The 51,837-nt window shown below is 46.8% G+C and overlaps 3 protein-coding genes and 1 long non-coding RNA gene across 4 annotated transcripts; 3 read left to right on the top strand and 1 right to left on the bottom strand.

The window, feature by feature from the left end:
• The first annotated feature begins 13,777 nt into the window (after positions 1-13,777).
• LOC120645596 (putative cyclin-dependent kinase F-2) lies at positions 13,778-14,416 on the top strand. The gene has a single exon (XM_039922379.1). The coding sequence runs from the start codon at positions 13,778-13,780 to the stop codon at positions 14,414-14,416; it is 639 nt and encodes a 212-aa protein (XP_039778313.1).
• A 7,879-nt stretch (positions 14,417-22,295) lies between these two features.
• LOC120645595 lies at positions 22,296-23,245 on the top strand. Its single transcript, XM_039922378.1, has 3 exons — positions 22,296-22,499; positions 22,574-22,747; positions 22,826-23,245. Exons 1-3 carry the CDS (start codon positions 22,296-22,298, stop codon positions 23,243-23,245), a joined length of 798 nt encoding a protein of 265 aa, XP_039778312.1.
• Positions 23,246-23,302: 57 nt separating this feature from the next.
• On the top strand, positions 23,303-23,858 carry LOC120644332. The gene is made up of 2 exons (XR_005663632.1): positions 23,303-23,504; positions 23,575-23,858. It is a non-coding gene; the product is annotated as an uncharacterized LOC120644332 (long non-coding RNA).
• A 1,686-nt stretch (positions 23,859-25,544) lies between these two features.
• On the bottom strand, positions 25,545-37,148 carry LOC120644331 (protein transport protein Sec24-like CEF). Its single transcript, XM_039920939.1, has 23 exons — positions 36,144-37,148; positions 35,288-35,518; positions 35,109-35,183; positions 34,929-35,027; positions 33,933-34,044; positions 33,479-33,606; positions 32,969-33,088; positions 32,254-32,334; positions 31,636-31,713; positions 31,428-31,520; positions 31,204-31,258; positions 30,660-30,736; positions 30,434-30,505; positions 30,269-30,352; positions 29,302-29,421; positions 29,149-29,217; positions 28,303-28,380; positions 27,313-27,451; positions 26,976-27,140; positions 26,749-26,894; positions 26,479-26,658; positions 26,200-26,320; positions 25,545-26,111 (listed from the first exon to the last, which is right to left on the bottom strand). Exons 1-23 carry the CDS (start codon positions 37,089-37,091, stop codon positions 26,005-26,007), a joined length of 3,378 nt encoding a protein of 1,125 aa, XP_039776873.1. The 5' UTR covers positions 37,092-37,148; the 3' UTR covers positions 25,545-26,004.
• Positions 37,149-51,837: the final 14,689 nt, after the last annotated feature.

Genomic DNA, 51,837 nt, shown 5'->3' with positions numbered 1-51,837 from the left:
ACTGGTGTACGTGCTCTACCATATTCATGGGTTGCTCTTCAAAATATAATTATTAATAAACTAACAAAATATATCATTTTGTTACAATATCGTATAATCTAAAATAACCAAACTCAATAAACTAAACCAGTCTTAAAACAATATAAACAATTAACATCTAAAATCTATATGCACCTAAACTAAACCAGTCTAAATAAACTATATAAACAATTAACATCTAAAATCTATATCTACCTAAACAAAATAAACTAAATCATTATAAATAAATCAAACAAATAATATCTATATCTAACTAAAAATCTAAATCTACCTAAACAACTACCTACAAATCATAATGCAATTGTAGTTAACATCTAAAAAATTAACTGAATATTTTTTTAAAAAAAATACCTTGCTGCCAGGGGGCGGGGGAGGGGGCCGCCGGCGCGCACTCCTTCAGGCGCCGAGGAGGCGAAGCCCGGCGGCAGGCTGCGCCCTCGTGCGCCGGTCGGCGTGGAGGCGCCGGCCGTCGGTCCTCGGGCACCCGCCGGCGTGGAGGTGGGGGTAAGCCACAGGAAGGGCTCCGGCGGCTTCACGTGGCGGCGGCGGGGGGGGGCGCTAGGAGGCGAGGAGTCGGCGGGAAGGCAGCGACGGCGGCACGAGGCTGCGGGAGGAGCCGACGAGGAGGCGTATGGCGGCGGGGGGAAGGGGAGGCGTCGGCGCCGCGACCGGCAGCAGGGGAGACTCGGTAGGGAGGCGACCGGCGGAGACGAGGCGTGGGCGGGGCGGCGCGGCGGGTCGGGGGCGTGAGCGGGGCGCGGCGGGGCAGGGCGCGTGAGCGGAATGGAGAAGTGCATTAAGTGTTGGGCGCCGGGGGGGGGCGGGGGGTTATTCTCGTTCTTTGCCGAGTGCCTTAATCCGGCACTCGGCAAACTTTGGCTATGTCGAGTGCCAGATCGGCAGCACTCGGCAAACACTTTTTTTTAAAAAAATTATTCATTTCTTTGCCGAGTGCCGGATCAGGTGGCACTCGGCAAATAGTTTTTTTTACAGTGAGTTGCAAAAACAATGGAACTAAATTAGCATAATACAAGAAAACCTATTATTTCATGCATAATTATTTCAAACTCAAATTAACATAATTTGAATTTTAAGTTTCAAGATTTTATGCAAGAAAACCTATTATTTCATGTGTTTCTAAAGTCGAATTGAATTTATATCAACAAATTTGTTTTGATGAGCTATGTATAAAAAATTTAGTGACTACCAACTAAATAATTTGCCAAAATAAAGCAACAAATTATGGTTCATGCTTTCATGCAAAAAACCTATTATTTCATGCGTTTAAAGATCAACTTAAAACTAAATATAATGATTTTCAATGTGTGCCAAAAATAATTTAATATATAGATAACAAATTCAAAAATTAACCAAATTTTCACAAGACACATGTTTTGTAGTTATTTCTCTATATAAAAAGTTTCACATTGAAAATCGTATGCGACTTTCATTTCAACCACAAATCCAACCGGATACTACACATCTCTCCGAAACTTCTTCGGAGATTCTCCGGCTTATAAGTGGCGTACATTGTCACGTGTCCGAAATGCTGTCAATTTTTTTTTCACTCTATCCTCGCATGAAACCAAGAGATTTGCACAATTCCCATGATTTTCAGACATTGCATGTTATTTTTGGTTTTTTCCGAACGTCCGTGCACACGCTTGTGATCAAGTTTCTTGATAAAGATGCTTCAACTTTTAAGTTATTTCGCGCATACGGCATCAGTTTTGATTCAAGTACATAAATATCAAATTTCCATTCATTGATTTCGAAATTTCGACCCACTTCTAATTTTAAATTTACTTCGACGGATTATTCCCCGCAAACAAAAAAATTAAAGAAAAATAGTAAACCAATCAATAAAATTATTTTATGTTACTTGGAATTACATTATCAAATTTAAGTGGAGAACAAAAAAATTTGAAGGCCCAAAAATTTTTTTTAACCAAGTTTGCCGAGTGCCTGGGCACCAGCACTCGGCAAAAGATGCTTTGCCAAGAGCCACGCCAGCGCACTCAGCAACATTTCTACTTTGCCGAGTGCCAGCTGGAGACACTCGGCAATATTTCACCTTTGCCGAGTGCCAGCTGGAGGCACTCGGCAAAGAGTTGATGCCGTCAGCCCCCCTGACGGGCGGCGCACGTCGGGCGCGCATGCTGGGCACGTGCTCGGGCTTTGCCGAGTGCCGCCCGGCCAGCACTCGGCAAAGGAGACACGTTGCCGAGTGCCCTGATTTGCCGACGGCCTGCACTCGGCAACGCCCGGGCATGCCGTATGCCAGATTTCTGCCAAGTGTCCGCGGCCTGGCACTCGGCAAACCACATCTTTGCCGAGTTCCCGTGGTCTGGCACTCGGCAAAGACCGAGACACTCGGCAACTATCGGTTTTCCGGTAGTGGCGGAGCGTGGTGAGCACAACTGGACCCTGTACGCACTACCGGACTCGCGTACTTTGGCGAGTGTCACAGACACTCGGCAAAGGCCGAAAAACACTCGGCAAATTGTTTGCCGAGCGTAGCACTCGGCGAAGCGCACACGGCCTTTCTTCTACCGGCGAAGCCGGCTTTGCCGAGTGCCTTTTCTCGGGCACTCAGCAAACCTTTGCCGTGTGCCAAGCCGCACTCGGCAAAAAAGTTGAAACGGGACGGACGGACAGGTGAACTGGCGAACGGGACGGCCGAACGGGACGGGTCAAAAACTTTGCCGAGTGCCAGATGCTCGGCACTCGGCAAAGATTCAAACTTCGCCGAGTGCCAAGCTGGCCGCACTCGGCGAAGTTTGGGTCTTTGCCGAGTGTCAGGCGTCTGGCACTCGGCGAAGTTTGGGTCTTTACCGAGTGTCAGGCGTCTGGCACTCGGCGAAGTTTGGCTCTTTGCCGAGTGTCAGGCGTCTGGCACTCGGCGAAGTTTCAAACTTCGCCGAGTGCCAAGATAATTACACTCGGCAAATACGTTTTCCAGGAAATAGAAAAATGGTTGCTTTGCCGAGTGTCAGGGTAAAAACACTCGGCAAAGCTTGTTGTTTTTTTGTATTTTTTCTGTTTTTTTATGTATTAACCACATTCATCATCACAAAAAAAACATATATACATTCCAGACAAGCATTACAGTATATATATGGCACATCCATCACATAATAACGCAAATATCTCACGTTGTGTCGCATGAATATCACAAATAGCATAAGTCCAACATCGATGCCATAAGTGTAACGTTCAACAAGCACAAGTCCAACTAATTAAACAAGTCTAGTCCAACAACAACAAGCCCGTAGAACAAATATCATAAACAACTCTAAATCAGCTAGGTGGCCACTACGACGCTGCACGTGCCGGTGAATGCTCGTCCGGAGGCTCATTTCACCCCCCAATCGATTGATTCTGCAAAAAAAAAATATTTTAACTTTTGGCATGGTGATGCATAGAGCCACTATCTGAGCAAGGTAAAATACAATAAAAATGCAGGCTGTATATATTGCATCAAACACAAGTATTATTTGCAATGCATCTGAACCAGTATTAGCTTGATAAAAGAAGGAAAAAATAAAAGGAGTACTGAGATTATACTACAACTAAAACTCGAGCACTAAAGCGCAAATACTGCAGATTCGTATTTAATGTGTTTCTATTATTTGCACAAAATACAATAATTCAGAATTGGGCAAATACGCAAGAATGCCTGAACCCTGTCACTACTCACTACTTGTCCATCATGTACGATCATTCTAAACTTCCACTAATATACAATGTGTGGCTGAAAGATCAGTCCTGGTGCCTCCTAATCATACGTAATTAAACAGCAATATATAGTCACGAATTTACTGTCTAATATGTGGGAAATTACATTGGCAGCCTAGCTAATCTCTAGTATAAAGCACGAGAGATCTTGGGAAGGATCATGTAGCACACGTGTTCGATCAGCCAACCACTAAGTATCTCAACACTCCACTAAGTGAGTCTAGATGTTCTTTCAGATATAGCACATGATATATTGACATAAAGTATCTCAAAACTTGAATATATATGTGCAAGCAAAGTAAATCTATATATCATACTCACAGGAGTGCCTGTAGCGCCAGATGGAGGAAAGATAGACGGAATGCCTAGCGGTGGCCGCGGTGGTGGAGGCCAGGGCATCGTTGGCAGCGGTTGATAGTTGATTGTCGCGCCAAGGCCTTGGAGATATGAGAACATGGTCTGCATCTGTTGTTGCGCGGCCTGTCGCTCAGCAAGAAGCGCCTGCTCCATCCTCTGCCGCTCCTGCATCCGCTCTTCCTGCCACCTGCGCTCTTGCTCCTGCCTTAGCGTCCGCTCCTCCTCCAGCCTCGCCTCGATCTCCTCCCGCCTCTTCGTCTCTTCGTCCATCCGGGCCTATAAGATTTCACCCAAATGTTACAATGCGAACAAAATATAACTAAAAGCAACGAACGACAAATGGAGCAGAAATAACCTGGATTGCACGCACGCTGGCCACTGAAGTCTCAGGCCATGGGCGTATTGACGGAGTCGAGTCGGTGGTCCTTGCCCGAAGCTGGGAGAGAGTCGGCGTACTGGCTGTGTCGACAAGGCTGTTGGCGATCCAGTAACGGCCGTGCTTCTTCCCTCCTCCTGCCCTCATGATGGCTTCTCCAGAAAGGGGCTGGGTGGCCGGATCCCATGTGTCCCCATGGAGTGCCTTTCCCATCTCCATGTACTCAGTGATGCGCATGTGGACGCTCGGGTTGCTGTACGCCTCGGGTGGATCCGCCGGGTTGTAGGAGACGTCGGACGTCGCCCTGCCCTTGTGCGCCATACAGTATGCCTGGAAGTCGTTGCATTCCTGGTCTTCATGTGACCCCGACTGCAAGCAAAGCGAAAGAATACAATGATTAGTGAGAATGCAGAATTTAGAGTTTGAAAGTACCAAAAAAGTGTAATGACTTACCCAAGCATCCCTGTACTCGGGAAGGCCTCGGCTGCCTTGATGGTGTGGCGCACCTTGCATCAACAAGCGGCGCTCCCGGCATAAGTTGTGCCGCTGAATCCACTCCTCGCTAAGCCACATGTCTACCATCATTTCCCAGCACGCGCCCTTGCCAGCACACCAGTTCGGAGGCACCTACACGTAATGGAAGCAAAGTGGATGACATTTCCGAAAATGAAATTCAAAAGAAATGAGTAGTGATTTCGTCATTTACCCTCAAGTATTGTTCCCGCGTGAGAAACATATTTCTTGCTACGTCCTTGCCGACCTTCCTTTTTTCCACATCGGCGCAGTATGTAATTACGGCCTGAACACGCGCCTCGTAGTGCATGTCCTTCACTAGTTTGCGACATGCTGTGTCAGCCACCTGAGCCGCTATGGCCTCATATCCTGGCTCGCACCTGTAGAAATCCTGCATAGACTCGATAATTGCAGTCAATATTCAAAGAGTTTCAAATATATGGTAACTATTCACCAATATAGTGCGACGACTTACCCAAAATTCTCCCACCACCCGTCTCGCCTTGTTGCCGAAGGACCTCCCTTCCCGATCTTCTGCATCTGGGACGGTGATGTAGTGGTCCCACGTGTATGCCGGCTCCAGGTTCCCGGCATGCATCACCAGCCCAGGGAAGAGCTCCCTGCATAGGGTTCCCAGGATGCCGTTGGGCTTCCTTTTGTGGGCACCCGCCTGCACGAGCATCCAATACCTGTAAAAGTGTATAACATAAAGTATTAGTATCTTGTCATTTTGAACATATGAATTGAAAAATAAATGCCATTGTGTATAACATAAAGTATTACCTGTCCGGTACCGGTCGAATGATCGGGCGTCTCGCAAGAAGTATCGGCCGCTGCGGCAGTTGCGACGGTCCTCGCAACCACACCGCCCTCGTATCTCCTGCTGCCTCCTCCTCCTCCTCCTGGTCCTCCTCCTCCTGTTTCGGCTCCTCCTGCTCCCGCTCCTCCTCCTCCTCCTCCTCCTCCTCCTCCTCCTCCTCCTCCTCCTCCGCCGCCGCCGCCGTCGTCAAATCTGGAGGTGTCCTCTCCCTCCTGCTCCTTCTCATCCTCCCCTGGTCTCCACCACCTGTCTTACCTCCTCTCGTTCTCCCTGGCCCTCGTCCCCAATGCCTCCTGGACCCCTCTGAGACATTGGACCCCCCCTGCTGCACTGGACCCCTTAGGAGCCTCTTGCTCTCCACCACTACTCCTGTACAAGACGCTCAGGAAACCAATCTTGCCCCCGCCTGGCATTTCGAATCAATAATTGTAAATGAATCAGCAAAAATGAACAATATGTACTTAACAAATTATGCAAAATAAACAATAAATATATCTACAAATATGCAAAATCAGTTCATAGAATTAAACAATTCGGTTCATAGCAAATTAAGCAAAATAAAATAATATATATACATATAATTAAATAATTCAGTTCATACATGTACTAGAAATAGTCATCATAATCGGGATTAGCTGGATCATAATCCTCATCATCACTATTTGGCTCCTCGACGTAATCAGCATAATTCGAAGGAGGAATGTCATCTTCACTGTCTCTGCCCAAACGCAGCTGCTCGAGTAATTCTAAATCATGAACATTTTCAACCTCGTCTCCAGCTTCCTCGTCAGCAATCCTTTGATTGTCCACTTCCATTCCCATCACGTCACTTAAGTCTATCTCGAAACTCCCTTCTAGTCCTTCTTGAAAGAACTCTCTGCCATTGTTGTAGTCTTCATTGTTTGGGACAGGAAGTTTGCCGTGTGGCGATACCTTATACACAACATCCCAACCCTGAAGACGTTTGTCGGTTTGGCACGGATATGAGAGATAATAAACTTGTGTGGTCTGTTGAGCCACAATGTAGACATCGTCGCCTAGTAACTTTGAATCCTGACGAATTTCGACTAGGCCAACATTTGGGGTCCACCTGGTTAATGTAGGATCAAACCAATGGCATTTGAAAATAACGGGAGTCAGTGGTACGGAACCTCGAAACTTGAGTTCGTATATTTCTTCAAGTCTTCCATAATACTCGACCCCATCTTGGCCTGGCGTAAATACTCCAGTATTAGTGGTTTTTCGATTGGGCCGACTTTGCTCGTATCCTGTTGTGTGAAAGCGATATCCATTCACGTCATAAATGTTAAATGACCTAACCCTATAGCTAAATCCATCAGCCACTTGTCTCAACTCGGCACTCATGGACGAATCGGTTTGCCCCTGAAAGCGAAAGAGACAAAGTTCGTCATATTGTTCGAAATGTTAAATGACTTGAACCTATAGCTATAGCAAAGATCCTGTGAACCGGAGTTTACCTTTTGTTGCAGCCAATAAATGAAATCGGGCTGAGAATTTCCGGCGCCATTTTTTAGAAGAGACTCCGATTCGTTCTGGTCAGAGACCTTGAGCGACGCCAGAATTGACGAACAAATTGCCTGTGTGAAATATGATCAAGGGGTTGGATGCTGCTTAGTGCAAACACAAGAAGATGTTAAATGAGATGCTAAATCGTGGAACATCGTGAACACGTTAAATGAGAACTTACCCTATGTACGGCTCCACCTCAGAAAGGTTGGTCAACAAATAAAGCATGATACGATGCCACTCTTCATGGTTCAGGGTCTTGTACCTCGCATCACTTGCACTTCCAAGTTGCCCTCGGAAAATACTGAGACTCGATTCATTATCGCCAGCATTGTAACGAGGAGGTGGATTATGCACGCTGGGAAGCTTCTCACCATAGTATTTAGTCTTGAAGTTTGACACCTCCTCCAAAATATATGCCTCAGCAATCGAAGCCTCAATTTTGCATTTATTCTTACATTTTGTTCGAAGAACCTTCTGGCATCTTTCAACTGGATAGCACCAACGGAACTGCACAGGCCCTCCCATTCTTGCCTCATAAGGCAGATGCAGAAGCAAATGCTGCATTGGATTGAAGAAGGCTGGTGGAAAGATCTTCTCCAACTTACAGAGCAACACGGGAGCCATTTTTTCCATGTCCGCAATAACAGCCCAAGATAACTCCTTAGCACAAAGCTGACGGAAAAAATTGCTCAACTCTGCTAGCACGAGCCATACATTATCAGGTAAGTAGCCTCGAACCATCACCGGAAGAAGCCGCTCAATCCATATATGGTAGTCATGACTCTTTAGCCCGTTGATTCGCATAGTAGTCAAGTTCACACCCCTCCTAAGATTCGCTGCATATCCATCGGGAAATTGTAACTTTTGGATCCACTCTAGTGCTTCTTTCTTCTGGGCCCACGTGAGGACGAAGTCGTCCTGTGTCTTCTTCCATTTCCTCCCGGGTCCAGGAGTCCTCATTTCGTATCTTGGTCTATCGCACAACATTGCCAGATCCACTCTTGCCTTTACGTTGTCCTTTGTCTTATCAGAAATATCCATGACTGTTCCAAAAAGTGCCTCCCCCCAATTCTTTTCAGTATGCATCACATCAATGTTGTGTGGAAGCAAAATATCATCAATATAAGGGAGCCTCCATAGCCCAGACTTCTGAGTCCAAGCATGTTCCTCACCGTACCCAACAAAACCACCGCCATCGTTGACTCGGAGAGCGTCTATCTGAGCATGAATCGCAGCACCCGTCATGATCGGCGGATGCAATTTCTGTAATTTTTACACCTTTCGTGAAGTTCTTAACGTCTTGTCTAAAAGGATGGTCAGCGGGGAGGAATTGTCGATGTTTGTCAAACAACGAATACTTACCCCCCTTCCTCAACCAGATGAACTGCAGAGCTGCCTTGCATGTGAGACATGGGAACTTCCCGTGAGTACACCAGCCGCAGAATATGCCATACGCGGGTAAGTCATGCAGGGAGAATTGGTACCAAACATACATTCTAAAATTTGTCTTTGTTGCTCGATCATAGGTTCACACCCCTTCGTCCCATGCCTTGACCAAATCATCAATCAGAGGCTCCATGTAAACACTCATTTTATTCCCCGGGTGCTCTGGAATAATCAACGACACGAATATGGACTGTCGTTGAAATAGGACCCCTGGAGGGAGATTCAGAGGGATAACAAACACAGGCCAGCATGAGTACGAGGCGGCCACCATCCCATAAGGATTGAACCCATCTGTTGCAAGCGCAATACGTACATTACGAGCTTCATTAGCCTTGTCACGATGAATCCTATCAAAATTCTTCCATGACTCACCATCGGATGGATGCGCCATCTTGTCAGGGTTGTATCGAACACCTTTCTTGTGCCAGGTCATCAATTTGCGCGGATTCCTCGGTCATGAATAGTCGTTGGATCCTCGGAATGAAAGGAAGGTAGCGTAGGATTTTCACGGGAATCGTGAGCTGCTTCTTAGGCTGACCATCACCAGAGTCCACTTCGAGGAACCAAGAGGCTTTACATTTCGGACAGTAAGCATCTTTCTCATGCTCCTTCCTAAATAAGATACACCCATTTGGACAAGAATGTATCTGCTCATATGGCATCTTAAGTGCACCGAGAATTTTATGTGCCTGATACATTGACTTTGGCATAATGTGATTTTCTGGAAGCATGCTTCCAAACACGGTCAACAGACTGTCGAAGGCGTTTCGGCTCAGGCTAAACTGAGACTTCAAGGCCATTAGCCGTCCGATGCCGTCCAGCTGAGAAACCTTTGTATGACCGTGAAGTGGTTTCTGTGCAGCCTCCAACATCTCGAAATACGCCTTTCCGGATGCCTCTGGCTCCTCCTCCTGCAGTCCTTCACCGAAATGTGCTTCATGATAGTCATGTAACATGTCTCCAACCCCACCATCAGCATCACAATCATCGATGCGTTGCCTCACGACCTCGTCCCTCATACGGTGGCCTTCACCATGAAAGATCCACCGGGTATAGTCCGGCGTAAATCCATACTTGCAAAGATGTTGGCCCATAACCTTCTTCGTTTTCCGTTTCTTATTTCCACATATGTTGCACGGACACCACAAGAAACTCGATCCTTCAGCCTGACTCCACGCGACTTCCAAAAAATCATTGGTCTTTCGAATCCATTCATCGGTCATGGTAGCCTGACTTGGATGGCCCGTGTACATCCAATGACGGTCATCCATCCTCTAAACCGGAGTGAGAATAAAAATCAAATGCATCTACGTGTTGTCCCTACATTCTAATAGGTGAAGGTAGGTCCTAATCCCACCCGAGGCTGTGTACATATGGTCAGTTTTCATGGTCCACTACCATCCGAGACAAAATTTCGGCAGCACCTCCCCGCTGTTCTCCAGATACACATCCCGAAAGGGAGATTGTGTATCCGGAGAACAACGGGGAGGTGATGCCGAGACTCTGTCTCGGATGGGAGTTGATCATGGTAACTATCCGTATCTACGCATCCTCGGGCTATCCAAATAACGTGGACAATTCGAAAGAGATACAATTATAGATATGCAAAGATCCACATATCTCAATTGTATCTCTTCCGAACGGGAGACGCCTAACTAGGTTACATGAACTACGAGGTGCTAGATATGCAAAGACGGTGGCGGTGCTAGATATGCAAAGACGGTGGCGGTGCTTACAACGGGTCGGCGGTGTAGGCGTGGCCGGCTTGGTGTGGACTCGCAGTTCAAGCTTCTCGTTGAGCACGTCGCAGGCGGACGCCGCTACCAGCCTATATTTTGTGCAGTCAGAACAAATAAAAGGTTAAGCATCATGACTAGCAAGAAAGCAAAATCATCAGCGGAAACTACTAAAGCATTGAGGGCACATTGAACACGACTTTCTCTGTTGACATAATATCCACCTCTTAAGGCTCATGCATGCATGTGAGGGCTAATAAGTGTTACGTATTATTTGGATATAGGGAAATCAGTCTCATCATACTGCACTTTCTGTTTCAAGGATTTTAGTAACAAACAATCACAATGAATTTTAGCCATGACCAAAGTTCCTCTAACTGACTGAGCAGTGCATCTTATTTCCTCACTTGGAGACTATATATCTAGTTACGCTATCCGAATGTACTTGTGTGTGATAGTTTTAACTTAACTTGGATCAGATGATGTAGCTGCTGCTATATAGAAGAGAGCTCCCCACATGATGGTTTTACATTATCTTGCACAATGTATAGTAGAATTTTTGGATTTGTATGCAAAGTTACTAAAAAATGATAATCAGAATCATTTAATGACTAATCTGATCCTACATCTGATTCACGTTGCTTTACTCACCTCAGCAAACAATGCGCCGGGGACGAGACGGGCCCGGGGACGCCGCTGCCGGGGCGGGGAGCCGGCGTCGGGAGTCGCGAGCCGGGCCGCGGGCGCAGCCTCCGGGGGCGGGGAGCTGGCGCGGGCGGCGCCCGAGGTGCGGAGGCGGCGCCGGGGGCCGCAAGACGGCGTCGGGGGCGGGATACAGCCGGCAGCGCGCCGGGACGAGCCGGGCCTCGGGGACGCCGCTGCCGGGGCGGTGAGCCGGCGTCCGGTGCCGGCCGGGCGTCGGCGTCGAGAGCTCTGGGGCGTCGTCGTTGGGCGCAGCATCGTCGTTGGGCGCGGCCTCCGGGGCGGGGGCAGGGGCGCGGCGCGGGTGCGGCGGCGGGGGCGGGGGCGCGGCGCGGCGCGGGCGGCGGCGGCCGTCCGTGTGTGAGCGCGTGTGCGTGCGTCTGGTCTGTTGTGTGTGTGTGAGCGTGTGCGGGCGCCGCGACTAAGTGTCGCAGACTTTGCCGAGTGCCCCGATCTGGCACTCGGCAAAGTGGCCTTTCTGAATTTATTTTCAGAAATTTGTTTGAATACAATTTAAATTTTCACAAATTTCTTCAAATCATGGAAAATTTCATTGCCCATTTCACACAACAATTCTTACTCATGCTTTACCGAAACTTTTTCCCATTATTTCAATCACTATTATTAGCTATATTTCAATTTATATGAACTAATTCTTTACATCACAAAAAAAAATAAAAATTACAAAACAAATTTGAAAAATAACCGAAATTTAACATTAACCAATTTATGCAGTCTACTGCATATACAAAAAAATTAGCATGCTACAGCAAAAAGAATGTCATTATTTCATGCACTTTTAGTTCAAATTCAATTTAAATACTCTAGTTCGGAGAAAAAAAATAAAAATTGTCAAATGAATTCAAAAAATCTCCAAAATTTAACATTACACAATTCTTCATATCTTATGACTACAAAAAAAATGCAAGTAAAACTCCAACTCGAACATCACTCTGACTCAAAATCTCAAAGAATCCTTCTGAGTTCTCTGAAACTTCTTCGGAGATGCCTCGTTTGATAAACTATATACAAGACAACTTTTCCAAAACCATTTCAAATTTTTAGCATAGACTCCCTGTATGAAGCCATGATGTCATGACAAATTTCAAGAATTTCTGATTACATTTGAATTTTATAAATTAAAAACCAATTTGTCCATAGCACACTTTGTCCCATTTCAGGATCAAGATGTTCAACTTTCCCATTCATTTGTTTGAAAATGTCTCAAATTAGACTAAATAACATAAAAATCATTTTTCCATTCATTATAGTTCATTTATACTATATTTTGCAGTTCAAAATTGTATTATCCCCAAAATATCCTTTTAATGAAATAAATTAACTAAATATAGTAAACATAACAAAAAATGTACCAAATTCTAATATGCAGTGTTTTGTATAGTATAGTAGCTAAGGAAAAAGTTTGGACTGTGTTGGGGAAAAAATTTTGTTGTTTCGCCGAGAGCTGAAGAGGACACTCGGCAAAGAGTCTGAATGCTGAGTGCCATTATAATTACACTCGTCATTAATAAATCTTTGCCGAGTGCCCCAACCTGGCACTCGGCAAATGATCACGGTTACGTTCGTGGCAATGGGTAACGGCCGCGTGACGTGATAGTCTTTGCCGAGTGCCAGCTGCGTGGCACTCGGCAAAGAGGTGTTTGCCGAGTGTCCCCTTGCGGGCACTCGGCAAACAATAACGGTCGTGACAGGCAACAGGCGCGGCGAGCGTATGCAGCGTATACGTGAGGCTGTGTGCCGAGTGCTGCCCGCGTGGTACTCGGCAAAGGCAGGTTTGCCGAGTGTCTGTAAACAGGCACTCGGCAAAGCAAATCTTTGCCGAGTGTCGTTTTGTTGCCGAGTATCTTTCGGTAGGCACTCGGCAAATTGCAACTTTGCAGAGTGCTCGATATATTGCTCTCGGCAACACCTTCAGCACTCGGCAAATGTCGGTTTTCCGGTAGTGACGATGTGCCGAGCAAGCCGACGGAGGAGATGAGGAGCAGAGCCAGATGGTGCCGGCCACCAGCGCCGCCACGGCCACCCAAAGCCGCGCCGGCGGAGCGACGCCTCGCCGCCGGGGCCCTGCGCGGTTCACTGTAACCAACCGAGATCAGCGGCAGAAACCAAACCGCCGGAACAAAAAATCGGAGGGAAAAATCGCCCGGGCCTGGAGGGATCGCCGCCGGAAGCGGGCGGCGGGCTCACCTGCGCATTGGGATCGCGCGGAGTTAGGGTTTGTGCGCTCGGACACCGGAGAGTGGAGTGGGCCGGTCCTTTTGATAGATCCAATCCAATGTTAAAAACAAATCCAATCCAAGTCGGACCAGCCCGTTGCCAGTCGGACCGAACTGGAGTTCCTATAGATCCAATCCAACCAATAAAACGCCCTCCCTCCCTCCCCCGACTCGCCTCCCCCTTCCCCGCGCTCGCCTTGAGACTTCTGCTCTCGCCTCAACTCTCGCCTCCAGCCACCTCCGCCTGCTTCGCCGCTCGGCCGCCCGCAAGTTCCGTTCCCCCATGTCGGCGTGCGTGTCCTCCTTCACGGAGGGCGAGCTCCTCGTCTCACGCCAGCGCCACCGACTCCGCGCGCGCCCGGCCCCGCCTGAAGACGCAAGCAGCGTGCCCTCCACTGCAACTGCGAGGAACGATCAACGGGGGCGCATTTGTAGATTGGACGCGTTCAAGAGGCTGAAGCAGATCGGTGAGGGGGCGTTCGGAACCGTCTCGAAGGCACGCGACCGTTGCACCGGTGAGGTGGTCGCCATCAAGTCCGCGCGCGACGGCAGCAGCGAGGCGGCGGCGGCGCTGCTGCGGGAGGCCGCACTGCTCGCAGCTTGCGCCGGCAATCCTGCGGTAGTGGCGCTTCGGAAGGTGGCCCGGTCGAAGTCGGGCGGCCTGCACCTGGTGATGGAGTACGTCGGCCCGAGCCTGCACGACATCATCAGCGCGCGCCGCCGCCATGACCTCCGGTTCACCGAGTCGGAGGCGCGCCGCGTGATGGCGCAGCTGCTGGTCGGCGTGGGGTCGATGCACGCCCACGGCATCGTCCACCGCGACCTCAAGCCCGGCAACGTGCTCGTCAGGGAGCACGACCGCCGGCTCAAGATCTGCGACCTCGGCCTCGCCAGGTCCGCCGCCGCTGGACGCACAGCTTGAGGGCACGCTCGATTACATCGCGCCGGAAGCGCTCCTGTGCCAAAAGGACTGCGCCGGGCCCGTCGACATCTGGGCTTTCGGCTGCATCATGGCGGAACTCGTCAACGGGGAGAAGCTGTTCCAGGAGGACGACGAGTACACGCAGCTGGTCAGCATCGTGGACCTCCTTGGGATCCCTGAACAAGTGTCGCTGATCCCATTGGGTGTGTCGGCGCCGAAACCGAGCAAGCTGCGGGAGAAGGTGCCCGCGAGGAGCGGCTGTCGCCGGCGGGTTTTGACGTCCTGCGTGGCCTACTGGAATACGACCCCAAGGACAGGCTCACCACCGTGGCGGCGCTGCAGATGCCATGGTTTGAAGGAAGGAAGACTGACGACTGACAGTGCACCAGCGACAACGGCAGGGGCTGTTAGCAAAGCTGCAGTGTTACTATGTTAGCCTGATGATTTAGTTTAGATTATTTCTTACTCCGTGTCATCCGACAGTTTCCCCCGTAAATGATGCAGCGAGTACTGAGTACAACATAGGATTCGTTACTGCAGATTTGTATATGAATTCTTTTTTGCATCATGATACTGCAAAAGTGTAATCAGAATCTCCAAAATGTATTTATGGGAGTTGCTGGACCTGTCACTACCGGAAAACCCAAATTTGCCGAGTGTCTTGGCCTTTGCCGAGTACCAGAACACAGACACTCGGCAAAGATGTGGTTTGCCGAGTGCCAGGACACGAGCACTCGGCAAACATCTGCCACACGGCATGCCCGAGCTTTGCCGAGTGCCGGCTGTCGGCAACGAATGGCACTCGGCAAACTTTCACCTTTGCTGAGTGCTGGCCGGGCGGCACTCGGCAAATCCGGCGCACGTGCCCAGCACGCGCGCCCGCCGTGCGCCGCCCGTTAGGGGGGGCTGATGGCGTCAAGTCTTTGCTGAGTGCCATCACCTGGCACTCGGCAAAGCGGATATTTTGCCGAGTGCCTCGAGCCTGGCTCTCGGCAAATTTTCTTTTGCCGAGTGCTGGAGCTTAGGTACTCGGCAAAATTGGGTAAAAAAAATTTTTTTGACCTTCAAAATTTTTTGGTCTCTCGTTAAATTTAATAATTTAATCCCTAGTAACATAAAAAACTTTTATTAATTGGTTTACTATTTTCTGTTAATTTTTTGTTTGCGGGGAATAATCGTTCGAAGTTAATATTAAATTAGAAGTGGGTCAAAATTTCGAAATCAATGAATGGAAATTTGATATTTATGTATTAGAATCAAAACTGATGTCGTATGCGCGAAAGAACTTAAAAGTTGAAGCATCTTTATCAGGAAACTTGATCACAAGCGTGTGCACGGCCGTTCGGAAAAAACCAAAAATAGCATGCAATGTCTGAAAATCATGGGAATTGTGCAAAACTCTTGGTTTCATGCGAGGATAGAGTGGAAACAAATTGACAGTATTTCGGACACGTGACAATGTACGCCGCTCACAAGTCGGAGAATCTCCGAAGAAGTTTCGGAGAGATGTTTAGTATCCGGTTGGATTTGTGGTTGAAATGAAAGTCGCATATGATTTTCAATGCGAAACTTTTTATATAGAGAAATAACAACAAAACATGTGTCTTGTGAAAATTTGGTTAATTTTTTAATTTGTTATCTATATATTAAATTATTTTTGGCACATATTGAAAATCATTATATTTAGTTTTAAGTTGATCTTTAAACGCATGAAATAATAGGGTTTTTTGCATGAAATCATGAACCATAATTTGTTGTTTTATTTTGGCAAATTATTTAGTTGGTAGTCACTAAAGTTTTTATACATACCTCATCAAAACGAATTTGTTGATATAAATTCAATTTGACTTTAGAAACACATGAAATAATAGGTTTTCTTGCATAAAATCATGAAACTTGAAATTAAAATTATGTTAATTTGAGTTTGGAATAGTTATGCATGAAATAATATGTTTTTTACATTATGTTAATTTCAGTATCATTGCTTTTGGAACTCAGTTAAAATAAATAGTTGCCGAGTGCCACCTGGTCCGGCACTCGGCAAAGAAATGAATCAAATTTTTTATAAAACCATTTGCCAAGTGCGGCGATCTGGCACTCGGCATAGGCATAGTTTGCCGAGTGCCGCCGATCTGGCACTCGGCATAGCCATAGTTTGCCGAGTGCCGGATCCAGGCACACGGCAAATAACGGGGATAACCCCCCCCCCCCCCCGGCGTCCGACCCTTAACTCATTTCTTCATCCACGCGCCCCCGCTCACGCCCCCGACCCGCCGCGCCGCCCCGGCCACGCCCTGACGCCACCGCCGTCGCCTCCACGCTGCCGGGCCACCGCCGTCCCGCGCGCCGCCCCGGGCCCCTCGCTGCCCGCGGCCGGGCCTCCCACCGCCGACGCCCCGCTCACCGCCCGCGGCCCCGTGCCGCCGCCGGCCGCGGCCGTGCCCCGCGCCGCCCGCTCGCCACGCGCCCGCGGCCCCGTGCCCAGCGCCATGGCCGGCCGCGGCCGTGCCGCCGCCGCCCGGGCCCCGCGCGCCACCCGCAGCCGTCGCCGGCTTCGCCCCGGGCCCCGCGCCTCCCCACCGCCGCACGCGGCCGACGCTGCCGCCGCCCCGAGCCCAGCGGCGCCCCACCGCCGCCTCGGCTCCGCCCCGTCGCCCCCACCCCACGCCAAGGTAATTAATTTGTGTTTTTTGTTAATTTATTTAGTTTATTTGGTTTATAGTTTATTAGTTTAATTAGTTTATTTAGAATATTATTTATATGTTTAGTTAGTTTCTAAATATTTAGTTAGTTTTGAAGTCTGATTTAAATATTTATTTAGTTTTAAATTCTGATGTAGTATATTTTTTATGTTTTTTAGTTTATTTAGGAAATTATATTCGTAGATCGCGTAAACTAGTTAGGCGTCTCCCGTTCGGAAGAGATACGAGTGGAGATATGCAGTTTTTTCTGCATATCTTTAATCGTATCTGTTTCGAATTGTCCACGCTTCTTTGGACAGCCCCAGGATGCATAGATGGGGTCAGGTTCTATGGTCGGCACCGATCCGAGTCAGAGTTTCGGCATCACCTCCCTGTTGTTCTCGGGATACACAATCTCCCTTTCGGGACGTGTATCTAGAGAACAGCGGGGAGGTGCTGCTGAAATTCTGTCTCGGATAGGATTGGATCATGGAAGCTGACCGCATCTACGCATGGTCGGGTGGGATTATGACCTATCCTTACCTACTAGACTAAGCCGAATTTTGATAGTAGTCGCTGATATCTTGGAAGATGGATAACCGTGAGTGGCTGTACACCGGCCGGGTAACTCGAGCTAGCATGACCAATGAATGGATTGAGAAGACTAACCAGTTCTTGGAAGGGGCATGGGCGCAAGCTGAAGGGTCGAGATTCATGTGGTGTCCCTGCAAGAGTTGTGGAAACCAGAAACTAAAGACAAAGAAGGTCATGGGCGAACATCTTGTCAATTATGGATTTACGCCAGACTATACCCGGTGGATCTTTCACGGTGAAGCCCATCGTATGAGGGACGAGGTCGTGCGGCAACGCATCGATGAATGTGATGCTGCTGGTGGGATTGGGGACATGTTACACGACTATGAGGAGGCACATTTCGGTGAAGGACCGCAGGAGGAGGAGCCAGAGGCAAGCACAAAGTCGTTTTACGAGATGTTGGAGGCGGCACAGAAACCTCTTCACGGCCAAACAAAGGTTTCTCAGCTGGACGGCATTGGACGCCTTATGGCCTTAAAGTCCCAGTTTGGCCTGAGCCGAGACGCCTTTGATAGTATGTTGACCGTTTTTGGGAGCATTCTTCTGGAAGAGCACATTCTGCCCAAGACAATGTATCAGGCGACGAAAATCCTTAGTGCACTGAAGATGCCATATGAGCAGATACATTCTTGTCCTAATGGGTGCATTTTATTTAGGAAAGAGCACGAGGCTGAAACTTACTGTCCAAAATGCAAAGCCTCAAGATTCCTGGAGGTGGATGCAGGTGACGGTCAGCCTAAGAGGCCGCTCACGATTCCTGTGAAAATCGTACGTTACCTTCCGTTCATTCAAAGGATCCAAAGACTCTATATGACCGAGGAAACCGCGAAACAGATGACATGGCACAAAAAAGGTGTTCGATACAACCCAGATAAGATGGTGCATCCCTCCGACGGTGAGTCATGGACTCATTTTGATGAGATTCATCATGAGAAAGCTAAAGAAGCTTGTAATGTACGTGTTGCGCTAGCAACCGATGGGTTCAATCCTTATGGTATGATGGCCGCATCGTACTCGTGTTGGCCCGTGTTCGTTATTCCCTTGAATCTCCCCCCCGGTGTTCTCTTTCAACGACAAACCATATTTGTGTCGTTGATTATTCCTGAGCACCCAGGGAATAAAATGAGTGTTTACATGGAGCCTCTAATCGATGAGTTGATCAAAGCATGGGAGGAGGGGGTGTGGACGTACGACCGAGCGACAAAGACAAACTTCAGAATGTATGTGTGGTACCACTACTCTCTGCATGACCTCCCAGCGTATGGCATTTTCTGCGGGTGGTGTACTCATGGAAAGTTTCCATGCCCAAAATGCAAGGCAACTCTGTAGTTCATTTGGTTGAGAAAGGGGGGCAAGTATTTGTCGTTTGACAAACATCGACAATTCCTTCCTGCTGACCATCCATTTAGAAGAGACATTAAGAACTTCACGAAAGGTGTCGTAGTTATAGAATCTGCACCGCAGATGCTGACGGGTGCCGTGCTTCATGCTCAGATAGATGCTCTCCAGGTCAATGATGCAGGTGGTTTTGTGGGATATGGCGAAGAACATTCTTGGACTCAGGTCTCTGGCTTGTGGAGGCTTCCCTATATTAATGATCTCCTCCTTCCACACAATATTGATGCCATGCACACTAAAAAGAATTTGGGCGAGGCTCTTTTTGGAACTGTCATGGACATTCCTGATAAGACGAAGGACAACGTCAAGGCTCGAGTGGATCTGGCAACCTTGTGCGATAGACCAAGATATGAAATGAAGACTCCGAGACCAGGGAGACAATGGAGGAAGACTCCGGCGGATTTCGTCCTAACGAGGCCCCAAAAAAAGGAAGCACTAGAGTGGATCCAAAAGTTACAATTTCCAGATGGGTATGCAGCGAATCTGAGGAGGGGAGTTAATTTGGCTACGATGCGAATCAATGGGCTGAAGAGTCATGACTACCACATATGGATTGAGCGGCTTCTTCCTGTGATGGTTCGAGGCTATCTCCCTGATAATATATGGCGAGTGTTGGCAGAGTTGAGCAATTTCTTCCGCCAGCTGTGTGCTAAGGAGTTATCTTGGGTCATTATTTCGGACATGGAAAAAGTGGCCCATGTGTTGCTATGTAAGCTGGAGAAGATCTTTCCACCCGCCTTCTTCAATCCGATGCAGCATTTGCTTCTACATCTTCCGTATGAGGCACGGATGGGGGGGCCTGTGTAGTACCGTTGGTGCTATCCAATTGAGAGATGTCAGAAGGTCCTTCGAACGAAATGCAAAAATAAATGTAAAATTGAAGTTTCTATTGCCGAGTCATATATTTTGGAGGAGGTGTCAAACTTCACAACCACATACTATGGTGACAATCTTCCCAGCGTGCATAATCCACCCCCTCGTTACAATGCTGGCGATAATGAATCGAGTCTCAGCATCTTCCGAGGACAACTTGGAAGTGCAAGTGATGCGAGGTACAAGACCTTGAACCATGAAGAGTGGCACCGTATCATGCTATACGTGTTGACCAACCTTTCCGAGGTGGAGCCGTATATTGTGTAAGTACTCAACATTGTGCCCAATTCACGAGTTTCCGTTTCACAAGTTTCCACTTCTTAGCATCCAACCCCCTTTGTCATTTTTGATATAGGGAATTTCAATGACTATTTTGGCGTCGCTCAGGGGCTCCAACCCCGATGGAAATGGAGAGTCTTCTTAAAAATGGCGCGGGAAATTCACATCCCGATTTCATTTATTGGTTTCAACAGAAGGTAGTCTTGAATTCATAGTTCTATTCCATTTCGTTGTCCTCGAACTATATGACAAACTATCCTGCATACGCTTGCAGGGCCAAACTGATTCGTCCATGAGTGCCGAGTTGAGACAGGTTGCCGATGGTTTTAGCTATAGGGCCAAATCGTTTAACGTTTATGACGTGAACGGATATCGCTTCCACACAATGACATACGAGCAGAGTCGACCCAATCGAAGAACCACTAATACCGGCGTTTTTACGCCAGGTCAAGACGGAGTCGAGTATTACGGAAGAGTTGAAAAAATATACGAACTCAAGTTTCATGGTTCTGTACCGCTCACTCCAGTCATTTTCAAATGCCATTGGTTTGATCCAACATTAACAAGACATACCCCTAGTGTTGGCCTAGTCGAAATTCGACAGGATTCAACGTTACAAGGCGAAGATGTGTACATTGTGGCTCAACAAGCCAAACAAGTTTATTATCTCTCATACCCGTGCCAAACCGACCACCGTCTTTGGGGTTGGGATGTTGTGTATAAAGTATCGCCACACGGCAAACTACCTCTCCAAACAACGAAGATTACAACAATGATAGAGAGTTTTTTCAAGAAGAGTTGCTACAAGGGAGTTTCGAGATAGACTTATCCGATGAGATTGGAATGGAAGTCGACAATGAAAGGGAAGTTGACGAGGAAGGTGGAGATGAGGTTCAAAATATTCAGGACTTACAATTACTAGAGCGACTACGTTTAGGCAGAGACAGTGAAGACGACATTCCTCCTTCGGATTCTACTGGTTATGTTGACATACCTGATAGTGATGATGAGGATTACGATCCAGCTAATCCCGATTATGATGACTACTTCTAAAACATGTAGGACTCGCATTATTTAATATATATTATGTTAATTTCTAGTTATATTTTCTTTATTTTCATTTATTTGCAAGTATTGTTTATCCTGACTAATTAGTTCACTCCTTTTGATTTCAGGTAACTAAACAAATATGCCAGGCGGTCACAAGATGACTTGGCTGAGCTCCTTGTACAGAGGCAGTGGTGGAGGAGGCGGTAGTGGGTCCGACGCACCCGAGGGGTCCGGGAGCCGTAGTGTTCGCAAAGGTGGTGGAGGAGGGGGAGCGAAAGGGAGACGGAGAGGGAGTGGTGGAGGAGGAGGTAGTGGGAGTGGTGGAGGAGGTAAGGTGAGGAGGGGGAGGGGGGAGAGGACCCCTTCTCCTGTAGAGGCCGAGGAGGAGGAGGAGGAGGAGGAGGAGGAGGAGGAGGAGAGGGTGGAGGACCAGGGGAGCGAGGAGGAGGAGCACGTGGAGGGGGGCGAGGAGGAGGATGAGGAGGAGGCCGAGGAGGGGGCGGCAGGAGATGAGCGGGTGGTGTGGTTGCGTGGACCGTCGCAACTCCCGCGACGTCCGATACCTCTAGCGAGACGCCCGATGATTCGGCCACTAGAGCCGAAGTAAGTATGTTAGTACTTATTTATTATGCATTACATATATTTAAAATTGCAATACTAACTAAAATTTTACCTTAAACACTCTTGCAGGGGGTGGTTTTTTGTGCAGCCTGGTGAGCACAAACGGAAGCCCAATGGTATCTTGGGTCTTTTGTGCCAGCTGCACTTCCCCGGGCTCGTGATGCATGCCGGGGTGCCGGAGCCGGCATACACGTGGGACCACTACATGGCCTGCCCGGACGCTACTGATCGCGAAGGAAGGAACTTCAACACCAAAGCGAGGCGGGTGGTCGGGGAGTTTTGGGTAAGTCATCCTCGCACTAAAATGGTTGAAATATCGCATTCTGTTTCAATTTTTGGAATAATGATTGCACTACAATGGTTGAAATACCGCGTGGGTATATATGCAGGATTTCTACAGGTGCGGGGAAGGCTATGAGGCCCGGGCGAACGAGCTGGCTCACCAGGCTTGCTACAAGCTGGTGAAGGACATGCACTACGAGGCGCGTGTCCAGGCCGTCGTTGTGTACTACGCCGAGTTCGAGAAGAGGAGTGTCAAGAAACCAGCCGCAAGGGACATCTGCCTCATGCGAGACCAGTACTTAAGGGTAAATAAATGCCATCTCTATTCATTTATCTTGTATTTGATAATACAATATGTCATGCACTTCATTACGTTTAGGTGCCTCCGAACTGGTGCGCAAACAAGGCCGAGTGCTGGTCTATGATGGTGGACAAGTGGATCAGCGAGGATTGGGCCCGCCAGCACGCCTTATGCTGGGAGCGCCGCTTGATGATGCCGGGTCCGGCACATCATCAAGGGAGCCTTAGCCTCGGCGAGTACAAGAATACTTGGGTAAGTTCACTATGATCTTCATTCTTTCTAAAGCTATATTTTTAATTCTTACTAATCATCTTGTTGACTTCTTGGCAGTCGGAGTCTCATCCAGGCCAGTCTTGCAACAACTTCACGGCGTACGCCATGTCTCACATGGGCAGGGCGACGTCGGACGTGGCCTACAACCCGGCGGCTCCACCAGAGGCCTACACAAACCCAAGCATCCACGTGCGCATCAATGCGTACACGGAGGTGGGAAGGGCGCTCCACGGGGAGACTTGGGATCCGACCACTGCGCCACTCTCCGGAGAAGCCATCATGAGGGCGGGACAAGGGAAGAAGCACGGGCGGTACTTGATCGCCAACAGCTTGGTCAACACGGCGAGTACGCCCAGTCTCTCGCAGCTTAGGGCAAGTACCACCGACTCGACCCCGCCCATTCGCCCACGGCTTGAGACTTTAGTGGCCAGCGTGCACCAGAGACAGGTTAGTTTAGATTTAGTTGTCGTTCTATGATTAAAATGAAACTTTGCTTCGTATTTTAACATGGATGTTTAAATCTTGTAGGCCGAGATGGAGGCAAAGTTTGAGGAGGAGAGGAGGTGCCGACTGGAGATCGAGGCCAAGCTGGAGCAGGAGCGGAAGCTGAGGGAGGAGCAATCGGTTATGTTGCAAAGCATGGTCACCTGGATGCAAGGACTTGGCGCGTCGATGAACTATGCGATGCCGCCTCCTCCCTTCGCCTTACTTTCCTGCAGGACCTTCTGACACTCCAGTGAGTATGCTTTGTTTGTAGATATTATTATATTTTTGTTATGCTTCAATTTATATGTTCCTATTTGCAGAATCAGTCGTGGAACGCATCGAACGACCCTCCTCCGGACCAGAACTCGCCGGCCGCCCAGTGGCCAACTTGGCCCCACAGACCTGAGCAGTGAGTGCCTTGTAGTACTAGTGTATTGGACTTATTATACGTATCGGACTATATTCTGTTTTATGGACTAGTGTTATGTATCGGACTTGTGACATATGTGGACTATATTCTATGTGATGAACTTGTGTTATGTATCGGACTCGTGTTATGTATTGGACTTGTGATATATGTGATGGACTGTGTTATTTGTATCGATGCCATTCTCGTCATTGTCAATCATATGTGATGGACTATAACTGCCTGTAATGACCTCTGCAATCACATATATTTCTGTTGTATTTGTATGGAAAAACAGAGAAAAACGAAACAAAAAAAAAGAAAAATTCACCACTTTGCCGAGTGTTTAAGCCAAAACACTCGGCAAAGGAGCTTGCAAAGGTCAGCAGCGCAGTCACTTTGTCGAGTGCTAAAGTACTGGCACTCGGCAAAGATTTGAACGTTTGCCGAGTGCCACTGCCTTGACACTCGGCAAACCAGACACGTGGAGGTACCCTGGCGCGGGGACTTTGCCGAGTGTCCCAGTCGGACACTCGGCAAAGTTTGAAACTTTGCCGAGTGTCTGCCGTTAGACACTCGGCAAACCGCGGGACCAGGGTGGAGCCACGTGGCTTCTTTGCCGAGTATCAGGGCACTCGGCAAAACCTTTGCCGAGTGCCCGTATTCTGACACTCGGCAAAGTAAACTTTGTCGTGGGAACCTTTGCCGAGTGTCGTTTGCCGAGTGTTACACTCGGCAAAGACTTTGCCGAGTGTAATATATCCTTTGCCGAGTGTATCTGACACTCGGCAAAGTTTGGAAGTCCGGTAGTGTGTATGATCTGTGTAAGTTCAAATTGTTTATATATTTACCAATAATTACTAGTATAAAATTACGTTTAAGAAATATTTTATTCCAGCTGCTAGCACCTATGTTACACGGATACTAGTACGGGTATGTATCGGATACGCGGATACGCACTTTCCCAAAAAACACTGATACGGAGATACGGCTAGGATAATTAATAAGTACACATAAATATTACATAGATATTCAGCAAGTGAGATTTTACTCTTGAGTAACTTCCCCTATACTCAGATGTGCAATACTTGTATGTCCATATAACATTACCTCTATAACTAGCCTTCTCTAAAAGCACAACTGATTCCACAAGGGGTTCTTCAGTTGCTGCTCATCTAGTTCTACAGTTCTATTACAGCAAGTTCGTCATTTTGTATCATCTCTTACTACCAAAATAACATTTGGGTGGGCTGATTACTGCTTTGGGCTGTATCCCATATGGCCCAAAAATATCGGATACGCGTATCCAAGCAAATACGTATCTGTTTTTTCAGGATACGACTAGAAACATATCTGAGGCGTATCCGTATCCGATACGTATCGGATACGGATACGTCACCTCCTAGGAGTATCTGCGTAACAGAGGCTAGCACTATCTCTATGTTTTCAGAAAACTTTTCAATGAAGCCGAAAATCAATGTCAAAGCTATTGTTTCTTCAGGTCTTATTGTAGTACCCAATCGGGGTGGATCGGTAGTGTTAGAGCAGCCACAAATATGCATGAAAAGTAGACCTTAAACAAGAAGTGCCTCTCATTATTATTTGCCCTGTGTCAAGTAGTTTTTAGATGATGATGCAGCGAGCAAAAAGTTGTCTTTAATGATGTAATGTGGAAGATGTGGTGTTTCATCAGGTGCTGGTTCAAATTTGTGGTTTGTATATAAGACATTCAATTGAAATCATTCTAATTATTTTGTGTGCAATTGGCACGTATGCGTGACCACTCCGCAAGCTCTCATACCACGTATCTACGTATACGAATAATATTATGAAATTCAGCAAGTTGACCCACTATTCGAGTCAATAGTTCACAGATCACACCAATTGGATTGGACACTGTCAATTGTTCGAACATAAACTCTGAAAGTTATATATCCGATTCATACAATTAACTAGATACAGTTTTATTTCTGAACTTCTATAACCTTGTCCTCCCCCCCCCCCCCCCCCCCCCCCCCCCGCCCTTGGACAAGAGATAAATAGGGAGGATGCACAATGCTAATTGCTTACGAAAACACACACACACACACACACAAACCAAACAAACAAACAAACAAAGCCTTGGCACTCCCTCTGATCTCTGTATACAACATATACCACCAACTCCAAAAACGGTGCTGCGGTCTCAGTTCCAGCAAATTCTATTCTCCGAGCAAACTTGATGCTCCACCCAGCGATCTGGAATGCCCGCTTCTTTGCTGTATCCTTGTGAGTAAATCAATCTCCTTTTGGTACCTACAATGTGGCCTACTCACGAAAATGTTACATGTGGGGGTCAGGACCCTCACATCATCTTGCTTTGGATTTGCCTGTGCACATGCACAAGGAACTCGACATAGGAGAAAACGCCAGGTGCCTTGTCCTCTATCAAAAAAGATCGGAAGAAATCGCCTGCAGGAGTTCAAACATTCATTTAATCAAAAGATGTGGCCAGTGGTTAAAAACAACCAAAGTTCAGTGAGTGGTTCAGCAGACTAACCAGATGGTTCGCCCCTTCTGCATAGCCTTAGCCTCAAGTACGAGCATCTCTGGCGTCTTATTTCATTTACAACTTCGTTAACCTTCCTGGAGAGCTCGTTGTCAAATTGCTCCAAAACCAACTGCAAGCAAAGAAGCAATTCATTTGTCCGGTTACTGTGATCAATGAAGTAATGTTGCATACCCTAAATTTCTAGAGACAGTAGTCCATATGATGCTAGGCACAAAATGTTGGAACAAACCAAAAGGCTTCAAGAAGAGAAACCACAACCAGACTTGCCTGGACTGGTAATGCAGCCAAAGAAGAGACGCCGAATATTTGTTCCAGTGTGGCCGGATTTACCATATTTCCTACATAAATTAGACCATCCTCTCCGTTTTCCAATAAATAGACCCCATCCTCTTGTACATTTTCACTATTGAGCATAAGGGAACTGGGTATAAGGGTATCATCATCAGCCTGAAAATAGAGTCCAAAATTTAGATAATTTCTCCCTCAAAAGGAAGATTAAAAACTCGCCATTACTTTAATAAAAGTTGCAACTAGTACCCTTGATGTGAGATCGTGGATAGGAATCAATCTAGGGAAGACCAATGGAACAGCTAGTACTACAGAAATGGAAGAGACAATGGACATCCAATAGGAACGCTCATCCAAACGCCCATCGGTTCTCAAGCCTACACTTTTGACCAATGCTGAAAAAGAAAGTGAAAATGTTAGCGGAATCAATGGACATGGAAGAAACAAAGTAAAACACTCGATGAGCATAATCATACCTAAAGTATACAAGGGCAGCAGTTTTAGAGCCTCAGGGAGGATCAATTGCCCCGATGAGGTTACAGACGCACAGTGTTTGCGGTAAGATTGCAGAATATTTATGCATGTATTTGTTGCTTCATCCCGAATACGGGGTAGTGGAGATGTCGGGATGCCATTAGCAGCTGTATGGTACAAGAATGTCAGTGCTGTCCATAATGTTTCATGGGAGATGAGTTTGAACAAAATGGCATCATTTAAGATACTTTTGCTTACGACATTTTCTCAATAAGCTGAATATTATAAAGCCAGAAAAAGTGAACAGAGTTATATTAAAACGGACTTTACTGTTTTTACCTTGCTTCAGGAAGCATGCAAATTGTGTCTCCAAATCAGCATAACGGAAAAGGTTGCTAAGCAAACTTGTGCATGAAAGTGAGAGGTTTATGACTCGGATCCTTCTTTGTCCATATACAGTAGTATAGAGAAGCGCACACTGAAAAGTCCCAGGAACAGAATGTAAAAATAAAACATGAATATTAAGAAAAACACCATTTTAGCAAATTAATTCAACATAAAATCAGCACCCATGCTAGATGACTAAACTAAATTATAGCCGATATGAACTAGATGTGGCATGTGTCTAATCTTGAAGATAAGCGAAAGTCCTCAATTTGAGACATCATGACATTAAAAGGATAGGCTAACCTAGCAAATAGAACATTTTCAGATACAAGCAACCAGTAGAGTTAAAATCAACGGGTGAAAATAAAGCACTACGGCAACAGTTACGACCAGATGTTTTGATAGTTTACCATATATTGCACTCAGATAGAATACCTAACTTTCTTGAGAAAAGGTCTGGAATTTTATTTAATGTTCTTTTTGCAATTAAGAGATATTCTAAGAGAATTTTTGAAACATAAAATTATTATGCATCAAAAAGGCAAATGCTTCTCACACAGTAGTTAGTAGCAAGTAGTTACTCTAGTCTGGGTAAGTAGATGATTTTCATGGATCAATAACATATCTTTAGAAGGTACCCAACACAGCCTAAGTTCTGGTCCAGCATTTCTAGGCCAGTGGCCAATGTGGTTCTCATAACTATGTGACATGCATGATGCTCAGTCACTATAGCAACAATTTTCCAGCTCAAGATGAAATCTAAGCATTGCAAGCATTCTAAAGACTGAACTACCTGCGATGCTAATGAGTAATGACTTCAGCACCTGAGGACTCAAAATGCATGGCGAAGTATCATTACCATGAGAAAAACTTGATCTAAATAAAATAGGCAGACAAGCATGGAAAAGGTAAAGAGGAAAATACATTCCATCTCATTATTACCTGGAAGCCACATTCCGCATTTTCTTGTAACTTGTCATCATGCTTAAATGTCACCATCACAGTTTTGTCAGAATCAATCTGCACACACAAATAATCTCTTTTAGGACAGAGAATTAAGGGAATATATAAAAATGAAAGGAATGACAGGAACAACTAACAAAATAAAAAATTCAAACATGCAACAATAATGGAATAAAGTATGGTCAGAATAGTTAGGAACGTATTTGCATGCATCATAATCTAAACATGATGCCAATGCAATTTAAGTCTTCCTTTAATTCCAAAATATGGCATGTTTTCTTAGCAAGAACATGATGTGAAACATAAAAAGTTAGCTACGGTGTTACGGCCCAGCCGGCCCATGCACCTGAACCGGCGCAACTGCCGCCGGTGATCACATACCAGCGCCGCCGTCGCACGAGAGGCTAGGATTTGCTTCTCTAGATGTTTCTACTATTTCCGTAAGTTAGTTTGGGCTAGTAAAAGGGATATAAATATCCCTTAACGGTTTTGGAATTAATCAAGCAAGGCACTCATCTCGCCCCTCCCTCGCGCGCGCCTTCCTGTGTCACAGCGCCGCCTCGCCGCTGGGGGTTCAAGCCCCGGCCACCCATCTCCTACTCCTACCATCTGCGCAGCCGCGGTAGGATCACTGATCCTACCATACGGATACATGTTTTTAGAATGTTGATGTAGGTAATTTCAGTAGCAATGCCAACATATCTATTTCTAATGTTTATCAAAGCAAATTAATGCCAACATTGAACTATAGAGGCAAAGCTTCATATCACAGTTATACCGACAACCATAAACCAAATTTACTGTACACCGGTGCAAAAAACTAACCGCTGGAAGATCAATGTCCGTAGGAACGCGCTTGCAGAAATTGCCAAAATAGTCCTGAACTTGGAGACCCTAATGAAAAGTCATACGGAAATAAGTCACGTTCAGGCTCTTAACATAAAGTTCTGAGTAAAAAGGATCTGAGATTAAACCAACCTGACTGCACCTGACACGCATAACAGCCTCAAAACCCTGGGGTCTACTGATATTCCATCTAAGATCGTTGAAGAGCTTGGCTGGATCTGAAAGAGCAGAAAATGGATAGTAGTAGTAGACCTGCAAAGAAAAATTAAATATTGAAAAAACTGCCAGAAATAATCATCATAAAAAATAAGCTTAACAAAAAGTACATCAAGATGAAAAAAGAAAACAAATAACTAAAGATGTATGCCACAGTAAGGGTCTTCCCAGCTCCCCTATACCCATACAGTATCCCTGAAAAAAAAACTAAAAAAGTAGGCCCCTCAGATATTAGCATATGTCACTGTTTCTGTAGATGAATCAAGACCTCCAAAAAGAATGAGAAAAATGTCACATGCAAAACATATCAAGCACCATCTACCTCTTTGAAATTCAGTTACATGGGGAATCATAGAAAAAATGGAAATGTAATTTTCTATGAATACTTTGTTTCCTTTGTCTTTTTCTTTCCAGGTATTCTTTCCACAAAATTCCTCTAACCAGAACACACCTACCTAGTGAAATGTGGTTTTCCCTTGAATAATTAGAAAACATTTTGCTAGTTATCTAAGTGTATTTCAGCTCTAAGCTATCCAGGCAAGAGATGCCTCCCTGTACATGGCGAGGTTGCTTGTAATGCCTCGTGACAAGCGCTCTTCACTTCAGAAAACAGAACCTTAACTTTCATCAGTGATTTAAGATTTAGAAACCATGAAACAGACATCACCAATCAATGATCTATGATTGACAACCTAGCTAGCAAACTTAGATCAAGACTATCTATCCAATTATATAATTCATAAATATATTCAAACATTCAACGAGTAGGGTATACAATGGTTACTAAACAAAAAGATGCATGCAAGGTCCTATGTCTCACCATGGTCTCTTCCGAAACTACTAACAACCAATGTGGATTACAAGTACTAGGGAGAATGCCTACCCGACCACCTGTAGTCTGGGGCACAACAGATATAGAAGCAATATCAACATAGGATTGTGTGGTGAGGAATACATCCACACAGACCTGAAAAGAGGGGAAAATAATGTCACCACAAGCCAGCTCAAAACCAAGAAAATGAAAAAATTAAGCGCTTAAATATCATGCCTGATATTCAGCAAATTCTAGTGCCATTGTCTTGAGAGTATTATCAACAGGCTGCAACAGTTTATGGGCTTCCTGGGAATCATACAAAATTATTACAGTGTTAACTGAGCATTTCCGAAAAAAATTAACATGTGCTGTTAATGGAACAAATATATGGAAGTAGATCTTATTTCAGTTATTTGTATTTTTAGTGAAGATAAGAAAAGGTATACAAAACAATGCATACCTTGTCACCAGTTGTAACGTTTGATCTACCTTCAGCTTCCCTAGCAGATAAAGAACCAACCCCAAGTGATGGCAGCACTGCCAGCAACGCACATTGTTAACAGAAGAGGATCTAAGTTTGAGAGATGAAAAAAAAACTGGACAATCTCACAGATGGTACTTGGGGTAAATTATCAACTATTGAAACAACCATAACGGGAAAAGTAAAGACATGAATCCACTTACATAACTCGAAGTAAAAATGCCATTTGATTTATGAAATCTAAGCAAGTTATTAGGTTAGGGTACAGCATTAGGTCATTGATATAGCACTGCCTTTCCAACCTGGTACTAACAACAGGTAGAATTTGCTTAACTGGAATGTACTACTTGTTACGAAGAAGTAGACAAAGATCAATTTAAACATAGTGAAAATATTGCTCACTAATTAAGCCAGCATGCATCTAAAAAAGTAAGTGCCAAAGCAAACAAAAGAAACACTTAGCAGAGTTAGCAAAAATATAACTCCTGAAATTAACTTATCTGTGATCAGTTAACAAGTATACCTGATTGGAAAACAAGAAGTTTTCCGCCAGTAGATTTAATTGCCAGGAAGCCAGCCTAAAGAGAATACAACAAGAAAAATGTTATTCAATTAATCAAAGGAGTAAATCCTGAACACAAGAACTTCTAGTAGTTTGCATAAAAATGTTGAATATGATCTGTTGCTCAGCAAGACCTAATGCCAAGTTGAAATAGAACTAGCACCCGTGAAATGTAAAACTGGTACCTTCATAGCTGCTCCAAAAGCAGAATCAGCAACCCTATTATTCTCAAACATATTCGGGATGCTTTCTAGCAACTGCTCCAGATTCTCCCGGCACTAAAACCACATACATGATAAAAAAAATGTTTTCAAGCACAATAGGTTTCTCTTAAATCCTTTGGAGAAAATGAAATAAAAGGTACTACCAAATCTCATCCGCTCAAATACAAACCTCAGAAACTGGGAGAATAAGATCTGTCTGAAGAGGTGTATATACATCTTGAACATCAGGAACGATGAGCATCAAAGGCTGCAAGGGATAGAAGGTTACTGAGACAACTCAGATATCTAACATCTATGCAGAAACAAATTGTACTAAGAAAATGATAAGAGATGGCATAAAAGACAATGAAAATGCTGCTTCTACACACACATATATGACCTGTTATAACAGCAAAAAGACGCATACAATTCTAAACTAAAATATGATCAAATGGAGAAACAGAATTACTGATCAATTCAAGACTTTCACTACCAAAGTAAAAAAGAAAAGTGAGATGATTAACATTCCCACTATTTCAGGGTTTGAATCCACATTTGCAAAAAAAAAAAAAGGATCAGAATGTGGTTGCTGTGCTATGTTGCCCTGCGCAGCAGAATTTCATTAGTTCTGGGAATACCATTCCATTGAGAACTGACATTACAGCTCCAAAAAGGCTGCTCCTACAGAAAATGCCACGTCGAGGCAAAGCCTAAGTCCTGTTGCTAAGGACAAGTTCAAAGAAAATGCTAGTTACAATATAATGTCTAATGTGCCTTCAGAGCAGTGCTGTTAAGATAATGTGAGTACCTGCTGCTGAGCACGTTTAAGACTGTAGAAGTGAATAGCAGAATCAAACGTGGCAATTCCAACCATTGTCCGAGGACCTTCCTACATTAGACAGGAAAAAAACAGTAAGTTATGTAAATCTGGTTTCATTCTGTAAAATATTTTAAGAAAATCAATCCATCAAGTCTGCCACTAGGTATAGTCAGATGTTTTTTGTCTTTGAACAATAACGTTCACTCCATATGGGCTTGTCGGAAGTGAGGATTATCGTTTGTAGATGATGCTTTATTTAAACCACTAACCATGTCAAACAATCAAACAATGATGTTCACTCCATGTTCTTGTTCGGTCATTGAGCCATTATGTAGATGTCGAAAAACAACTAGATACTCAGTTCCTAGAGTAACAACAGATAAAACAAGGAGAGCTGAGCCCAAAGTAGCACCATAAAACTATGACCTATCTAACAATATTCAAAACTGATAACACAACAAATAGTCAGAATTAAAACATTTAGATTACTATGACGCATAAAAACTATAATGCTCACCCGGGCATCATATAAGTTACATTTATACATGAAAGCATACAAAACAATATAAGGGGAGAAAAATCCAATTATAAACAGTGCTGCAGTTCAATTTGTCGCTACGGTAGTCATGATTAAAAAAAGGACATATAATGGCATATATGTGTTCCTGAATCAGACTACAAGAGTCCAGTACACATAACATACCGGCAGATCAGAAATAGCCTGGGCAATAGCACTGCAAGCCGCAGCAGTTGCACCAGTTTGTATAGCATTCATGGAGACATCAATAAGGAAGAAGTATACAGCAGGCATTGGATCACGAACCTGAAATATTATTATGAAGTGTTCTCATTGAATAGTATATGCAAAAATCAAAGCGAACAAGAAACTAATATAAACGGAAGGGCAGTGGGCTGCCTGATGAAACTGTTATTTAATAGCCTTTTTTTTCTCGAATATGCAGGAGAGCTGAATATCATTGCATTAAGGAGAGAAAAAAGGCTAAAATAGCCAAATTACACACGCCACTAAGCACCCAAGACACATAAATTCCAAGTTCCATAAATTTGACAGTTTTAAGTGAACCGAATAGTAGCGTGAAGAAATATAAATAAGATTGCATCATATAGAAGATACAAGATCTACACAGACTATTTGATGCATATGCTATGATGCAGATGTTACAAGGACTTCATGGATTAGATAAGCACAAACCAGAAATTCCTTTGTAGCAACAAATTCAACTGTTCCTCTACATAACTCAGGCCTGTCATCAGCATCACGTCGCCTGCCATCAGGCCCTAAGTTGCACATGTAGTCCCTAGGAGTATCATTTCTGAATCCTACAGAGTTTTCAGATCATTATACGTTGAAGTTAGTATATGTAACATGCTAAATAAAATTTTAAAAGTACTTGCTGACACCAAGGATAATAAAGTAACATGCAAACAAGAAAGATAATACTGACGCTATGAGAATTTCGTGAGAATTTCATACAGGAAAGTTCACATTATGTCAAATGTTTGTCATTTAAAATCAGAGGCAGGTAGCAAAATTTTAACAAGCAGCAGTAAGTGGTGGCTATCATATTATTAAGTTTTGACACATAATACTAATGAATTATAAATAAGACATTATGTCAAGTAATACCAATCCAGCAAGCCCTTACCACATAAATTACAGATGAAATGCCTCCCTTGATCAACAAATCTCATGAAAGGATTTATGTACGCTTTGCAACGAGAACACCGAATAGGTCCCATCTCTCCAAAGTCCACAAGCTAAAGTATGAATCAATGAGTTAAGCTTCAAACTAGGAACAAAATAAACTTATTCAGCAGATTATTCTGCTGAATAGAAGTGTGACTAAATTACAGTAGAGTTTTCATTCATGGAACTGCTGGAGTTGTTAGTACTACATTAAAGATCCTCAAAGTAAGATTGAATTTTCAATTAACTTTAAAAGAAACTAGAAATAAGAAGTTCAATCCATAAAAAACAAGCAAATAGTTGGCAGATTACCTAACACAAGGATTGAAATCAACACTTTATACACCAGGGAAGATATTAACCATTGTGACCAAGAAAACGAACGGTGAGTTTAGTAGTTGGATGGACTAATTTATTAACCTATTATAGCATTAAAATTTAAAGAAAGGGCTCAGATAATGAGATCAACATGAAAGTTGACAAATTGCAGTAATAGTCCCATGTTTTTGTGATCTTTGTCACAAACCACAAAGCACTCGGTGCATGTGCCAAAATGAGGGACATTTGACGATTGATTACTTAGTCAACTCACAAGGAGATAGGTTCAGCCATATAGCCTTTAAGATTGATTGCTGGCACTGGCATCACCTAAGCTAAGAGTGGAAATACTCAATTGCAAGTGATGTATGCGAGTTAAGACTACTGATGATTGCAATGAACAACAAAATATAGTATATGCTGAAGGTCATAAACTACCCTAGATCAAGTTAAAGTAGAGTGTACTACGTCAATTAAAGTACCAATATGCAGGTATCATCAAGAAGATAGTGATTCAAAGTATTAAAAAAAATCAAAAGTTGACTTTATTACAGTGCCTATCAATTTGGTTATCTATTTACATAGTTCACTGAAGATGTGCAGTGTTTCTCTAGGAGCAAGAAGTGACAACTAATACCTGAATAGGTTCCTCAGATGGGTGAGGAAGGGCAAAAGGTTGAACCATCAGAGCTAAAGGCATGGCTGACGTTGTCAAGACATCACCAGTACAAGGTATCTGATAGAACATGAATTAGCAGCAGATCAACAAAGAGACAAAGACACCAGAGAATTACAAATATTTTTTCAACAAAGCTACCTGATTCACAGTGCACCGCATTAAACGAGGGCTACAGTTCCCAGTGTCCTTCACAATAAATTCGCTAGATGCAGCCTGTGATCAATAAGTTACTCTTACATAAGAGCAAAGAATAGTTTTACCTGCAACATCTAAATGAAAATAAACACCATTTACACAATTATAGTTATATGACATACCGGGGGAATGGTTGCTTGGCCACCTTGACGGGTGTCATAAATGATCACTGATGCTTCAGTCATTGGCCGAGGAATTTGAGTAGGATCAATTTTGGACGGGGTGGAGACCTGGGTTCCAGCATGTGGAGAATACGGTATAGCCGGAGTGCCCGGGGGTCCTAGTGTGTTTGGCTGCATCCCAGGAATGCCTGGCATTGCCATAGGTGGCTGCATAGCACCAGACCCAGCTCCCTACAAATAATTTTATTGAGCATGTCAGATGTGCAGCTTCTTCAATTCCAAGAATCATAAATCATAAGAGTTTAAGATTCAGTTCTTCACTTCTTATGCACTATGAAACCATACAAGAACCTCTGGCACACCATAAAATCTTACTTGACAATTAGTGAAGTTTTTCCCCTCGACTTTTTATCATTCTCTCCCATAGTCCCATGTATCAAATGAAATCCACATTCACTTATGTAGGTTAAACTAACAACTAGAGAAACATAAGTTTAACCAGAGAAACAAAAGCACCACTTATAGCTCAGTGGTAGAGCGCACCCCTAATAATTGCGTCGTTGTGCCTGGGCTGTGAGGGCTCTCGGTTAAACAATGACGATAAACCATTAGAATATAATTTAATAGGAAATATAATATCTCTCACACCTGGTTATAGGTTCAATCAATCAACACAAGGTTCATATAACCCAATTGAAATTTGAAGATAAACATTCAAAAAAATATTCCTTCCATATGTGACATTATAGACACCACAATCACCTTCCAAACGTCAACACCCCTTCCCTCCTCAATAAAAATCTAATCTTTCACAGGAGGAATTCAACATAGCAACTCAAGACAATTCTTTTATCACCTGAGTTTGCCATGATGGAGGCCCATATGCCGGGGCATTTGCCCTGGGTGGTCCCATGAATGACAGTTGCTGTGCCACCGGCGCTGATTGTGCGTCGAAGGGAGGCTGCCCACTTGACCGTGGACCCCCGAACTGTGTCTGCCCACCAAAAGGTGGTGGAGGCAGCTGCGGAGGTCCAAAGTTAGGTGGCACTGGCTGCGACGAAGCTGCTGCCGTCAGCCCAGGCTGGCCGGGGAATGCCGGCCGCTGCCCGCCAAATATTGGTGGCGCCGGCTGTGACACCACGGCAGGAGGACCACTGAACAGCGGAGGCTGTGAGCCCGCACCACGGGGGCCACCGAATGGTGGCACCTGGGAAGCCGTGATGGAGGGGGCGCCGAATGGCGGAGGCCCTTGTGATGTCACGGCGGGAGGGCCCCCAAGCAGCGGAGACGCCTGCGACACCGCGGCGGGAGGGCCCCCAAACGGGGGAGGCGCCTGCAACGCCGCGGAAGGAGGGCCTCCGAACGGAGGCGGCACCCGGGACGCCGCCCCGGGGGTCCCGCCGAACGGCGCGGGCTGCTGCGACGCGGCACCTGGAGGCCCGCCGAACGGTGGCAGCACCTGCGACACCGCCCCTGGCGGCCCGCCGAAGGGCGCCGCGGCGGACGGCGCTGCCGCCGCCGTCGGCGCACGCAGGAACGGAGGCGCGGGCGGGCTGCCGGGGAAGGCGGGCCGGACGGCGGCGGCCGCCGGAGGCGGAGGGCCCGGGCGCGCGGCGTGGAAGGCGAGCGGCGCCTGCTGCGGCGTGAGCCCGCGCAGCGGCGCGCCGGGCGGCGGGGCCGCGCCGCGGGAGATCTGGAGGTTGGCGAACGCCCCCGGGAGCGCCCCCGCGCCCGGCGGGCCCTGCGCGGCGAACGGCGGCGCCGGCGTCGGCTGCCGAGACCGGTGCTGCTCCGGCGACGCCATGGATCACGGCGGGGATCGGGATCTGGGCGCGGCGCGGTTGGCGTTGAGGAAAGGCGAGGGATGATCTCCTTCCTGTCACTGAACCGTTTCGTGCGCGGCCCGGTCCCGTCTCGTGCTCCGCCGGGCACGTGGCCTACCAGTTGGGCCCACATGTCATCGAGGGTAGATGCCCTCGTCGAGGCGGGTTTCGCTGGTGGCGTGTGGGCCCCTTTGAGCTAACGGGCCCGCATGGCGGTGGGACACGTGAGGCTTGTGGGTGACGTGGCGGTAGGCTATTGGGCAGGTTGCGTGGAGGTCAGTGGGGCCTCCGACGCGGACCGCGGCCAGGTGGCCGCCGACTGACGCAGCGACAGAATGTTCGGCCGTGTTGAGTTCTCCGCCGTTCAAAAAAATACCCGTCACGTGGAATCTTTAAATATATAACATTAAATATAATTTAAAATAAATAATTAATTACACGATCTAACTAATTATTACGAGATGAATCTTTTAAGTCTAATTAGTCCATAATTGAACATTAATTGCCAAATAACAGCGAAAGTGCTACAGTGTCAGAATCCAAAAAAATCGCAAACTAAACAAGACCTAAAAAAATTTGAGTTTTGGTACTAAAATAACTAATTACTCGATGCTACAGTAGAGCAGAGGGTGGGACAGAGGCGATGCCAGTTTCCGGCGTCGATCCATCCGCTCCCCACCCTCTGGCGGCCTTTCCGGCGCTGGAGCGTGTGTGGGGCGGGGCGGATCCACGACCGTGGTAGGTAGTAGCTGCTAGGTGTACTGTCTAGTAGGTTAGTTTTTGCTCTTCGCTGTTGATGGCGGAGGTGCGTAGGGTTCCGGCGGTGGTGCCGCCACCGGTCCGGCAATAATGTGCTTCCAGCTCTTCTCTGGTGGTGATGGCGGTGCATCTGGCGTCGGCTCCGGCGAGGCAGCTGAGTGGAGCTTTGGCTTTTTTGGTGTAAGGATCACCGTGGTGTCCGACCCTAGAGGGGGAAGGGGTGAATAGGGTCGCTAAACGCTTTTTAACCTAGGGCTCAAACTACTTGCATAAGATAAACCTAACACGTCCTATACATGCTAGTTATAACTAAGGTTTATCTATGCAACTCTCTACTTACCCCTAAAAACTTGCAACATATAGCCAATCCTAATCAAACTAACTAGGAAACTAAAGGCACATAACAAAGAGTAAGTGCGGAAACGTAATATGGTAAGTAAAGAGGTAAGTGCAAGAGGGATGCAAACTCCCGAGTAGACACGGTCATGTAACGTGGTTCGGCATAAACGCCTACGTCCACGGGACACCGAGGCTCTTCCGATCACCGTCTTGCACTACGCCACCAATGGCGATGCCGGCAAGCAAAGGCAAGTGCTCACAAGACACCGAGTCTCGTGCACCGCCACCGTCTCTCTCGGTCACCCGGCCGAAATCCACTACGGAGCTTCTCCACCAAGGAAGGGGCCTCCTCTTCCCCCGCACAAAGTGTCGTTGCCACTCCACACCAAGACGGAGGGTCACACGACGGATCACAAGTTGCTTGCCGCAGGAAGGCTTCTCTCAAGGGAGCTCTCAGCAAGAACTAATCCCTATTACAAGCACTAAGCACTCTCACAAGTGTGCTTAAGCCTATATGATGTATAATGAAGCTCTAAGGTGGTTGGAGATGTTCTTCAAGTGTAGTAGAATGTTCAGCAACTCCAGCACACTTCAAATGGACGGGGTGAGGCGTATATATAGGCCACCAAGTCTTGTAGCCGTTGCTCCAACGGTCAGCTGTAAATCTGCGTATCACCGAAAGAACCGATGCCTCTGGCAGGGGTAGCGTCGGTTCTTCCGGTCACTCATAAACCGAAGTAGCCGTTGAACTTCTGACAGCTGACGCAGTGACCACCGGTTGAACCGATGCTATGCACCGATGCCTCACCGGTTCAACCGGTGCTGAAGGATATTCTCCCGGGCGCTGACGTCATTGCACCGATGGTATGCTCCGATGCACCGTCGGTTGAACCGGTGCTGAAGAAACTTCTCCTGGGCGCTTGACATCGTCTCTGGTACAAAGGACACCCAATGCACCGATGCCCTATTTTGGACCGTCGGTTCAACCGGTGCCTATAGGCTGACTTGGCTTCGATTCCCTTCTGCACCAAAGTGTCATGGCGTCGGTTCTTCCGACTACCACCGGATGCTCTGATGCCCTGGCGTCGGTTCTTCCGGTGCTCCTGAACCGAAGAGTATAGGTTGATCCACGGATGAAAGATATTTGATTGTGAACGTATGGAGTTTTGGAGATGATGAGCAAAGCCCCGTCCGCTAACCGGGTAGCGGAACCCCCGTAGGGGCGGCCCTTTGGGCCTAGCTACGCCTATCTTCTCTTTGTCATCACTTGAACCTAAAAGCCTGGAATGTTCATCTTAACAATCATATTAGTCCAAGTGTTGTGTGTGTCATCAATCGCCAAAACATTATATTGAAATATGGCATGAGAGGCCATTTTCGCTACACTTGGTTTCGGCTCCGTCTGTCGTGAGGCATTCTTTTGTGTTGACGGCGGTGGTCCGGCGTTCAGCTCAGACGTCTTCTACTTCTCCGGTGGCCGAGCCAAGCTTTTGATCCTCTGGCGATTCCGACGAGTGCACTTTTGGTCCTCCGAGCTGGTTCCGGCGATGGCGCGACGTCGGGCGTGGGCGTTCGTTCCTGTGTTGGTGACGAGCTTGCGGGTTCGTTTCCAAAGTTTCCCGATGGTGCTCGGTTGGGAGAGACGGCATCGTCTTTATGGAATAAGGTACTCCAGGCTTCTCTCTCCTTCGTCGGTGCATGCTCCGGTGCTGGTGTCGGGTCTGCGAGTTCTTGTGCAGGAGTTTCGGTGGCCTCAATGGCAGGCCGTCTTCCGGTCATTGCCTCTCACGCGTGGAGCCACAAAGGTATTGCGACGTGCCCGTCGCTTACGGAGTTATCCGGTGATCTCAAGAAGGACGCGGTTTGGTCTGTGTGTAGGTGTAGGTTTTGTTTGTATGTGTGTGTGCGTGTGTTGTGTGCATACTTGTACGAACAGATACTACATCTACATGTATCCAGATGAGATGCTTAAAAAAAACTAATTACTCAGTACAAAATATGTTAGCCAATCTACTACCATAAAGTATCGGCGCCTTTCCAATATATTCTAGATGCCCCCCCCCCCCGCCGCGCAGAACGCAGTTGCACTTTTCTCCTGGCGGTGCTTATACTACTCATCCTGCCATTCGTTGCCAAGGAGGCCGCTACGTCGCTCGAACCACACACATAGCCACATGGCTATCTTGGTGCACATAAGCCTCCTTCACTCGTCCCTACTCCCTACGCTGATTCCTTAATTCTTTTTTCCCTACGTCGCAGCATGCCAGCACTCGCAGTGGTATCAGCTATCCACACTCATCCTCCTCTATTTTCCTTCTCTAAAAGAATATTTCTATCCTAGTCATCGAGATTCTTTCTTCTCTATTTAGTTTCCCTGCACACATTCATCCTCTAAATATCTCCTCTATACCAACTACCAAGGAAATGGGACCCACGTTCTAGTTTTTTTCTTTTTTTTCAACTCCCCATTCTCTCCCATACTGTCTCTTCTCTCCCTTTCTGCCCATCCCACCGGCGACGGCCTCCCCGACGCGGCGGCGCAGGCGAGCAGGGGCTCGCGGAGAAGGGCAGCGGCGCGCGGGCAGTGGGAGTTGGGGTGGGGCCGGCGCGATGGCGGAGCCGCGGCACATGGTGGTCGGCGCGGCATGGTGCCCTCCTCCTCCGGCGGCGTCCATGGCGGGCATGGTGGCGCGAGCGGGCAAAGCGCTCGCGCGGGGCTCGCTTGCCCATGCGCTGGCGGCTGTTGGATGGGGCGAAAAGGGTAGGAGAGGGAAGGAAAGGGTTAGGTTAGGGTTTTTTGGGTGGTTCTGATTTTGTATGCTTGAGTAATTGGGCCAAGTTAGTTGGGCATAGATATAAAACTATGGGCCTATTTGATTGATGGACCGGGTTTTGAAAACTCATGGGTTTGCGGGTTCGGGTTTTATATTCCCAGACCCATGCCTGCAAACCCGACGGGTCTAACTTTTTGCCCATTAGCAGACCCACGGGTCGAGAAATTGACCCAAATCCGTGCCCTAATGGAGCAAAAACCCATCGGATTTCGGATACCCATTGCTGTCCCCTACATGTGATTGGTTATTTGTCTGTAGACAAACGCACGATAAAGCGGACATGGCGTGTTGGTGTTTTACCGACAAGCTCTCCGACGTATACTCCGAGGAGATTGATTGTAGGCAGGGACTCACCGACATCAGAACGCGATGGTGCAAGGAACACATAGATTTAGACAGGTTTAGGCCGCTAGAGTATAATATCCTATGTCCTGTGTGGTGGTTTGTATTGCCTTAGGTGTTGCTCGATGTGCATCGTCCTGTTTTGAAAGGATCCCTGCCCGCCCTTATATAATCTAGGGGGATAGGGTTACATGGAAACTCCTAGTTGAGTACTACCAGTTGCTTAGTCCGATGAGGTCAGCTAGTTTTCTTGTACATCAACTAGTCCTACTGCTATTACGAGTAGTTACAGTAGAGGTAGGGCATATCCATGTGCTACTCCCTACTCTGGAATATTCCATGCCTATGAGCAGTCCCGCTACCCCGGGTCTGACAAGCCCCCGAGCTCTTCGTAGTCGAGTCATGCAGGCACTGAGTGCTTCTGAAGACGTTCGTCGAGTGCTTCGAGTGCTTCTGGAATCCATTGTCCAGGATTTGGAGTCCATCGAGTGCTTTGAGTGCTTCTGGAATCCGCTGTCTAGGCTTGGAGTCCATCGAGTACTTTGAGTAGTCTTCCGAGTACTTCTTTGGCTGCATTGAGGCTATGAGGTGCTCAAGTCCCAAATTTTTCTTTCATATATGGTGCGCGATGTACTCGCGCTCCATACGGAGTAGCCCCCGAGCCTTAGGTTGAATTGAAGGATCAGGCTGAGGGTCAAAGCGGTCTTCTGGATCTTTCGAATTTTTTCTTTTGAAATTCAGATTATCTCTGAAAAATATGCCATTTTTGTAAGGCATATCTCGTAGCCCTCGAGCCTTGATCGCAAATATCATGATTTGGGGTTGAGGATCCAAAGACATGCCCGTCTTCTTTCTTCTTTTCCCCGGTGGTGCCGAAAGTCGTCTTCTGATTAAAGATATTTTTCGGATAAGGTTGAATCCTTCGTAGGCTCACATGTGTTGTACTGTCACTGGAATCTACAATGTTCAGCTCATGACTTCTTTGTCTTCAAGTGTCACGGGTGGTACTCTGGTTCTGCTGCTTCTTCTATAAAAGGGAGCGTAGGCTCTGTTGGACTCCAATCACCATAGTAGTCATGGCCTTTGAGTGGAGATCGTCTCCGGAGAATACTCGTCCTCCTGATATAAGTAGTCGATGCGTACTGGGAGATGTTAGAAGAGTATTTGCGAGTAGCAAAAATACTTGCTATCTTCCTAGTCGCTGGCCTTGCTTCTCTAGGCTAATCCATTTTGGCCGTCTTGTACTTGGTTGGCTGATGGTGGAAGCCGTGTCAGAAGCCTTGGTAATCTGGTGGTGTCATTCTCTTGAGGTGGGTTTTAATGGTTTCCCCCTCGATGGCTTCTCTGGAGATGGCATTGTTTTTGTTGCAAAAACATATCAGAGAGAAGAAGAAATGGCACTGAATGATGCAAGAAGAGGATTTGCGATGTGCCTGATCTTTCATCTCTTGTTGCTAACAAGTCTTTTCTCTCTTAAATGTTTCTGGTTTATTCCCACTCGGGAATAACAAGATTTGTACCTTTGTAGTAGCCATAGGGCTGAAAACTCTGTGTTGTAGCTGAGCTCGAGTAGATTCGAGTAGTTTGAGCATTCAGATCTGTATATTTTCTTTTCTTGGAATATAATCCTGGAAAAATTGTGAATGAAAATTTCTGTTTTTTCGGGCTAGTTCCGTTTCCTTTTGAGTGAATCCCGGATTTATTGGCTGAAATAACTCTGAAACTGGCACGTGACCTTTGAACTTCTTATTATTTGCGGTACTGCCACTGACTCTGTTTATTTAACCCCTCGGGTAAATGTAGGTTTAGCACGCTTTCAGACTTAGTTTGCTCCGCCTCTACTAGTTCATCTGCTCTTCCCTCTGATTACGAGAAACTAGCCACCGCTAGCCCCCGAGCGTGAAGCGAGAAGGATTCATCTCTTCCACATTCCCATGGTGCCCAAGAAGTCTGTTGGGAAGGGGAAGGCTAGCGGCGTTGCTGGAGATGAAGCGGAGACGCACTGGTGGAGATTGACTAAGTGTACCAATTTCTATCTCTTTGGTCTCGTAGAAGAGCATCTCCTTCAACCTCGGGAAGTAATCTATTGGAAGAGATCTGATAGGGAATATTTTCCGCATGAGGGAGTGAATGAATCTGTTGTTTTTCACTCCCATGTTCTCCGAGGCCTCGGGTTTCCTGTTTCTGATTTCTTCCGAGGTTTTCTTCACCATTGAGGGATTCAAGTAAATCACTTGACCCCTAATTCTATTTTGCATATCTCGATTTTGTTCATCTCTGCGAAGCCTTCCTGGGGATCAAACCTCAATTCGATCTATTCCAATATTTCTTTCATCTAAAACCCCAGCCTAGTGACTCCAAGATAGATGTAGTCGGAGGTGCGGGTTTGCTGTTTCGTCAGTGGGTTAAGCTGAAGTACATCCCTTATGATTTGAGCGACAAAGTCATCGATTGGAAGGAGATGTGGTTTTACGTTAGGAATGAACCCTCTTCTCTTCCTCGTAGAACTTGAAAGCATCTAGGCCCCTAATTCGAGTTTTGGTAATTAATGACAACAGTTTGTGGATTAACGATTTCAGTTGAGATAATGAGTATAGGTTGATCCACGGATGAAAGATATTTGATTGTGAACGTATGGAGTTTTGGAGATGATGAGCAAAGCCCCGTCCCCTAACCGGGTAGCGGAACCCCCGTAGGGGCGGCCCTTCGGGCCTAGCTACGCCTATCTTCTCTTTGTCATCACTTGAACCTAAAAGCCTGGGAATGTTCATCTTAACAATCATATTAGTCCAAGTGTTGTGTGTGTCATCAATCGCCAAAACATTATACTGAAATATGGCATGAGAGGCCATTTTCGCTACAGTTGGCAAGCTCCGGAAGAAACACCTTCAATCACCAAGATCGCCTAGGTGCTGCCAATCACCAAGAGTAACAAGCTAGGGCCTTCACTTGAGCAAGAACCGATCACCAAGAACAGATGCACACAAGCTTCTCTCTACTCAAGTCCTTAGTCTTGCTTCTTGAATGATTGAATCAACAAATGTGTGGAAGATGAAGCTCAAGATGGCTCTCAACAATTTATGAGTGTATGAATGATGCCTGGTGTCAAGAGAGAGCAAAATGACCCATTGGAGGGGTATATATAGGCAGCTCACACGAATAGAGCCGTTGGAGAAAAAGCTGCCAGAAAACTGCTTAGCGTAGGTTAATCCGACGTACCTCCAATAGTCAGCGTCGGTTTAACCGATGAATGTAAACTGCCCATTCTAAAAATTAGCCATTACAATTTGGGCAGATTAACCGACGTATCATCGGTTTAACCGGTGAGTGTAGTTGTCCACTGATCAACTGAAAAACCAAGTCTCTGGACAACTGCACCGAAGTTAACTCAAATCCATCGTCGGTTTAACCGGTGAGACAACTTCTGAAATCCCTGTAAAAACCATCTCACTGGTAAATTGCACTGACGTTTCATTTCAAACACCGTCGGTTTAACCGGTGTATAGAACTTGAAATACCCTGGAAAAACCAACTCTGGACTAATGCACCGACGTTAATTCAAACATCATCGGTTTAACCGGTGTATAGAACCTGTCCAGACTCTGCTGACTGCGTTTAACCGACGTATAGAAAAATGGAAGCGTCTGTTCAACCGGTGTATAGACTTTTTCTGATTTTGCCTTTTCTGATTTGAGTCTTGAGTGAAATCCAAATATTCTTGAGATATAAGTTGAAAACCACTTATTTGAACTTCTAGGAACCTGAGTGACCATAGTGTGCATCCATTTTCAAATGACCATGTCCATGCTCAAGTTACTTGACCTTAACCCCTCTTAATAGTGCGATCACTACAAAACTATAAAACCTATACTAACCTAAGTGTCCTTCTCAGCCTTATGACACTTAGCACTAGAAAGATCCTTAGTCTTGACATATATTTGAGATGAATACCGAGATCGCCTTTTTGAATAACGAAATTGAGGGGCCTCTTTTGACATATGACCAAATGAACGGTAAAGATTCATTAAGCTGCACAAACTCATTAGTCATAATAATGGTTGTCATTAATCACCGAAACATACCTAGAGGGCCTAGATGCTTACAATCTCCCCCTTTTTGCTGATTGATGACAACACAAACATAAATAACGAGAGAGCGAGAAAGATAAAACAGGATAAACACAAGCAAACTCGAAAAAGGACCAAAGAGCTCAACGGCTCAAACGAAATCCATAGATATGTCTCAAACCACAGCATACTCAAGCGTCAAATGTACATATCCATGAACTAACATCAAATGAGATAAAATATCAAAGTCCTGTAGCTACGAGCTCTCTCTAACTCTACCCTCCCCCTAACTCCAACTCCCCCTGACTCTCTCCCCCTTTGGCAACAAAGCACCAAAAAGGTGAGCTACTGGTCCGGCTGTCGCGGTACGGCGAGGAAGCGGTCCGGGTCGTCGTCGTCGTCGTCGGACGGCGAACCCTCGGTGACGGATGAGAGCTGCTGGTCAGAGCTGACTGGGGGTGTAACTGTCGTGGAGGCTCTCATGCTAGCACTGCCTGGAAGAGGGTCTGTAGATGTGGTAACCGGCTCAGCAGAAGAAGTGTCAGCATCTGAAGTAGTGAGTGCTGAAGCTGCCGGCTGTGTCGACTGCGGAACTATAGACTCCTCTCCTCCTCCCCCTGAGGGTAGTGTCTGTGGTACAACGGGGAGGGCGACTGACTGAAACGCCAACGGTGAGTCCTGGAAGAGTGTAGTCGCTGGCAGTGGTAAGAAGAGCGGATGACCGGCAGACCCAAGGAGTGCAGACATCGAGAACGTGGTCTTCGGTGTCGCTGTAGTAGTTGGAGCTGGAGTGACTGCAAGCTGAGGTGCTCCAACACCCTGAAGGCCTGGCTGTCCTGGCTGCTACGGGGCGAGTCCGGTGTGAGTGTAAAGTTGTGTAATCATCCCGAACATCGCCATCATGCCCTGCTGCATCTGCTGGAACTGAGTGTCTGTCCTCTGTGATACTCGGTCAATGAGCCCGACAAAACGCTCCTCTGCTGCAGCACGCTCTCGGGCGGCCTCCCTCTGTATCGCTGCAAGCTGAGCCTCATGGGCTCTCCTGGCCTCCTCCTGTGCTATCCGATCCTTTCTCTGCTGAGTGACAAGCTGCTGTAGGAGAGAGGTAAGCTCGGACAGCTGAGTCACCTGAGACTCTGTAACAGTAGCAGCTGCTGGTGACTCTGGAGCTGGTTCTCGGGACCCTCCTGCCTCGTGGTCATGACTAGCTGGGGCTGTAGGAAAGTACTCGACATCCTCGGAGGAGTCTGACTCAAGCTCAGACCAGTGTATCTCATCATCTCCTCCGGGAAGCTGTGCCTCTGCTGCCAGAAGTGCCTCATCCTCCTGTGCCACTCGGTCCTGCACGTCAGGTGACAGTCGTGCCATAGCAGCTCTCTCTGCCTGTCTGCCCCTCCTCCGGTCCTGTGGTGCTGTCGGACGGTAAACTGGGAACCGGGGAGCCTCATCCTGACGGTACACACTGCTGACAGGTGACTCTGCTGGTACATGGCATAGAACAAATATAGCTGATCCAGTGTGCATAAGGGAACTGCCTCACGACCCCCATCCCGTCAGTGATCACATCCTCGATCTCAGCTAAGATAAAGTCAACTATATCAAACAGCTCGTGAGTGAGAATGTGTAGTAGCAGCTGCTGCAAGCCAGTGAACCCCTCTGGGTAGCCACTCCTAGGTAACAGAGTCCTCCGGAGTGCCATGTGAACAGCGTACGCCTCTGGGGTCAGCAAGCTAGGTACTCTGGCATACGACGCTGGAAACGGCTGGCGGAAGCACTGAGAAATAGCCTCATGAGAAGGTGCAATCCCGCCAATCATAGCTCTGCGTGGTGGATTTGCGTCTCCATATACCATCTCGTGCAGGGAGACGTCGACCAGATCGACTCCAAGTATCCCTGCTATCGTAGCCCTCGACAGACCAAAGACCTGGCCTCCAAAAACGAAGTGTACGGCTCTACGCTCGGGAGCGATCCAGGCAGTGGCATAAAACACTCTGACCCAATCCTCTATGTACCTGTTCTGCTCCATCTGAAGTAGCCTAGGCAGACCTCTGAAGTGGGCAAAGTGCTCTCTAATATCAGCTCCCCCTGCAGCTGTCCTCAGAGAAACCCAGTCAAGCACCCTGTGCGGAAAGATCCTGTGCCCTCGCCTCTGATAGGTCTCGTAGAAGCTGGCCTGAAGAAGTGTCCAGAATCTACGGTCGACCCTGCTGTCACGAGTCACGGGGAACCAGTCCTCCTCTCCAACACTCCACATGAGCCTCTTGACCTTCGCCGCATTGGCCTTGGTCAAATTCTGGAGCAGCACACCTGGCTCCAGACGCACAACAGTGTCCATACGGAACACTGCGCGCTCGGCCTCTAGGGCCTCAGCTCTACGGACTGCTGCTGCTGCTGTTGTGGACCTGCAAGGCTCCTGTGGCTGGTGACCTCCTCGCGTCCTCGGTCCAGTGCGACGCTCGGTTGCAGGCGAAGAATCTCCTGCTGGGGACGTCTACCGAGTGCGGCCAGAACGTCGTAGAGTCGGTGACCCCTGTGTGCTCTGCCCCTGAGACTGCTCAGACTGCTCTGCCTCTGAATCTGCAGCTGTATCTGAGTGATCTGACTCTACTGCTGCCTCAGTCGTGGCTCTGGTGGCCCTGGCACCTCGGACTCTGCCCATACCTCGACCTCTGCCTCTGCCCCTGGCTGGCTGCTCCCTGATCACGAACGGACGAGCACGGACTGACGCCTGCTCTTCGGCGGCCTTGGCCACCATCTCGGCCCTCTCAGCCTCTCTCTCTCTACGCGAGTCCGCTTGCGGACAGGCTTCTCCACAACAACCTCCTTCCCCTTCCTCTTCTCGCGACCCATCTCGATCAGGCAAAGAATGGAACACTTTGCGAGCACTTGGCGAGAAAGTGCTGCGGCTGCGGCTGCGGCTGCGACGTGGGATGCTGCTGCGTGGGCGGCGCGTGGTGCGGGAGCGGCGGCTCTGAGCGTGTGGCGGCGGTGCTTGGCGGCGGAGACACGCGCGGGCGGCGCAGGTGGGCGTCGCTAGCGGGCGGCGCAGGATGCGCTGCTGTGGATGCGCGGCGGTGAGGATGGCGCGCGGCGGCGGTGGCTCGGGCTGGCGGCGTGTAGGCGAGCGGCGGCGTGAGCGTGGTTGAGCGGAGGCGCGGTGGCGTGATCGTGGGCAAGCGGGGGCGCAGCGGCGTGAAGAGTTAGAGAGAAAACAGAGGCCGTGGCGCGAGCAAGAAACATATATGACATGTGGACCCCGTGATTTTCCTTAACGCCGGTTAAACCGATGCCTAGGTTTAGAACACCGGTCGATTGCATCGGTTCAGTTCACCCGAGACTCCAGCAAAAGTCATCTGAACGCCGGTTGAACCGACGATACACATTTTGAACTCGACGGTTGAACGCTGCTTACACCGGTTGATTTCTGGGTCAGATCTGAGTTACATTCACCGGTTGATCCGATGCTCCGAAAATTGCATACGCCGGTTGAACGCCTGGATTGTCTGAGCTGAGACGGAAACTTAGTAACGCCGGTTAAACCGATGTGTATAGATCCATTAGGCGTCGGTTTAACCGGTGAACCCAAAAACCCCTCACTCAGCTCACTCTTCTATGCTAAGTCCAATAAACTTATAAAATTCAACTAAACTCAAGTTAATGGACTTGCATAGGCGACTTTACCCCTCAAAATAAATAGGTAGCACACTAGCTTAATAGTTTTTTTCTTTTCAACACAAGGAAAAGCCGCAAAGCGAGACAAAGCACCAAATAAAATGTATGAACCTTGTCATAGGAATATTGAAGATAGAAAGCTTCAAACTCATCATGACATGACTCACTAGGCAATAACGTACCTAACACTTTGCTCTTTTCACTTTTCATGAATTAAGATCTTGTATATGAAACAAGTCTCATTTTCATCAAGTGATCTCCTTTGTGACTCTTACGTATGCAATGATAATGCAAATTACAACCACATGCGAAAGAAGAGTAAACATGAAGTGCACAACTATATGACAAGAAATGCATAACAAGAAATTAAGATCTACTTGTCAAGTTTGAACCCGCGGGAAGCTTCTTCATGATGAGCCTTTCTTCAAGCCTAGAGGAAAACAAGTGGACCACCACCTCTAGCTAAACCCTTACTCATCACTATCTTACCATGGTTAAACAAGTGTCCTATATGTATGCATTTTTCTATATGACATGGAAACTTATATGACGTTTGCCGCATCTAATACATTAAGCTCATTCCTTAGCCTAACAAAAGTACTCTCGTCTAATGGTTTTGTGAAAATATCCGCCAATTGCTCCTCGGATCTCACACCTTGAAGAGATATGTCTCCTTTAGCTTCGTGATCATGCAAGAAGTGATGGCGAATATCAATGTGCTTTGTGCGAGAGTGTTGAACCGGATTCTTGGCAATTTTTACGGCACTTTCATTGTCACAAAGGAGTGGTACCCTATCTAGTTTCACACCAAAGTCCAAAAGGGTTTGCTTCATATATAGGATTTGGGCACAACATGCACCGGCCGCTATATATTCCGCTTCCGCGATGGACAAAGCCACGGAATTTTGCTTCTTACTAGACCAAGAAACTAGAGAACGCCCACGCAAGTGGCAACCCCCGGAGGTACTCTTGCGATCCACATGGCTTCCAGCAAAATCCGAATCCGAGTATCCCAAGAGATCTAAGCTAGCGCCTTTGGGGTACCACAAGGCTATGCTAGGGGTGTGCTTGAGATACCGAAGGATCCTATTCACAGCCGAGAGGTGTGATTCCTTTGGGTTTGCTTGAAAGCGAGCACACAAGCACACACTAAACATTATATCGGGCCTAGATGTGGTAAGGTAAAGCAAAGACCCTATCATAGAGCGATAGAGGGATTGATCAACCGGCTTACCGTCCACATCCAAGTCGAGATGCCCATTGGTTGCCATGGGAGTCTTGATCGGCTTGCACTCATCCATCTTGAACTTCTTCAAGATATCTTTAGTATATTTTTCTTGATGGATGAATGTCCCTTCCTTCAGTTGTTTGACTTGAAAACCAAGGAAGAAGGTCAATTCGCCGATCATGGACATCTCGAATTCCCTAGACATCATGGTAGCAAACTCATGGCTTAGTGAATCATTAGTTGAGCCAAAGATAATATCATCAACATAAATTTGACAAATGAAAAGATCCCCGTTGACGTCTTTTGTGAACAATGTGGTGTCCACCCTCCCGATCTTGAAGCCTTGCATGATTAGGAAGTCACGAAGCCTCTCATACGAAGCCCTTGGAGCTTGCTTGAGCCCATAGAGTGCCTTGTGCAACCTATAAACATGGTTAGGATTCCTCGGATCTTCAAACCCGGGAGGTTGCTTAACATAAACAAGTTCATTAATTACGCCATTTAAGAATGCACTTTTCACATCCATTTGATATAACTTGATATTGTGATGTGAAGAGTAAGCAAGAAGGATGCGGATAGCTTCAACTCTTGCAACCGGAGCAAAGGTTTCACCAAAATCCAAACCTTCGACTTGAGAAAACCCTTTTGCCACAAGTCTTGCTTTGTTGCGTATCACCACCCCATGTTCATCTTGCTTGTTCTGAAAGACCCACTTAGTGCCGATGATGTTCTTGTCTTTCGGAGGAGCTTCGAGGACCCAAACTTCATTGCGGGTGAAGTTGTTCAATTCTTCTTGCATGGCCATCACCCAATCCGAGTCCTCAAGTGCTTCCTCTATGCTAGTGGGTTCAATACAAGAAACAAACGAGTAATATTCGCAAAATGAAGCATGCTTAGAGCGAGTTCTTACTCCCTTAATAGGACTACCAATGATTTGACCAATTGGATGATCATTGGAGATGCGACCATGCTTCACTAGCGGTACTTGCGTGGATGCTTGTTGGGGCGGATCATGGGTGACTTGTGCTTGTGGTGGAACATTTTGCTCTTCTTGTTCTTGGACTTGGGGTGTTGACGTTGGCACATTTTCTTGAGGTGTGGATCATCTTTTTCTTGATCTTCATCCACTTGGGGTGCCGTAGAGGTGCTTGGTGTAGATGAGGAAGGTCCTCCCCCTTAATCATTGCCATCATGCACCTCTTCCGGCTTGATATCCCCAATGGACATCTTTTTCAAAGCTTCATCAATCTCCTCATCACCTACATTGTCATAGCCAACAACTTCCTCTTGGGAGCCATTAGATTCATCAAACTCCACAGCACATGTTTCTTCAACTAACCCGGAGGTTTGATTGAATACTATATATGCTTTGGAGTTTGATGCATAACCAAGAAAGAAACCCTCATCACATCTACTTTCAAACTTACCGAGCATTTTCTTCTTATAGATGAAGCATTTGCAACCAAAGACTCGAAAATAGGATATA

Source organism: Panicum virgatum, chromosome 8K (assembly GCF_016808335.1).
Source record: "Panicum virgatum strain AP13 chromosome 8K, P.virgatum_v5, whole genome shotgun sequence".
In the NCBI taxonomy this organism is placed as follows: domain Eukaryota; kingdom Viridiplantae; phylum Streptophyta; class Magnoliopsida; order Poales; family Poaceae; genus Panicum; species Panicum virgatum.
Note: the sequence above shows the minus strand (reverse complement) of the source record. Positions and strands in the feature narration are given on the sequence as shown.

Coding starts and splice junctions, on each gene's coding strand:
- LOC120645595 (XM_039922378.1), top strand. CDS start 22,296: ATGCAGGATTTCTACAGGTGCGGGGAAGGCTATGAGGCCCGGGCGAAC. Junction 22,500..22,573: donor TGCGAGACCAGTACTTAAGG/GTAAATAAATGC, acceptor CATTACGTTTAG/GTGCCTCCGAACTGGTGCGC. Junction 22,748..22,825: donor GCGAGTACAAGAATACTTGG/GTAAGTTCACTA, acceptor ACTTCTTGGCAG/TCGGAGTCTCATCCAGGCCA.
- LOC120645596 (XM_039922379.1), top strand. CDS start 13,778: ATGTCGGCGTGCGTGTCCTCCTTCACGGAGGGCGAGCTCCTCGTCTCA.
- LOC120644331 (XM_039920939.1), bottom strand. CDS start 37,091: ATGGCGTCGCCGGAGCAGCACCGGTCTCGGCAGCCGACGCCGGCGCCG. Junction 27,141..27,312: donor TGCATGCTTCCTGAAGCAAG/GTAAAAACAGTA, acceptor TGTACCATACAG/CTGCTAATGGCATCCCGACA. Junction 26,659..26,748: donor TCCACGATCTCACATCAAGG/GTACTAGTTGCA, acceptor CTCTATTTTCAG/GCTGATGATGATACCCTTAT.